The 60,948-nt window shown below is 41.9% G+C and overlaps 1 protein-coding gene across 2 annotated transcripts; it reads left to right on the forward strand.

Annotated features, from left to right (window-relative positions):
• The first annotated feature begins 27,342 nt into the window (after positions 1-27,342).
• Positions 27,343-49,970, forward strand: LOC140727639 (NXPE family member 3-like). 2 transcript variants are annotated; one of them, XM_073045247.1, is made up of 5 exons: positions 27,343-28,051; positions 29,978-30,756; positions 39,531-39,604; positions 42,170-42,379; positions 46,134-49,970. In XM_073045247.1, exons 1-5 carry the CDS (start codon positions 27,917-27,919, stop codon positions 46,685-46,687), a joined length of 1,752 nt encoding a protein of 583 aa, XP_072901348.1. In that variant the 5' UTR covers positions 27,343-27,916; the 3' UTR covers positions 46,688-49,970. The 2 variants fall into 2 exon arrangements, with proteins under 2 accessions (XP_072901348.1, XP_072901349.1); XM_073045248.1 differs by lacking the exon at positions 27,343-28,051 and adding an exon at positions 28,062-28,491.
• Positions 49,971-60,948: the final 10,978 nt, after the last annotated feature.

Raw genomic sequence — 60,948 nt, forward strand, 5'->3', positions numbered from 1 at the left:
TGCTGGGAACGTCTTCCCCGAGATGCCAGGTCATTCCCTCATTGGATCTCTCCACTGAGGTACCCGGGAGCCCACTCTCCAAGGGTTTCCCATCCTACACACTCCAGCCTGAAATGTCCCTCTTCCCTACAGTTATAACAGACAATACCGGTCGCTCCCCTTCTCGCAGGACCGTTCACTTGCAGCCTCTGCTTTGTCTGTCCCATTAAGAGTCCGACTCCCTGTCGACTTTGTCGTGCGGGATGGCCGCACCGCCGATAACAACCGGGACATCCCAGTCCAAAGCTCTGCCATGAGCTTTTTACCACTCCCCGGGGTGTGCTATCAGTGCCCACTTCAGCCAAGAGGACGACTACTGAAAACTGTACCCTGTGGACTGAGACCTCCCGTGCCACCGTCGCATTCTCCACCTCTCTTACTTCTCCGATCAGCTCAAGAAACGAGGGAGTGGAGCGTGTCTTACGGGACAGTGGGAGACCCCAAGCAATCCTATCCTGTGACTGTGTGCCTTTCGCCACTTGGTCCATTCTTAACTGAGTCACCTCAGCCGTTTGAATGCCCACCTCACACCCCTGTGCCGCAAGCAACTCAGCTGCCTCTCTAGCCGAAAATTGCAGGAGGAAAGTTTCTCCCCCTTCTCCTGAAACATGTTCTGAAACCCTGTCATAAGCTCCATTGGGCTTCCCCTCACGCCAATAACGTTTTCTCGTGCCTGCATGTAGCCTGCAGAGGTAGCAAATGGGTTCTGTACCTTTAAGGATCTCATTCGTCAGCAGCCAGCCTCCACAAACTCTACCAACCGCTGTCTTCTTACATCATCAAAGCACTGCCACTCATCCAGCATCCGAGAAGTCTGCTCCACCCAAGTCTCATAACTCTTCGTCCCCTTCAGGGTTGGGCTTCATTCTCGAGAACATGTTGAGCCGACGAAAACTGGGACTTTGAACCTGGGCACTTTGCCATTCCAACACAGAATACTCAGCCCTCGTTGGAGGACTCATTACACCTTTCACATCAGGCCAGATCTTCCCCTCGTTCTGCAGAAAGGAGAGCAACTTCTCTGCCCCAGTTATGGGAAACTTAGCTTCTGATTCGGCATGCTCACCTACACTCCCCTCCTCAAGTATAGACAGCCCTCTGCCCCCTGTAATGTATTATGTGAGTATTCGTAGGTCAGAGTGCGTATGACGTCAGAACGTGGGGTTTTTGTAAAATGGAAGTCTGGTGAATAAACGTGTGTGTTTAATACTGTGCTGTCCGAGTCACATTAACGCTACATGGTGTCAGAAGAAAGCGGAAAGGAAGAGAAGACATGTAAAAAGATGCCACAGTTACAGCCACCGTCGAGTTTAAGCCTACGAGGTAATATTGCTGAAGGTATGGCTCCAGCAGTTTGAGCTATTTTGCACCGCTAGTGGCGTAGATGACAGGATGGAGAAAGTGCAATGTGCTACATTTCTGCATGAGGCAGGGTTGGAGGCAATAAAGGTTTGCAACACGTTTGTCTTCCAAGAGGGTGAGCGAGATAAAATTGAAGTGTTGAAGAAAAAGTTTCAAGATTACTGCGAGCCGAGAAAAAAACCTACTGTACATTTGACACTTTTTTTTAAATGAGGGCTCAAGGACCGACAGAGACTATAGACGCCTACGTAACAGATTTGAAGAACAAGGCAAAAGCTGTGAGTTCGGACAACTGCATGATTCTTTAATATGTGACAGGGTTGTGTGTGGCATATGAGATGATCATGTGAGAGGCAGGCTGTTGAGAGAGGCAGAGCTTACATTGGAAAAAGCGATTGATATGTGCCGTGCTAGCGAGATCACGTCGAGTCAGGTTAAAATGCTTAATGAAGAGACTGAAGTATACAAAATAAAAGCTGTGAAAACTGACAAGAGTAGGACAAAGCCAGCTCCACAGGATAATCAAAAGGAAGTTAACTGCAACAGATGTGGTTATAAACATGGATACAGAAAATGTCCAGCCTTTGGTAAGACATGCAAATTATGCAGAAAAAAAAATCACTTTGCAAAGATGTGCAAATCACAGGAACAAGCAAGGAAAATGCATGCTATGGATCAGATTGAGTGCCACAGTGATATGTTCATTGAAACAGTTGAAGTGGAACAGGAGGTATGCATCAAGAATACTGATAATGCAGAGATGGATGCTGAAGATGACTGGACTCAAGATCTGATAATAAACAGGAGGAATGTGACATTTAAGCTTGACACTGGGGCGAAGTGCAATGTAATGTCAGCAGAAACATCCAACTCACTGGACATCAGAGGAAAACTTGGAAAATCCACCTGCAAGCTTGTTGGATATTTTGGCCACAAGACAGCATCATTGGGAAAGAAAACACTTACCTTTGTGTATAAAGGACAGAAACACAAGATAGAGTGTGAGATTGTGCAACAGCATGTTTCAGCAATACTAGGCAGAGCAACATGCATAGAGCTAGGCCTAGTGAAGCGAATCTATGGTGTTGAGAAAGAAAATGACTTTCTCAAAGACTTTGCTGACTTGTTTTCTGGATTAGGATGTTTACCAGGGAAACACCATATCCAGATTGATCCAACTGTTGCACCAGTCGTGCATGCTCCGAGGAAGGTTCCAGTAGCTCTCAGGGATCGAGTAGTGGAGGAGCCACACAGAATGGAACAGATGGGAGACATAACAAGACAAATTGAACCGACCGACTGGGTGAATAGTATGGTGACAGTGATCACAGAGAAAAAGGTTAGGATTTGCATGGATCCACAAGATCTCAACCGAGCCATCAAAAGAGAGCACTATCTGCTGCTCACGGTTGAAGAGGTTGTCTCCCGCATGGCTAATGCAAAATACTTTTCAGTATTGGATGCAAATCAAGGTTTCTGGCAGATCAAGCTGGATGAAGAAAGTTCGAAATTATGTACTTTCAACACGCCCATAGGGAGATATCGTTTCCTGCGTCTACCCTTTGGGATTTCTTCTGCATCAGAGGTATTCCAGAGGTCAGTGGCACAAATGATTGAAGGCCTGGATGGAGTGGTCAGTATCATTGATAATTTGCTGATATGGGGTGAGCATTGCAATGATTGACATTGACATTGACAATGCACTGACATTGAGGAGCATGTTCAGAGATTGAAAAAGCTTCTGGAGAGAGCACGTGAGTACAACCTAAAACTGAACAAAAGTAAATGTAGGATCAGAACTACAGAGATCAAATACATAGGTCACGTACTCAGCGCTGATGGGCTAAAACAAGATAATGAAAAGGTCAGGGCTGTGGTACAGCTACCACCACCTGAAGACAAGCAAGGACTTTTGAGGTTCATGTGCATGATACAGTATCTTGCCAAGTTCATTCCCAACTTATCGGAGGTCAGTGCTCCACATTGAAAGCTACTAGAGAGCAACACTGAATTGCATTGAGAAGACGAACAAAAGAAAAGTTTTAACACATTGAAGCAGTTGGTTACCAATGCACCAGCACTCAAGTTCTATGATGTCAATAAACCGGTGACGATGTCTGTGGATGCCAGTTCGGAAGGAATAGGAGCTGTTATACTTCAGGATGGGAGGCCTGTGGCATATGGATCACGAGCACTTACAGACTGTCAATGCCGATATGCTCAAATTGAGAAGGAATTACTTGCCATAGTTTATGGGTGTGAGAAGATCCACCAGTATGTATATGGCAAATAAATCCAGGTTGAGAGTGATCACAAACCACTTGAGAGCATCTTCAAAAAGCCACTTCATCAAGCTCCTATGAGGATGCAAAGGATGCTTCTCAGGCTACAGAGGTACACTCTCACAGTTACCCATAAGCCAGGAAAAGAACTGTACATTGCTGATGCTTTGAGCCATGCTTACCTCAAAGAGCAAAAGGAAGAGTTGCTAGGAAGAGAGCTGGAGGTCAACTGGGTTACACCTCAGCTACCCATCTCTAAGGAGAAGTTGAACATGTTCAGGAAAGCGACTGCAAAAGATCCTGAAATGCAAATGCTAAGAAACATTACAATGGTCAACAGAAAGATGTTCCAAAAGAAATACAGAAATACTGGCCATTTAAAGAGGAAATTAGCTATGCATCAGGACTAATGTTCAAAGCAGCACAACTCATAGTACCAAATCAAATGAGACAGGAAATGCTCAACAGAATTCATGAGACACACCTGGGGATAGTGAAATGTAAAGAAAGAGCAAGGGACATTCTCTATTGGCCAGGTATGTCAACTCAGATAGAGGACGTTGTGTCTCAATGTGCTGTTTGTAATGAAAACAAAAACAGCAATCCAAGAGAGCCTTTGCTTCCCCATCCACTACCAGGAAGACCATGGGAGAAGATTGGCACAGATCTCTTTCGCTATACTGGTGCAGAATATCTGCTTTGTGTGGACTATTATTCAAAATATCCGGAAATCACCAAGTTAAGTGACACGTCCAGTCAAGGTGTCATTACCGCAATGAAGTCGACATTTGCAAGACATGGTATTACAGATATTTGTCGTCAGTGACAATGGTCCACAATATGCCAGTGGTGAGTTTAGAGAGTTTTCAGAAAGCTGGGAATTTCAACATGTTTCTTCCAGTCCTGGGCACGCTCAGTCTAATGGACAAGCAGAGAGAACTGTACAAACTGTGAAGAACATACTCAAGAAGGCACAAAGCAGCAACAGTGGCCCGTATATTGCTCTGCTTGAATACCGCAACACACCGATTGAAAGTGAGGGGTTCTGTCCTGCACAGCTCTTGATGGGATGTCGTCTGAAGTCCAAGCTGCCAACATCCACAACTCTACTGACTCCTGAAAGTAATGCTCAAGTACATGACAAGCTAAAGTATAAACAAATAAATCCAAAGAGCTACTGTGACAGACATACAAGACAGTTACCAGATCTGCATATAGGTGAAAATGTCAGAATACAGAGAGGAGACACTTGGCAGCCAGCTGTGGTTGTGAACAGGCATCAGCAACCAAGATCCTTCATAGTTCGCATACCAGATGGAAGAGCCTACTCCTGAAGACAGGTGAGAGGGTGTTTCCACATACAGATACACAGGACATTTCTACGGATACAGACATGGAAACAAACGACACCAAGAGTGAGGGGCATGACGAAACTCCACGACACAATGATGGTGAACGTTCGGCGCAGACAGACCGAGGTGGAAATGCAGACACAGAGGTTACTCGAGAGACTGACTCTGAAGGACAAGCACAGTCACAGTTCTATCACACAAGGTCTGGGAGACAAGTCAAACTTCCAGGTAGATACAGAGGCTAGATCTACCTACAGTCTCGCACAGTTTAAGACAAAATCACACATGTTATAAGTTCCAAGGTGTGAAATAAAAGGTTTATTAGTCTATGTTAGTAAAAGAAAATATACTGCTGTTAGTATTGTAAGATACAATGTAGAATACAGTATAAGTAGTTAAGATTTTTATTAGTTTATCTCATGGCTGTTGTAATGTTAGAAAGTCATACCTAGAGGCATTATAGACAATAGACAATAGGTGCAGAAGTAGACCATTCAGCCCTTCGAGCCTGCAACGCCATTTTGAGATCATGGCTGTTCATCTACTATCAATACCTGGTTCCTGCCTTGTTCCCATATCCCTTGATTCCCCTATCCATAAGATACCTATCTAGCTCCTTCTTGAAAGCATCCAGAGAATTGGCCTCCACTGCCTTCCGAGGCAGTGCATTCCAGACCCCCACAACTCTCTGGGAGAAGAAGTTTTTCCTTAACCCTGTCCTAAATGACCTACCCCTTATTCTCAAACCATGCCCTCTGGTACTGGACTCTCCCAGCATCTGGAACATATTTCCTGCCTCTATCTTGTTCAATCCCTTAATTATCTTATATGTTGCAATCAGATCCCCTCTCAATCTCTTTAATTCCAGCGTGTACAAGCCCAGTCTCTCTAACCTCTCTGCACAAGACAGTCCTGACATCCCAGGAATTAACCTTGTGAATCTACGCTGCACTTCCTCTACAGCCAGGATGTCCTTCCTTAACCCTGGAGACCAAAACTGTACACAATACTCCAGGTGTGGTCTCACCAGGGCCCTGTACAAATGCAAGAGGATTTCCTTGCTCTTGTACTCAATTCCCTTTGTAATAAAGGCCAACATTCCATTAGCCTTCTTCACTGCCTGCTGCACTTGCTCATTCACCTTCAGTGACTGATGAACAAGGACTCCTCGATCTCTTTGTATTTCTCCCTTACCTAACTTTACACCGTTCAGATAATAATCTGCCTTCCTGTTCTTACTCCCAAAGTGGATAACCTCACACTTATTCACATTAAACGTCATCTGCCAAGTATCTGCCCACTCACCCAGCCTATCCAAGTCACCCTGAATTCTCCTAACATCCTCATCACATGTCACACTGCCACCCAGCTTAGTATCATCAGCAAACTTGCTGATGTTATTCTCAATGCCTTCATCTAAATCGTTGACGTAAATCGTAAACAGCTGTGATCTCAATTCCGAGCCCTGTGAAACCCCACTAGTCACCCCCTGCCATTCCGAGAAACACCCATTCACCGCTACCCTTTGCTTTCTATCTGCCAACCAGTTTTCTATCCATGTCAATGTCTTCCCTCCAATGCCATGAGCTTTGATTTTACCCACCAATCTCCTATGTGGGACCTTATCAAACACCTTCTGAAAATCGAGGTACACTACATCCACTGGATCTCCCTTGTCTAACTTCCTGGTTACATCCTCAAAAAACTCCAATAGATTAGTCAAGCATGATTTACCCTTGGTAAATCCATGCTGGCTCGGCCCAATCCTATCACTACTATCTAGATGTGCCACTATTTCATCTTTAATAATGGACTCTAGCATCTTCCCCACTACTGATGTTAGGCTGACAGGTCGATAGTTCTGTTTTCTCCCTCCCTCCTTTCTTAAAAAGTGGTATAACATTAGCCATTCTCCAATCCTCAGGAACTGATCCTGAATCTAAGGAACATTGGAAAATGATTACCAATGCATCCGCAAATTCCACGGCCACCTCCTTTAGTACCCTAGGATGCAGACCATCTGGACCTGGGGATTTGTCAGCCTTCAGTCCCATCAGTCTACTCATCACCGTTTCCTTCCTAATGTCAATCTGTTTCATTTCCTCTGTTACCCTATGTCCTTGGCCCATCCATACATCTGGGAGATTGCTTGTGTCTTCCTTAGTGAAGACAGATCTAAAGTACTTGTAAAATTCTTCTGTCATTTCTCTGTTTCCCATAACAATTTCACCCAATTCATTCTTCAAGGGCCCAACATTGTTCTTAACTATCTTCTTTCTCTTCATATACCTAAAAAAGCTTTTGCTATCCTCCTTTATATTCCTGGCTAGCTTGCGTTCGTACCTCGTTTTTTCTCCCCGTATTGCCTTTTTAGTTAAGTTCTGTTGTTCCTTAAAAATTTCCCAATCATCTGTCCTCCCACTCACCTTAGCTCTGTCATATTTCCTTTTTTTTTAATGCTATGCAATCTCTGACTTCCTTTGTCAACCACTGTGGCCCCTTTCCCCCCTTTGAATCCTTCCTTCTCCGGGTGATGAACTGATTTTGCACCTTGTGCATTATTCCCAAGAATACCTGCCATTGCTGTTCCACTGTCTTTTCTGCTAGGCTATCCGTCCAGTTAACTTTGGCCAGCTCCTCCCTCATGGCTTCCTAGTCTCCTTTGTTCAACTGCAACACTAACACCTCTGAGCTGCCCTTATCCTTCTCAAATTGCAGATAAAAACTTACCATATTATGATCACTACCTCCTAATGCAGGGGTGTCAAACTCATTTTAGGTCTCGGGCCGGATTGAGCAAAATGCAGCTTCATGCAGGCCGGATCAGTCAGACGCGTACGAATGCAGCTTTCGTTTCCTCCGTTTTTTCAGCCTGCTCTCATGTGTCTCAGTCTCTGCTATAACTACAAAGTGTTTCACTTTACAAATTCCGTTTCTTATGAAGAAGACTGCCGAGCAAAACTGCCGAATAAACACTAAAAACCCTGAAAACCTGGTACCTGAATAAACTCAGCATTAGCCATATCATACGCCATAGGCGCTTCGATTACTGGGGCCAGCTTTAATAGTAATTAGATATTATCTCGCAGGCCAAAGATAATTCCACCGCGGGCCATGAGTTTGACATATATGTCCTAATGGCTCCTTTACTTCAAGATTGCTTATCAAATCCTGTTCATTACATAACACTAAATCCAGAATAGCCTTGTCCCTGGTCAGCTCTCATACAAGCTGTTCTAAGAATGCATCCTGTAGGCATTCTACAAACTCCCTATCCTGGGGTCCAGCACCAACCTGATTCTCCCAGTTCACCTACATATTGAAATCCCCCAATAACTACTGCAAAATTAACTTTGCCACATGCCAATGTTAACTCCCTATTCAACTTGCACCCAATATCCATGCTACTGTTTGGTGGCCTATAGACAACACCCATTAGGGTCCTTTTGCCCTTACTGTTCCTCAATTCTATCCACACAGACTACACTTCTCCTGATCCTATGTCCCCCCTTGCAAAGGACTGAATCTCATTCCTCACCAACAGGGCTACCCCACCCCCTCTGCCCACATTTCTGTCCCTACGATAGCACGTATACCCTTGCACATTCATTTCCCAGGTCTGATCTCCCTGCAGTCATGTCTCCGTTATCCCAACAACATCATAGTTACCCATTCGCACCTGAGCTTCAAGCTCATCCACCTTATCTCTTATCTCTGACACTTTGGGCATTCAGATATAGAATTTTTAGCCCATTTCTCCTCTCTCTGTTTGAATGTCTGCCTATTGTGCTTAACCCAGCTCCCCGAACTCCCATCGGGCTATACACCCCTAGAATTTTGTTGTCCTTCCTAAATTTACTAATTCTTTCAGCACATTTAACTCCATGTTCCGTCAGACAATCCCTCTGTACATGTGTCCTCCTTCCTTATCACTTGTTCCGCCTCACCTTTCTCTACTACACACTTAATATTCTGGAACCGTGTAGTCCCCACCTGTCCTTTATTCTTCATCTCGCTATCCTCTCTCACATACTGGATCCCAGCCCCCTGCAAATTTAGTTTAACCCCCCCCCCCCCCCCCCCAAGAAGCACTAGCAAACTTCCCTGCAAGAATGTTAGTACCTCTCCAGTTCAGGTGTAAACCGTCCCTTTGGAACAGATCCCACCTTCCCTGGAACAAAGCCCAATTATCTAAAAACCTGAAGCCCTCCCTCCTGCACCATCCTCTCAGCCACATATTAATCTGTATAAACTTTCTGTTCCTTGTCTCACTCTCACGTGGCACAGGTAGCAATCCTGAGATTGTTACCCTGGAGGTCCTGCTCTTCAGCTTTGCACCTAACTCCCTGAACTCCCTACGCAGGACCCCCTCACTCATCCTACCCACGTACCTTTTTACCTCAGCAAGCACCTACTCAGGTTCACTGATTTCCTCTCACCGAAGTCCTCTTGCACCAAAGCCCAGCACTCTGCTCCCGCGTACTCCGCTGCCCACACCGACACTGCCCGCTCCTCTCTCTCTCCGTCTTGTTTTACGGCGGTTGGCACCCAGCTTAATGGTGCATTACCGCCTCCTTCTGTTCCAGAGTATGCGATGGACTCACATTCTACATCCCTTCACCCAATCGCACACATACACGTACCCTAACCTACACTTTATCCTCCCCATCCTAGTACCCTATTTCTGTTTATCCATCATATCCTATAAAAAAAACCTGTACCCCTTAAGAAAGCTAAAAATACCCTGACCTGTGTTCTCTCACCCATGCCCAGCAACCCTTTTAATGTGAATTCCTGCACCCCCAATACCGTTAGATTAATTCTCATCATCTCTCTCTGTATCCCATACTTCCTGCAACTCACTGCCGCTCCTAAGAGTGGGCCTCTTTTTAAAGCCCGCACTCGCCGCTGACGTCACCCGCGCCTGCGCAGTTTTACCTTCCTCCTCAGGTACTCTCCAGGTGGGTCCGAGGGTCTCGGCCTACCTCGATCTCCAGTCGTCTGTCGACCACGAGCACTCCTTACACCCGCTCCGCTGCCCGCACCGACAGTGTTTTGGTAATTCACAGTATTGTAAAAAAAAACTTGAGAAGGGGGATGTAATGTATGATGTGAGTATTCGTAGGTCAGAGTGCGTATGACGTCAGAACGCGGGGGTTTTTGTAAAATGGAAGTCTGGTGTATAAACGTGTGTGTTTAATACTGCGGTGTCCGAGTCACATTAACGCTACACCCACCCACCAGGACCCCAATAATACCAGGCAGATCCACCGCCATTTCATGAGCACTTGTCTGGACTAAAACAAAGTCTTTGCCCGCTATTTTGTCAAACCTCCACTCCATGACCGTAACTATTCCTATAGCTTTAACGGCACTTAAAGTCTGAATTAACAATTCATTGGGACTACGAATGTCCACCCCACTCAATGCACACGCATTTGTTACCGCTAACCCCATGGACTCGCACCATGCTCAACCTCTGCAGCGTCCATAACCTTTTATCTTAATCACTTTACCGGACAATACAGAGGCTTAAACTGGATCAATGCTCAGGACAACCACACAGCATCCAACAAAATCAATCCAGGACGATACCCCGACAAATGAAACCCCGCTGGTTTCCTTGGCTGCGTAAGTCTACAGAATACACACTCCGGTTCCGCCAAACCCGCGAGACTGAAATGCCCCCCCCCCCCACCCCCACCCCCACCCCAAACCCCGGTTTTTATGGATGCTGTGTAATTTGCTACCCTGTGCTAAGAAATAACAGTACGCTGCATACGATTAAAGGCATTATATTTATGAATCTTAACTAAAGGATTAGTAAAGTAAAAAACTAAACTGGCCCGTTATAATTATACAGACAAATGTACACAAGTTGGAGCTCAATTCTTCCAAAAGGAAATGGACTGCGGCACCTTCTCCACCGGATCAAATCTTGCCGCCAGTTCTCTGCAGGGTCTTCCCTTTTCATCACCAGCTGAAGGAAGGACTCGGCTCACATACCATAGCACCCCTTCTCTCTAACCATAACACAAATACTGCTTCTACAGACAGACCATTGCATTAGTGGTGAAACCTCTCCCAGGGTGTAACTGTAACATAGAGAAAATGCTGGAGGCACTCAGCAGATTATGGAAACGAATAAACATGCAATGTTCGGAGCAGACGCCCTTCAGCCTGTATATGCTACTGTGGATTTCCAGCATCTGCAGAAACTACTTTATTTATGATCTGAATTTAAACTTTTTAAAGTCTCTGGCATACTGATTTATCACAATTTATCACAGTTGTCTTATTCCTTTTTCACGTGTTCAGTTAAATTTTCACTTGTTTGTTTAACTCAACAGAGTCAGGTCTCAACTCCCATATTTGAGCTTCCAATTCAGCAACATCAAGCTTTTTTTACTGTAATAAGACTGCTAATTTCCATTCAATTTTTCCTTTCTCTCAGTCATTCTCTGGATCTTAAATGATGCCTTATTCATGTAGCAGCCAAATTTTATTGGACAACATTGATAATATTGATAATTCATCTTGATTTCTTCATTAATCTTGTCAAATTGGAATATTTTGTTCTGTAATAACTTAAACCCTGAGGCATCTGTTCACAGGAAGGATAAGACCCCTCTTTTACTGTAGTGGGTTTCATTAATTTGGCCACCACATTAACTTCGTTACACAGAACACTTAGCTTCCCACTTAATAAGACCACAAGACACAGGAGCAATATTAGGCCATTTGGCCCAACACATCACTTCTGCTATTATATCATGGCTAATAGATTATCCCTCTCAACCTCATTCTCCTGCCATCTCCCCATAACCTTTGACACCCTTATTAATCAAGAACCTATTATCCTCTGCTTTAAATATATAGAACATAGGATATCCAATGGCTTGGCCTCTGGACCTGTGGCAATGAATTCCACAGATTCTCCACTCTCTGGCTAAAGAAATTCCTCCTTCTCTCTGTTCTAGAAAGATGTCCTTGTATTCTAATGCTGTGCCCTCTGGTCCTAGACTTCCCCACTATAGGAAACATTCTCTTTATGTCCAATCTCTCCAGGCCCCTTCGACTTTTGAAATTATCTCCAGTTTAGAAAATAGTTCACATCTTTATTCCTTTTTCCAAAGTGCATGACCAGACACTTCCCTACACTGTATTCCACCTGCTACTTACTCGTTTTCTTAATCCATCTAACCACTTCTGCAGACTGTTTCCTTAACACTACCTGCCCCTCCATCTATCTACGCATTATCTGCAAACTTGGCCACATCTACTGCTTGATAGCTGTCATATCCAGCATCATGAACTGCTTCGAGAAGCTGGTCATGACACGCATTAACTCCAGCCCCCAGGTAACCTTGCCAACAGACAAAATAGGTGCACATTCCCTGGTACTACATTCATCTCTGGAGCATCAGGACTATAGGACCACCAACGTTAAGCCGTTGTTTATTGAGTCCAGCTCTGCTTTCAGTACTACTTGTCCAAACAAACATCTTCAATCTCCTAAACTTGGGACTCAATGTCTTACTATGCAAATGGATCCCTGATTTCCTGTCCAACAAACCACAATCAATAAAGATAGGCAGCCAAACCTCTGTCATGATTATTCCCCATACTGGTACCCAACAAGGCTGCATCCTCAGCTTCCTATTCTAATCCTTATATACTCACAGCTACATGGCCAGATTCAGCTCTAACTCCATCTACAAGCTTGTGGATGACACCACCATAGTGGGCTGAATCTCAAATAACCATGAATCAGAGTACAAGTGTAACCGGGTGACCATCGAATGCTATTCAGAATCGTAAAAAGTGTACTCAGGCACCCATCCAGGTAATGCTAGAATAGTTGTCTGTGCCTTTAAGTGGAGATGGTGATGTCATTATGCATGTGCGGGATAGTGGGGAGACCATTTTGTTTCCTGCTGAAGAAGCTGGTGGGGCTTTGGAATTGAGTTCCTCCCAGAGGTACTGGGCTTGGTGAGGAAGGGTGAGCATTAATCTACAATATCCATGTGAATTTGTTTATGCTTGTTGGCGAATGCTTTAGATTTTCACAAGTAAAGGACTTGACGCTGGATCGCTTGGCTTGTGCAAAGTTCCTTACCAGCCAAGTAGGTCAGTCTTCCTGTAATTTAAGTACCAGGCGATATCTTGTAAAAGTTGTGCCAAAGTGTACCTTTTGTCTAACTTTATTGTATCATGACTGATTGTGCATGTAACAGCGTAATGTGAATGTTTAGTCTCGATTCGGGGGGTTCGCACGTGTGCATTAAAAAGTAGTAGACGTCCTAGATGAGATGTATTTGCTTACATTTTTTGCTGCTATGTATAAGATACAAGGCTGGGGGGGATTCTAATGTTGTTTGTATTCTGTTCCTTCAGAATTGCCACTACTGTATTACTACTGTATTAGTTTGGTGCAGTTTTCGTTTATGTATTTTTATACTGCATACGTAATCCATCGATACACAAGTGTGTGGATCGAAGGTTAAACGGAGATTGTAATGGCAGGACCTGATTGTAAAGTCATTTGTTTTGTTTTAAGACCCTCTTCTGGCACTTAAACGTCTGAAACAGATAAAGGAATTAAAACCCGAAAAAGTATTTGTTGTCCTGAGTGTGTAATTCACCCCAGGCTACACAAGAAAGAGACAGAGAACCCAGTGGCATGGTGTCATGACCACAGCCTTTCCCTCAATGTCTACAAGAGCTGTTTGTAACTTTGGGGGAGCATTTACTGTATATATATTGCCCAAGAATACATGAGTTCATGGCAGAGTAATGGATCACTGAGTCAGCATTTAACACCTTGCCAACCATGAGTGATCCATTCTTTTTATCAAATACAAGTTACATTGCAACTGCAGCCAAAATGCAGGGCTTTTCCCTGGATAATGTGCCACATGTAGCTGTACACAAATTATCTTGTCTTGGTATGCCAGATGGCTCCGGTCCCCTGCTCTGCAAAGTGAAGCCATGCTCTTCAAAGATCTTCCTTGCCTGGGATGGCTGCACACCATCTGTAAACTCTCATGACCTTAACCCTTACCTTGCTGCAACTTCCATGCTCTCCCATTTTGTCCTGTAAAGAACAATACACACCTTACCAAATAGCAAAAGCACAGAAACTCTGAAACTCTGTGATAGTTTCATCAGGGGTAATTGGATGTTTTATCATGATGGAAGCAGCGTCTCTGTGGTCCACCACTCCAGAGAGTGATCGCAAGCTAATATTCAGATTCAGATTCAGTTTATTGTCATTTATAACCACAAATACAATGCAGTTAAAAAATCAGACAACGTTCTCCGGACTGATATCACGAAAAAAGCAAAAAACAGACCACACAAGAAAAACCATATAACGTTTGGTAATCCCCAATCCAGAGTCCGGAGAGGCTGCTGCGTATCGATATCGTGCTACCGTCTTAGCACGTTCCCCAGAAAGGAACTACAAACCCATCAGATAAACCTAAAGCTACAAGACCTACACAAAACCACATAGTTACATATAGTTATAGTTAACATATAGTTTCAACGGTGCAGACTGTTACGAAGGATGAACAACTCTGATGGGCAGAAGGGTGCAGAGTGGCCCATGTCCCCCTTTTTGGAGAATCACAAATCGCTACTATTTCGATGCTGCTAACAAGGAAGTAAGAGAGACAAAAGGAAATCTGCCAGGGCAGTTGTTATTGATAACAGCTGATGAAAGAGAATGAGAGAGAGAGACTCAGCTAAAAGGTACCCCATGGTGGAATGGCTCCTACTAACAAAAGAGGAGCGGAACCATTGATTACTGCTATTGTCTTTTGGAGAAGGATTGTTTACTTGGTACTGTTCTATTCATTGAAACCCCTCAGGGGCAACCAGAGTGGGCTGGTTTGATGGGTTACATCATCCCAACCTGATTGACACATGAGACCCCGTGAGTGGGGATAAAAGTGAGGTCTGGAGTAACACCCCTCAGATGCACCAGGAGAAATGCTAGTGAGCAGCAGAAACCCACGAGACAGTGTGGGACATCGGAGACCGAACGAAGGGTCGGTAAATTTTAACTCACAGTGTTTATAGCGAGACCGGTGGGAGCTTGTGTGTGTGTCCACCCTTGCCTGGGTGACGAGTCCACCACGGAAGAACGGTCTAGCTAAAGGATGGAGGGGTCACGCTTGAATGGCCACAACAATGACACATCGACAGATCGAAATCGTAAAGGAAGGTTGGCAAAGACCATAGCTGTTACTGTTTGCGCGCTCTCTTTCTCTAGTCTTTCTCTCTCTCCAAAATTGCAACACATCTACTGACAACTACCGCAGCCTGCATGAACTGAACTGAACTTTATATTTCCATCTGACAATTCATTATCCCCTAGACAACGATAGAGCTTGTTTTATTATTGATTATTATTATACCCGCACTTTTAGGTTTAGTATTGCTAATGTGTATTATCTGTATATTTGCATTGATATTGATTTGTATATTTTTACTAATAAACACTGTTGAAAATAGTACCACCAGACTCCAATGGACACTTCTATCTTTGCTGGTAAGACACCCAGTTACGGGGTTCGTAACAAGACAAAACCATAATTGATAAAAGACTAACTGACAAAGACCACATAATTATAACACATAGTTTCAACAGTGCAAAGCAATACCGTAATCTGATAAAGAGCAGTCCATGGCGTGGTTTTAAAAGAAAATCTCAAAGTCCCGACCGCCCATCATCTCACGCAGACGGTAGAAGGAAGAAAAACTCTTCCTGCCATGAACCTCCAGTGCCGCAGCTTGCCGATACAGCAGTAGATAGTAGAGTGAATATCACAATCTGCAGGGATGCTCAGTGTGTACAGTGGAGTTACCCCAACTTCCCAGCAGGGGATGAAACTAGGTGGTGATGGGGTCCTGTCCAGTCTTCCCAACTTTATCTTCTAACTGGATATACACCACTAAATCAGTGATATTCTCAGATGTTTCAGGGACGTGCATGCAACATTCCTGGCCAATGATTGAGCACATATTACCCATCTTGGGCAACAGGAAGTCCAGTGCTTTTCAATTTTGAAGGTCCACAGTGTTTTTGTCACCATTTCTGCAGCAACGTCACTGATGGCCTGGCACATATCACGTAGCACAATGGCTGTGTCAGCAGACAGCTTCTCCAACACTGACGTCATATTGATGCTCTCATGAGTGTCTAGAATGGGAATACTACAGTCTCCATAGACCTTCCACGGCAACCCTTTACAGCAGGATGAAGAGAGAATGTTGGCAGGTGGTTCATATATGCCACTATGTAGGCCGAATAAAATCTACCCTCCGCGACTTTGGTTCAGGCCGAATATCCGTTTTTAAAAAGGTGACCCTGGGAGCCAATGGTAGTCCTGGCAGCCACACACTCAACAGGTAGCTTTAATAGGATTCAGAGGGTCACTAGAGGTGTAAACATCGCATGTGCTGTTACCTAATGTTGCTGTTACTTTGATGCACACCTCAAGACAAACAAGAACACGCTGGCCACGAAAGCTACCCATCCCCCCACAGGTGAGCAGCCACTGCCTGTAACAGCAGCAGACGTGAACAGGAGTCTGCAGAAGAGTCAACCCCCGTCGGGCAGCTGGGCGAGACAACACCCCAGGCCGAGTACTCGGGGAGTGTGAACACCAGCTCACTGGCACCTTCAACACTTCACTCAGCCAGGCTACTGTCCCTACAAGTTTCAAATCAGCTACCATCCTCCCTGTATCAAAGAACTCTACACGTGCAGAACTAAATGACCAGTGTCCAGTGGCACTGATGCCAATAATCATGAAGTGCTTTGAATAGCTGATAATGGCACATATCAAAAACACCATTCCTGTTACACTGGACGCTCACCAATATGTTTACTAACAGAAATGCTGCACGACAGATGTTATAGCATCTGCCAATCATCTGGCCCTGACACACCTGGGAAACAAGGACACTGATGACAGAAGACTGTTTTTGGATTTCAGTTCAGTGTTCAATACTACTGTCCCACAGACCGTGGTGAATGAACCCCTTCTCAGTCGAACTACAGCACTGTGCAAATGGGTGTTGGACTTCCTCACAAAAAGACCTCAGAAAATCAGGACACACAACCACTCCTCCGCCCCAATTTTCCTCAATCTGGGTGCCCCCAGGGATGTGTGCGCACAAGATTGCAGAACCAAACACCCGAGCAATCACATCAAGCTTACTGATGATACGCCAGTGGTGGGGTTCATCGCCAACAACAATGAGATGGCCTACAGAGAGAAGGTGGAAGAACTCAAGGCCTGGTGCCAGACTGATAACATCTTACTTAATGTCAATAAAGCAAAGGAGATGGTTATCAATTTCAGGAGAACTCACAGACCTCACTGTGACCTTTACATTGGCAGCACAACAGTGGAAACTGTGAGCAGTTTAAAACTCTTTGGGACTGCTTGGGACGGAAACTGCATTGCAGCAGACAGGAAGGCTCAACATGTAATCAAAACTGTCCAATACATCACTGGCACCAGCCTACCCATCACCAAGAACATATGAGAGGTGACAGAAAAGAGCCAGGAACATCATGAAGGATCCCACCCATTCCCATCGGGGGGAGACGAATTTGCATCCACGGTTAGGGCCACCAGAGTTAAAAACAGTTATTTTCCCCAAGCAGTAGGACTGAACAACACCTTCACCCACTAACTCCACCACTACTTTTGGAGAGGATCCTAACGGGAGTGCGGCGGGAGCCATCTTGAATTTTTCTTATTCTCATCAGAGTTAAGAGAGGTGGGACTGCGCAGGCATTTGATGGTGGGCAGTGAAGCGGGGAAGATTTTAAAAGGACACAGCCTTATACAGCGGGCAGCAGAGTGAGCTGGGAGCAGAGTGAAGGTTTAAGGGCTAGGGCTCAACGGGCTTAGGTGGAAGCGGGTTAGGCGAGGTAGGTTCAGGTTTCAGTTTTTCCTGTTATTTGAGGAAAGGGGAAGTATGAGTGTGAGGGCAGCTTGTTGTTCTCAGTGTCAGATGTGGGAGGTCCTAGAGTCTCCTAGCCTTCCGGAAGTCCACATCTGCACCAGGTGCACCGAGCTGCAGCTCCTAAGGGACCGTGTGAGGGAACTGGAGCTGCAGCTTGATGACCTTCATCTGGTCAGGGAGAGTGAGGAGTTGATAGAGAGGAGTTACAGGCAGGTGGTCACACCGGGGCCACGGGAAGCAGACAGGTGGGTCACGGTTAGGAGGGGGAAGGGGAAGAGTCAGGTACTAGAGAGTACCCTTACGTCATTGATGTTTATGTATACTCGTGAGATACTATGAACAGCCCTTTTTTCTCTCTCTTTTTAAAAGTTTTTTTTAATTTTTTTTCTTCTTTGTTTTTTTTTTCTTTTTCTTGATACTAGATTAGTAGATTAGCTAACTTTCTTAGATAGATTTTTTTTCTCTTTTTTATACTATATATTATGGAATATCTAAACTTACCTTGTTCATATATATACTATATGGTTTATGTTTTGGGAAACTTACTTATGCTGTATTCATTGTTTATGTATTTCTTTATGTATAATGGGAGTCTATATATTTGTAATCCCTTACCATTATTTGAATTGTATCTCATTCATAATATTCTAAATATTAATAAAAAGATTGAAAGAGAGAGTACCCCAGTGGCTGTACCCCTTAACAATAAGTACTCCTGTTTGAGTACTGTGGGGGGGGGGGACAGCCTACCTGGGGGAAGCAACAGTGGCCGTGCCTCCGGCACAGAGTCCGGCCCTGTAGTTCAGAAGGATAGGGAGAGGAAGAGGAAGGCAGTAGTAATAGGGGACTCAATAGTTAAGGGGGCCAGATGGGCAATTCTGTGGTCGCAGTCAGGAGACCCGAATGGTATTTTGCCTCCCTGGTGCCAGGGTTCGGGATGTTTCTGATCGCGTCCAAGATATCCTGAAGTGGGAGGGTGAGGAGCCAGAGGTCGTGGTACATATAGGTACCACTGACATAGGTAGGAAAAGGGAAGAGGTCCTGAAAGGAGAATATAGGGAGTTAGGAAGGCAGTTGAGAAGAAGGACCACAAAGGTAGTTATCTCAGGATTACTGCCTGTGCCATGCGACAGTGAGAGTAGGAATGGAATGAGGTGGAGGATAAATGCATGGCTGAGGGATTGGAGCAGGGGGCAGGGATTCAAGTTTCTGGATCATTGGGACCTCTTTTGGGGCAGGTGTGACCTGTACAAAAAGGACGGGTTACACTTGAATCCTAGGGGGACCAATATCCTGGCGGGGAGATTTGCTAAGGCTACTGGGGAGACTTTAAACTAGAATGGCTGGGGGGTTGGAATCAATTTGAAGAGACTAGGGGAGAGGAGGTTAGTTCACAAATAGAGGAAGCTAGTAGACAGTGTGTGAGGGAAGATAGGCAGGTGATAGAGAAGGGGAGCGCTCAGACCGAAGATGTAGGGGAGATGGAAGAAGAAGATAATAAAGTTGATCACATCGTTAGGGATAAACAGAGAGGAAGAGGTGGAGAGTTTCTTAAATGCATCTATTTTAATGCTAGGAGCATTGTAAGAAAGGTGGATGAGCTTAGAGCATGGATTGATACCTGGAAATATGATGTTGTAGCTATTGGTGAAACATGGTTGCAGGAGGGGTGTGATTGGCAACTAAATATTCCTGGATTTCATTGCTTCAGGTGTGATAGAAACGGAGAGGCAAGAGGAGGAGGTGTTGCGTTGCTTGTCTGAGAAAATATTACAGCGGTGCTTTGGCAAGATAGATTAGGGGGTTCATCTAGGGAGGCTATTTGGGTGGAATGGAGGAATAAGAAAGGTGTAGTAACACTTATAAGGGTGTATTATAGACCACCTAATGGGGAGCGAGAATTGGAGGAACAAATTTGTAAGGAGATAGCAGATATCTGTAGTAAGCACAAGGTTGTGGGAGATTTTAATTTTCCACACATAGACTGGGAAGCCCATTCTGTAAAAGAGCTGGATGGTTTGGAGTTTGTAAAATGTGTGCAGGATAGTTTTTTGCAGCAATACATAGAGGTACCAATTAGAGAAGGAGCAGTGTTGGATCTCCTGTTAGGGAATGAGATAGGTCAGGTGACGGACGTATGTGTTGGGGAGCACTTCAGGTCCAGTGATCACAATACCATTAGTTTCAATATAATTATGGAGAAGGATAGGACTGGACCCAGGGTTGAGATTTTTGATTGTAGAAAGGCTAACTTTGAGGAGATGTGAAAGGATTTAGAAGGAGTGGATTGGGACAATTTGTTTTATGGGAAGGATATAATAGAGAAATGGAGGTCATTTAAAGGTGAAATTTTGAGGGTACAGAATCTTTACGTTCCTGTTAGGTTGAAAGGAAAGGTTAAAAGTTTGAGGGTGCCATGGTTTTCAAGGGATATTGGAAACTTGGTTCAGAGAAAGAGGGAGATCTACAATATAGGCACCATGAAGTAAATGAGGTGCTTGAGGAATATAAAGAATGTAAAAAGAATCTTAAGAAAGAAATTAGAAAAGCTAAAAGAAGATACGAGGTTGCTTTGGCAAGTAAAGTGAAAATAAATCCAAAGGGTTTCTACAGTTATATTAATAGCAAAAGGATAGTGAGGGTTAAAATTGGCCCCTTAGAGAATCAGAGTGGACAGATATGAGTGGAGCCGAAAGAGATGGGGGAGATTTTGAACAATTTCTTTTCTTCGGTATTCACTAAGGAGAAGGATATTGAATTGTGTAAGGTAAGGGAAACAAGTAGGGAAGTTATGGAAACTATGACAACTAAAGAGGAGTAAGGGATTTAAGGGATATAAAAGTGGATAAATCTCTGGATCCTGACAGGATATTCCCTAGGACCTTGAGGGAGGTTAGTGTAGAAATAGCAGGGGCTCTGACAGAAATATTTCAAATGTCATTAGAAACAGGGATGGTACCAGAGGATTGGCGTATTGCTCATGTGGTTCCATTGTTTAAAAAGGGTTCTAAGACTAAACCTAGCAATTATTGGCCTACAACACACACAAAATGCTGCTGGAACACAGGAGGCCAGGCAGCATCCATAGGGAGAAGCGCTGTCGACGTTTCCAGGCCGAGACCCTTCGTCAGGACTAACCGAAAGGAAAGATAGTAAGAGATTTGAAAGTAGTGGGGGGAGGGGGAAATGCGAAATGATAGGAGAAGACCGGACGGGGTGGGATGAAGCCGAGCCAGAAAGGTGATTTGCAAAAGTGATACAGAGCTGGAGAAGGGAAAAGATCATGGGAGGGGAGGCCTCAGGAGAAAGAAAGGGGGGGGGAAGCACCAGAGGGAGATAGAGAACAGACAAACAACTAAATATGTCAGGGATGGGGGTAAGAAGGGGAGGAGGGGCATTAACGGAAGTTAGAGAAGTCAATGTTCATGCCATCAGGTTGGAGGCTGTAGATGTCAGTGGTGGGTAAATTAATGGGGAGTATTCTTAGAGATGGTAAATATAATTAGCTGGGTAGACAGGGTCTGATTACAAATAGTCAGCATGGATTTGTGCGTGGAAGGTCATGTTTGACAAATCTTATTGGATTTTTTGAAGAGGTTATGAGGAAATTTGATGAGGGTAAAGCAGTGGATGTTGTCTATATGGACTTCAGTAAGGCCTTTGACAAGGTTCCGCACGGAAGGTTAGTTAGGAAGGTTCAATCGTTAGGTATTAATATTGAAGTAGTAAAATTGATTCAACAGTGGCTAGATGGGAGATGTCAGAGAGTAGTGGTGAATAGCTGTTTGTCAGGTTGGAGGCCGGTGACTAGTGGTGTGCCTCAGGGATCTGTATTGGATCCAGTGTTGTTTGTCATATAACATTAATGATCTGGATGATGGGGTGGTAAATTGGATTAGTAAGTATGCAGATGATACTAAGTTAGGTGGCATTGTGGATAATGAAGTAGGTTTTCAAAGCTTGCAGAGAGATTTAGGCCAGTTAGAAGAGTGGGCTGAACGATGGCAGATGGAGTTTAATGCTGATAAGTGTGAGGCTGCTACATTTTGGTAGGAATAATCCAAATAGGACATACATTGTAAATGGTAGGGCATTGAAGAATGCAGTAGAACAGACTGATCTAGGAATAATAGTGCATAGTTCCCTGACGGTGGAATCTCATGTGGATAGGGTGGTGAAGAAAGCCTTTGATATGCTGGCCTTTATAAATCAGAACAGGGGTTGGGATGTAATGTTAAAATTGCACAAGGCATTGGTAAGGCCGAATTTGGAGTATTGTGTACAGTTCTGGTCACCGAATTATAGGAAAGATATCAACAAAATAGAGAGAGTACAGAGAAGATTTACTAGAATATTATCTGGGTTTCAGCACCTAAGTTATAGGGAAAGGTTGAACAAGTTAGGTCTTTATTCTTTGGAGCGTAGAAGGTTGAGGGGGGACTTGATAGAGGTATTTAAAATAATGAGGGGGATAGATCGAGTTGACGTAGATAGGCTTTTTTCCATTGAGGGTAGGGGAGATTCAAACAAGAGGACATGATTTGAGAGTTAGGGGCAAAGGTTTAAGGGTAACATGAGGGGGAATTTCTTTACTCAGAGAGTGGTATCTGTGTGGAATGAGCTTCCAGCAGAAGTGGTAGAGGCAGGTTCGGTATTATCATTTAAAGTAAAATTGAATAGGTATATAGATAGGAAAGGAATGGAGGGTTATGGGCTGAGTGCAGGCCAGTGGGACTAGGTGAGTGTAAGCATCGGCACGGACTAGAAGGGCCGAGATGGCCTGTTTCCGTGCTGTAATTGTTAAATGGTTACTTTATTTGCCTCAGTCGCCTTATGGACATACAATCAATTGATGTATATAAGCTATCATATGTATTTATATTTACGGTGAGGTTTTAAGTTATTACTATTATGTTCTTTCTGTTTTGTGTGGTTTTTTTGTGCTGCATTAGATCTGGAGTAACAATTATTTCGTTCTCCTTACGCTTGTTTACGGGAAATGACGTTAAACAATCCTCAGTCTTGAATCTAATGGTGGTTGAAATAATAGACCACTGTTCCGCTTATGAAGCAGCTTTAGATCAGAGGGCTTATGCAGTCCATTGTAGGAAGGTTAATACTATCCTTTAACACAGTTGTATTGGCAAGAGTAACTTCCATGGACAGTGTAGTCATGTGCTCCCTTCACAGCTCCTGTAATTCACTGTGATTCAAGGGTGTAGTCTGCATTGCTAAACCACTTTCTGAATATATGGACCCTTTAGAACACACCCAATAACATGACCGGTTAGTACACGACACATATTTATAACTAAGATGAAGTGTTAGGACAGTTAGTGACAGGAGGTAGTTTTGTACTTGGGCAGTAAACAGATGCACAGGCTATTTGAAGCTTATAACATATAGTCAAATGCAATGTTGGCAATTATTTCAAGTGGAATAGAATATAAAAGCAAGGAGATAATGTTGAGATTTTATAAAACACTAGTGAGGCCACACTTGGAGTATTGTCAATAGTTCTGGGCACCATATCTCAGAAAGGATATGTTATCATTGGAGAGAGTCCAGATGAGGTTCACAAGGATGATTCCAGAAATAAAGGGGTTTGAGGAGCATTTGGCAGTTTGGGCCCGTATTCAGTGGAAATTAGAAGCATGCAAGGGGATCTCATTGAAAACTACTGAATATTGAAAGGACGAGATAGGGTGGATGTGGAGAGGATGTTTCCTGTGGTGGGGGTATCCAGCCCAGAGGGCATAGCCTCAGAATTGACAAGTGACCCTTTAGAACAGAGGAAAAGAGGTATTTTTTTTAGCTGAACAGTAATAAATCCCTGGATTGCTTTGCCATAGACTGTGGTGGAGGCCAAGTCTGTGCATATATTTAAGGCGGAAGTTGATAGCTTCCTAATCAGTCAGGGCGTCAAAGGATATGGTGAGAAGGCAGGTGTATGGGGTTGAGTGGGATCTGGGATCAACCTGATGGAATGGCCTAATGGCCTAATGGCCTAATGGCTGAATGGCCTAATTCAGCTCCTATGTCTTATGGTCTTATAATCAAGAAAACACACCAATGCCTCTACTTCATCAGAAGGCTTAAGAAATTTGCCATATCCCTTTGACTCTCACATCGTTTTATAGATGAACCATAAAAAGCATCCTATCCAGATGCATTGAGGCCTGGTACAACAACTGCTGTGACTGACACTGCAAGAAACTGCAAGGAGTTGTGGATCAGCTGAACATATCCAGAAAACCATTCTCCCCTCCATGGGCTTCTTTACAATCCTTGCTGCCTTATAATCAACAAGCACCCGACATAATCAAAGGCCCCATCCACCCAGACATTCTCTCTCCTCTGACGTAGATACAATAGTCTGAAAGCATGTACAACCAGGCTGAAGGACAACTTTCATCCTGCTGTTATAAACTAATTGAATGTCTCACTAGTACAATAAGATGGATTCTTGAACTCATAACTAAAGACTTTCACCTTATCGTCTGTTTGCACGGCACTTCATCTGTAACTGTAACACTTCACTCTGCATTCTGTTATTATGTTCCCCTTGTGCTGCCTCAATGCACAAATGTGATGATCTGCCAAACATTGGACTAGACAAGTGCAGAACACTAAACATAAAGAAAGGTGCAATAGATCTAGTAGAATATAAAACAGAGCAGCAGGATATAGTACAACTGATGGATGAATATGAAACATACAAGTATCTGGGATATCAACAAGCAAAGTAAATGGATCATAGTGCGATAAGGGGAAAACTTCTGACAGAATTTACTTCAAGGCTTAAGAAAATCTTTCAAACAAAGCTTAAGAGTAAAAATATCACACAGACAATAAACATTTTCACTTTTCCCATATTAATGTATTCTTTTGGCATAATATCTTGGTCCAAAACTGATCTGGAAAATTTACAGAGAATAATAAGAAGGGAAATGACTACATTTAGAAAACACTATGTAGACTCAAACACACTTAGATTAATGCCAAGAGGAAGCTGAAACAATCCAGCGCATCACAGCATCCTGCAGCAGTTTAACTCAATCTGATTACTTACACAGGCACAAACAAGTTGCACACATCATTCACCAAAACCTTGCTCTAAAATACAAACTCATTAAAGACACCATTCCTTACCATAAACACAAGCCTGATCCAGTTTTAAACAGTCCTACAAATTATATTACAACTGATCCATTATTACCGATAGGACAATCCATAATAACCATCCCAATGAACAAGCAAGAAAAACTTAATTAATATAGCCACTCCAAACACATATTGCATATAGAAATCAATAAGTAAAAACACCAAAAATATGATGAATTAAAAAAACTGAAACTGGAAGACAATGGAACATGAACAGGGTATACATTGTCCCACTAGTAATATCTACAACTGGAATCATCACAGAGTCACTGCACAATATCATTAAACAACTAGACGGACACAACAATATTTATGTAAATCTGCAACAATACTAAACACACTAAAATAGTCCAAAGGCAACACGAGTGAATCTGCAGATGCTGGAGATAAATAAAAACACAAAATGCTGGCAGAACTCAGCAGGCCAGACAGCATCTATAGGATGAGGTAGTGACGATGTTTCTGGCCGAAACCCTTGATGAAACACAAAACACTCCTGATGAAGGGTTTCGGCCTGAAATGTCGTCACTACCTCCTCCCATAGATGCTGTCTGGCCTGCTGAGTTCTGCCAGCATTTTGTGTTTTTAAAATAGTCCAAATGTGCTTAGCAATTGAGGAATGAGCATGTACAAAAGAAAATCTGCAGATGCTGGGAATCCAAGCAACAAACACAAATGCTGGAGGAACTCATCAGGCCAGGCAGCATCTGTGGAAAAAAGTACAGTCAATATTTCGGGTGGGAACCCTTTTGGCAGGACTGGAGAAAAAAAAAGCTGAGGAGTAGATTTTAAAGATGGGGAGGGGAGAGAAAAACGCCAGGTGGTAGGTGAAACCTGGAGGGAGAGGGATAAAGTAAAGAGTTGGGGTTGATTGGTGAAGGAGACAGAAGGCCACGGGAGAAAGAGAAAGGGGGAAGGTCCCAGGGGAGACGATGAGTGGGCATGGAGACAAGGTGAGAGAGGGAAAAGGGGGTGGGAAATGGAGAAGGGAGTGGGGAGGCATTATCAGAAGTTTGAGAAATCGATGTTCATGCTATCAAGTTGGAGGCTACCCAAACAGAATACAGGGTGTCATTCCTCCAATCTAAGTGTGGCCACATCCCGACAGTGGAGGAGGCCATAGATGGACATATCGGAATGGGAATGGGAAGTGGAATTAAAATGAGTGGCAACTGGGACCTTCCTCTTGTTCAGGTGGACGGAGCATAGATGCTTGGCGAAACAGTCTCTCAATCTACGTCGGGTCTCACCGATGTACAGGAGGCGGCACCAGGAGCACCAAACACGGTAAATGACCCCAGCAGACTCACAGGTGAAGTGCCGCCTCACCCGGAATGACTGTTCAGGACACTGGATGGTAGTAAAGGAGGAGCTGTAGAGGCAGGTGTAGCACTTGTTCTGCTTGCAAGGGTAACTGCCAGGAGGGAAAGGAGTGTGCTTGGCTTTGGTTATGCTCGTACCTCATGCCCCTACAACAATGATGATAATGATGATGATGATGATAATAATAATAATAATAATAATAATAATAATAATAATAACAATAACACATGGAACTTAACCAATTTACATCCCAGAAGTCTACAAACTTTGGGTTATTGAACTTCCTAGCAACTAGTCACAATGCAAACTATGCAAATCCAATGACTATAACCATGGAGATGCTGACTAATACACCTGTAACATGGCTTCAGTGCTGTTCGTTGTGGGTTATTATGCAACATTGTGTATGAAGTTATGAAGGGCAGAGGTGGGGTGAATGTGCAGAGTGCATTTCCCTGGGTTGCAGAACCAAGAGCTAGAGGGCGGACGTTTAGGGTTCTGTAGAAAGAGGAACGGTTAAAGTGTGAGTACGTTTAAAGCAAGAAGGATGGGATTTAATGGGAACTTGGGGGGGGGGGGGGGGCTCATTTTTCAGCCAGTGAGTGATGAGTGTTTGAAATGAGCTGCTAGAGGATGTGGTTGTGGCACATTACAACATTTAGAGTACGTAGTCGGAAACATGTTTTTTAACGGGCCAATCGGGGCAAGTGGAACCAGCGTAGATGAGAATCTTGCTCCGCATTGACCAGTTGAACCGAAGGATATCTTTATACCATGACTCAAAGTAACAATTGTGTCGCTCCCCACTGATGCAATGTGACGCTCGTATCTCACAGTGCTGGCGGCTGCACAGTCGCGCCCATTGATTCTGACATTCAGGCAAAACAAAACTTCAAAGGACTATTGTTTGAAATATTTATGCGTTGCCTGTCTTGGGCAAGGAGGTTCACTTGGCGAGTTTTACAATTATTAATAGGTAGATTCATAAAGAATAATACAAAATAAGTTTTGTTGGCAAAAACGACGTTTTCGGGGAACCATGGTCCAACAAAAAGGTGAACATTTTTAACCGTTCCCCCTTCTACAGATGCCTCGATGAGAATTTCAAACAGGATTACAAACACCCAGATTTACATCGCCCATCCGGATGAAAATAAAGTGAGAAAACCAGGAAACAGCGCGCTCCCTCACCTTTCGATGCAGCCAGGAAACCATCTGAGTATCTTTCTCTTAGACAAAAGCAGCGAACTATAAACACGATAAACTCTAGAGATCCTGGAATCTAAAGCAACACGCAAAATAACCGAGAAACTCTGCAGGTCGGCAACATCAATGGAAATAAACGGACAGTCGACCTCTCGGACCGAGGAAACGGGCATGCGCGTTAAAACCGAAAGTCCGTAAATGCACGGGAGTTCTAGACTTGCCGATATGGAAGAACAACCTAAAACTAAAAACGGTTATATCCAGCGTTCGCTGTTCGTGTTTTTGATGCTGTTAACTCTGACACTGGTCTTTCTAACCCTGCAGAATACAAAGGTGTGTATAATGGTGAAAGTAAAATGCTCAGTGAAAAGCAGTTCCTGACCATCGTTTGAAGTGATTGTGTTTAAACGAGTGCGCGTCTCTTGTTGAGCACCCGTTTTACAGGGAAATGATTTAAATGATCACAATCTGTTGCTCATCGCTCCTCTTCTCCTTCTACTGGCAACTCAAGACTTTAACCCATGCTCTCTTTCACCATCCTGTCCGCTCGGACACGCAAACTGTTGGTGCAGTTTGGGTACATCGTCGTTTTCGCTCATTACCAACCCTGCAAGTAGACACGGGTATCTGCTGTGCCTTCCCACTTTCTCCCCTTCAACTGTGGATCTACACACAGAGCAACGGAGAAATGATTAAGCTGCGCCTTCATAGCGTTGAAACGGCTATTTTAAATCAGTTTTTATTAAACTATAAAAGTTTATTTACATCATCAGGTACAAACATTCAGTATTTACAAGACAGTAAGTATATTCAGATCAAAATGTGGTTACTACCATCTATAAAACCGTCAATACCCCGTGCCGTGGGGGCACCGTTCCTGGAAGTTTCTCATTGTACCGCGTGCTCCCTCTCCAAGAACAACCGGGAGCGAACAAATCCTCAGAAGAGGGGCACGGGGCGGGCAATCTGCCTGGGCAGTGTCTTCCATTTTCAGCCGCTTCGACACATAAATGGCCAACTTGGCCAGGCCCATGAGCATTCCCACCCACTTCCGAACTGGGTGCCAGTAGATGAGGAACGCGGAACTAAAGTGCAGCGAGAACCTCAGCAGCAGCCCCTTGAGAAACGAACAGAGAAGCTGCAACCTCCCCCGTTCCGTGTACGCGTCGTTCACTGACTGTTCCCGTCTACAGAGTGGACAGGTGAACCTGCTCAGAAACCTGTTGTGCGGTACTGCCCGATACACCTTCCACCTCAGATCCCCAATGTACAGTCCTTGTGACTGGTGTCCTCGGGTGTATTTAAGTAGCATACGACCAGAATTTGAAATATAATCTGTTCCTTCTGATTTTTTATTGTTAAGTTCAGCAGGTAATGGAATTGGGAACAATGGTGAAGTATAGTTGACCCAACGAATCGATGTCCACAGATCTCCCGCTGCCCAGTTTTCGGCAGAAATGGAGTTTAGCAATCTCTACTGTTGGAAATTGTTACTTTAATTAGAGCCATTATGGATACAAATCGTACTGCCGTCCACGGGTGCTCTGCATGCCCTGACAAAGCGTTCTGTTCAGCACTGACAGTGAGCATTAACAGTTCACCTGACCTGTAGTGGGGCACAGTGGACAATCCCACTTTGCTGCATAGGCTGATCTAACAGAATCTTTGAACAATGTTCAGCAGTGAGAATGACTCTTTGTTTACACTGTGGATAATGCGAAATTCAGTTCCTCCTTTAGTTAGCTTCGGGCGCTGAGTGGATAAATTCACTGTATAGGAATACATTGTAAGCATTTTTATTAATTTAGTTTATCTCTTGTTTTTAGATATCATGCTAGAAAGTGTCAGGTAGAGCCTTTCTCACTGAAGTATACACTCAGTGGCCATTTTATTAGGTACAGGAATTGTGAGTGTATTTTCATAATCTTCTGCTGCTGGTGCTCTTCTGCACACCGCTGTTGTAATCCACGGGTATTTGAATTACTGTCACCTTCCTGTAAGCTTGAACCAATCTGGCCATTCTCCTCTGACCTCTCTTATTAACAAGGTGTGTTCACCCACAGAACTGCATTAACAAGGTGTACATGTGTACCTAATGAGGTGGCTTCTGAGGGCGTGTATAATGCTGTGAACACTAGATAATAATTCTGTGATTAGAACTATGTTTTCTAATGATTCTCGACTTGATAATGAACATGAAAAAAATGTGGGTGTGATGATGTTGAAAAGTATATTCATTAATGTTGTTGCTTTCCGTAGTTCGAGCAATTTTCAACTTCCAGAGGAAAGCCCAAAAATCCAGCTCCGAAAAGTAATTCCACAACACAGCAGGAAGGGAAAATGGAGGAGATCGATTGGGTACACAGGCTGGTGAAGATTGGCTATCAGTATCACAGCTTCACTCCTGAAGAAAGATTGGAGGGTTCAGCCTTGATGAAACTGATTGAATGGCCAAAGCCTCCCAATGCTGAAGTTCCCTTTCAGAAAAGCAGTGACCCATCACATACTTGCTTTGTTATTTTAAATTCTGGAAAGACTTTCTATGTGGGAGATCAGTTACAGGTGATGGTACGTATGTACGATTTTGAAGGAAATCCAAAGCAATACGGGGGTGACTATCTCCAAGCCCGGATCCACACTCCAGAGTTGAAAGCTGGTTCAGCAGGAACGGTTATAGATCATCAAAATGGATTTTACTATATAAATTTTAATTTATCCTGGGCGGGAAAAGTCCAAGTGTCTGTTTCGTTGGTTCATCCCAGTGAAGGGATCCAAATATTAAAAAGGCTACGTGAAGAACGACCAGATAGAGTGTATTTGAAATGTACTTTCAAAGCTGGGGATGTTTCCGAGACTACAGTATGCAGTCTGTTTTTGCCTGAAACTAAACCACTCTGCAATTTTACTGATCTCAGGGCAGGGGAGCCCTGGTTCTGTTACAAACCAAAGAAGCTTTCCTGTTCTTCTCACATAAATTATGCTATAGGAGGATATGCAAAGAATGTTATAATTGGAGAAGAAAGACGGTTTTTTCAAAGGTTACGTACATTTTCTTTTTTTGAAATTCAAAGTCAAAATGTGTTTAATATCAAAGTGTGTATATGATATACAACCCTGAGATTCATCTCCGTACAGACAGCCACAAAACAAAGTAACCCAATAGAACCCATTAAAAAACGACAAACTCCCAATGTGCAGAAAAATAACAAATCATGCAAACACTTGAAGTTCCCGAATTAAGTCCACAGCCACAAAGCCAGTCATCACTGCAGCCAATTAGTTGCAGGGCACAGTGTCAGTGAGGCGAGTTGTACTGGCCTACCCCTCACCTCCAGCCCTGACACCCTGACCTTTTTAATTTGGCCTGGTGTTTAAACTGTGCAAGCCTCAGGTCATTCCTCGCTCTTTTGCCAGGGTCCCTCCGGATCAATACGCTCTTTGGTCTGGACTCTACCTCCTCAATTCAGCCTGTACCCAGCCCTTCCAATTAGGTCCGGCACTTAAATTGTTCAAACCCCAGTCCTGCCATGGGTCTGCATGTTTCACCTTGGTTCTGTCACTTCGAATCATCTCCAAGTCTGCTCCAGGTACCACTGCCTTGATTTGCCTCATAAATGCCATGTCACAACCGCCCTGCACCTTCGAGGCTTCAGTTTACACTGCAAGGGAAGTTATAATCTAGTGATTGCAATGTTCATTTTCCATAAAAAGTGTTAATAATGATTTATTTAATAGTTTTTTTAAAGAGCAAACACGAGGAAATCTGCAGATGCTGGAAATTCAAACAACAAGACACAGAAAATGCTGGTGGAACACAGCAGGCCAGGCAGCATCTATAGGGAGAAGCGCTGACGACGTTTCGGGCCGAGACCCTTCGTCAGAAATGTCGACAGCACTTCTCCCTATAGATGCTGCCTGGCCTGCTGTGTTCCACCAGCATTTTCTGTGTCTTGTTATTTAATAGTTTTGTTTGTTTTGTTTTGTGACAGGCAAGTAGACACTGTACTTCACCTGTGCTGTCTTGTTATTTTGTTATTGCCATTTTTCAGTATTTTCTGGGTTTGTTTCTGATTTGTATCTAACCTACGCTGTTTGTTGCTTTGAATTTCCATTCATTTTGTTTCTACATTTGGAGTTCTAATTAATTTAACAAGTTTCAGTTGCTCCAGTTTGCTGGTGCTGGTTGTTAGGTTTAATTACTATAAATTATCTCTATGCTGGTACGAGAATTGGGGGAAGATTTGATAAATATCTGAAAAAAAAACAGGTAAAAGGACAGCAAGAGAGACAATAGACAATAGACAGTAGGTGCAGGAGTAGGCCATTTGGCCCTTCTAGCTAGCACCACCATTCACTATGATCATGGTTGATCATACACAATCAGTACCCTGTTCCTGCCCTCTCCCCATATCCCTTGACCCCACTATCTATAAGAGCTCTATCTAACTCTCTCTTGAATGCATCCAGAAACTTGGTCTCCACTGCCTTCCGGGGCAGAGCATTCCACATATCCACCACTCTCTGGGTGAAAAAGTTTTTCTGCATCTCTGTTCTAAATGGCCTACCCCTTATTCTTAAACTGTGGCCTCTAGTTCTGGACTCACCCATCAGCAGGAACATGTTTCCTGCCTCCAGCGTGTCCAATCCCTTAATAATCTTATATGTTTCAATCAGATCCCCTCTCATCCTTCTCAATTCCAGTGTATACAAGCCCAGTCGCTCCAATCTTTCAACATATGACAGTCCCACCATTCCGGGAATTAACCTTGTGAACCTACTCTGCACTCCCTCAATAGCAAGAATGTCCTTCCTCAAATTTGGAGACCAAAACTGCACACAATACTCCAGTTGGGGTCTCACCAGGGCCCTGTACAGCTGCAGAAGGACCTCTTTACTCCTATACTCAATTCCTCTTGTTATAAAGGCCAGCATGCCATTAGCTTTCTTCACTGCCTGCTGTACCTGCATGCTTGCTTTCATTGACTGATGTACAAGAACACCTAGATCTCGTTGTACTTCCCCTTTTCCTAACTTGACTCCATTTAGATAGTAATCTGCCTTCCTGTTCTTGCCACCAAAGTGGATAACCTCACATTTATCCACATTTAACTGCATCTGCCATATATTTGCCCACTCACCCAACCTGTCCAAGTCACCCTGCATTCTCATAACATCCTCCTGACATTTCACACTGCCACCCAGCTTTGCGTCATCAGCAAATTTGCTAATGTTACTTTTAATCCCTTCATCTAAATCATGAATGTATATCGTAAACAGCTGCGGTCCCAGCACCGAACCTTGCGGTACCCCACTGGTCACAGCCTGCCATTCCGAAAGGGACCCGTTAATTGCTACTCTTTGTTTCCTGTCAGCCAGCCAATTTTCAATCCATGTCAGTCCTCTGCCCCCAATACTATGTGCCCTAATTTTGCCCACTAATCTCCTATGTGGGACTTTATCAAAAGCTTTCTGGAAGTGGAATTGCTCCAAGAACTGGCATAGGCTTCAAATATGAAATGAAATATGAAATTGTTTCTTTCTGTGTTGTAAGAAAAGATCTAAAAATGATCTACCATTTTTCTGCCTCCTGTATAACTGCTTTATTTTCCTTTGCAGTCTTTGTCATCCTCTGCTTGCTTTCAAATATATTTGCAATGTCAGTAAATACGGTTACACTTCATTCAGCCCCTCTTCCTAAACAACTAAAATTCAATGGAATGTACTGTCACTCTGTCTGTACCACTGATGTGTTAGAGGTTGCCAACCAAAGTGATTCATTATCCTGACTGTTAATTAGTTGGTCCTCATTACATAATCTATAATATGATATATATAATTAGGTACTTGCATTGTGTGATAACCTTTTATCCAATAGTATCTGGAAATCCAAATACACAATTCTTGGTCTCCATTCACCCAGGGCAAGCCCTCTTCTCATTGTTACCATCAGGAAGGATGCCTGAAGCCACACACTCAGTGGTTCAGGAACAGCTTCTTCCCCTCTCCCATCAGATTTCTAAATGGACAATGAACCCATGAACACTACTTCACTTTTTTATTATTTCTGTTTTGCACTTTTTAAATATATATACTTTCTGTAATTGATTCATTTTTTCCTATGTTTATCATGTATGAAGTTATACTGCTGCCACTAAGTTAACAAATTTCATGATATATGCTGATGATATTAAATCTGATTCTGAGCATTCTGCAGTGACTTCTGACATCATGGGGAAAATTCTGTAACCTGTTGATAGATGTTGCACTAAGTGTCTATTACTTGCTGCCTGAATTCTCTTTTCTTTAAATGGGGTTGTATTTATGCTTCTGTAAACCATTAGGCCTTTCCAGAATCTGGGGATATTGGAAAGTCGGGATCAATATCTTCACTATCTCTGCATCCACTTAGAACACAGAACAGTATATCTGAGGAAATGGTCCTTCAGTGCACAATGTTCCTTCCATTCCCTGACTGTTCATGTATCTGTATAAGTGACTCTTAAATGTTGCCTTCATAGAACATAGCAGAACATACAGCAGAAGAAAAAGCCTTTTAACCCACAATGTTGCACTGAACCAGCAAAAAGCAAATGAAAGACTCCTGAACATTAATCTCTCCATGTCCATATCCCTCCAACTTCCTCACATTCACGTGCCTATCCAAACGTCTCCTAAAAGCCTCTAATGTATTTGCCTCTACCACTATACCAGGAAGTGCATTCCAGGCATCCACAACTCTCCGAGTAAAAATACTTGCCCCTCACATCCCTCTTGAATGTACCCCCTCTCACCTCAATGCATGTCCTCTGGTATTAGGTATTTCAACCACGGGAAACAGATACTTTCTCCACTCTATATATGCCTCTCATAATCTATTAAACCTCTTTCAGATCTCCCCTCAGCCTCCAGCACTCAAGAAAACTGCCACCTCTCCTGGCACTTACAACTCTCTGTAAGAAATGTTTCTTCTTTACTTGCTTTAAATTTTTCCCCATCTCACCATCAACTTTGACTAACTATACCTCTCTTCATTTTATATTCTATAATGTCACATTTCAGCCTCTGACATTCCAGGAAAAGCAGTCCAAGTTTATCCAATCTCTCCTTATTACGACAAAGACTCTCGCCGAAGGGTTTCAGCTTGAAACATCAACAATACTTTTTTCCATAGATGCTGCCTGACCTGCTGAGTTCCTCCAGCATTTTATGTGTGTTGCTTACCTATTGCTAATACTCTTTATTTTTAAATAATACAATTTATTTGTGTCACCAGTTTGCCAATCTTGTAATAAATGCTGCTTGGGTTCAGATAAAGTCTCTTTCATTTTGGCCACTTACCATTTTTCTCATTTTTATTTGGAGGGCACATCTTGTGTTTGCTTTTCTGTTTTTGTCCATCGTCTCAACATGCTGCTTATCATTATGCATTTGTTTCCTTGCTCAATTCCTCAACTTCACAAATTTCCCCTCAATTGGACCATAACTATGTCAGTAGACCCCATAGTATCCTAGGTATTTTATTTTCCAACATAAACTCAAACAAGTCTATCCAGGTGAAAAGGTCCCTTTCTCTCCATTTGCCCACAGAAATTGATGGCAACGTTGCATTTGTTCCATAATGGCATGCAAGCCACAAACCTAAACAATGTGCCTGCAAAGAGAACTATTTTTCTTCACGACCAGTGACAAACAAGGCTGCATCATTGCCCCAAAGCTTTTCTCAAGCCCCTTGTGTTTCACCCCACTGCCAACAATGGAGCTAATCCAATCTGTCATGGCTGGGTATGTTGCAAAAGCCCCTTACAAGTATTAGTGACAATTTTGTTTTCTAACTAAATTCCTGTCTGGTTTCTCTGAGACAAGGCATGGAGGGTATGCTGAACCTTCCTCGAGGCTGACTTTCAATGTCTATCCTAATTCACTGAGTCATCCAGTTCCTCTGCCACCCCTTTTTATTGCTGAGCATGTCAGTAATTCAAATGCAGAGTGATCACAATATCATTAATTAATATGCCAAATTGGCAATGCCAAATATTACACCTATCCCTATGTACAAGAACAATCAACATGGAAGGCAAAGAAAGCACTCAGAATTTAGTATGGCTCAATCTTTACTAATACTTGGATCAGCTAAATTTTAGACATTCAAATAATGCCTATAACTCTCAATAATCTTACATCTATTAGCTTGCTACCTGATACATTAAATCATAGAACTCAGCAGCAGACTTGGAAGCTATTCAATTGAAATAAACTGGCCAGGCTCACTGACATTGTTGTCATAAATATCTATTTACAGTCTGTACCTCGCAGTTTAATTACCATAGGTTGTTTCTCACAGCAGCTGCCAGTTGTTAATACTTTGATCAGTCACTCAGTACTGATGTGACATTCCTCCAGTTAAACGGTTTGCATTTCTGGAGAATTTCACAGACCATGAACTAACCTTGTGTGCAGTCACTGTCCAGTCTTAAGTTTCGGGTTGAGTCTCTGCAAGAGTTCTGTTTAGGATTGGGACTACATGGGTGCAGAGTCTCGACCCCAAATATCAACCATTCATTTGGCTCCTCATTTCCTGTCCCAGCAAGTTCTTCCAGAAGATATTTTCTTTCTCCACATTCCAGTACCTATAGTTACTTATGACTTCTTGCTGTTTTAACCCTTTTTTCCACAATCATCGGTTCATATGAAGTTGGCCTTAGATACATCCCACCAAGTTCTTAGATACTGGCCAGAAGCAGATGAAGTTATTTTCCAATTGAGATGGATTGAATTATGAAGGGCTTAAAAGCGTGAATAAGAAGCACATCTTCTCTTGGCAGAGGATATAGATTTAAATAGTTGCTAAGACAATTAGTAAAGATCTGAGCTGAAGTTCCTTCACATAAGAGTTGATGTGCACACAGAATTGTGACATTCAATGTTGCACACCCAATCCTAGAAGTTGATGCAAGGCAAATTATGAAAACATTAGGTAGGAACTAGGAGAGTTAATTGGGAACAGCTGCTTTTGAGCAAGTCCACATCTGACATGTGGTTGGTCCTTAAAGACCAACTGCATAGAGTACAGGACAGATACTGTCTGTTCTGGTCAGAAGGAAGGACAAGATGGCAAGATAAAACTTTAGATATTGAGAGAGGTGTTGAATTTAGACAAGAAGAAAAAGAGAAAGTACTTGTAAGTAAAGCTTAGGAATCTATAATCAAGCAGAGCCCTTAAGGATTACAAAAGAAGACAGAAAAGAACTGAAGAAGGGAATTAGGAAAGCCAGGAGGGGCAATGAAAAGTCCTTGACAAGCAGGATTAAAAACAATTCCAAGGCATTCTATACATACAGTGAGAGCAAGAGGATAACCAGGGAGAAGGTGGGACCACTCAAGAATAAAGCAGTGGGGGTGAAGGGATGTCTGCTTGGATGCGGAGGATATGGGTGAGGCTCTTAATGAGTATTTTACATCAGTATTTGCCAAGGTGAAGGGCATGGGAGATAGGGAGATCAGTGCTGAGAGTATTGATATGACAGAGCATTTTGAGGTAAAGGAGGATGTGGTTTTGGATCTCTTAAAGACCATTAAAGTGGATAAGTCACAGGGTTTGATGGGATACATCCAGGGTTATTGAAAGAGGCAAAAGAAGAAATTACTGTGGACTTGAACAATGTCTTCAAGTCTGCTACAGCAACAAGCAAGGTAACAGAGGACTGGCAAGCAACTAATATCCTTCCATTATTCAAAAAGGGAAATTGAGATAATTCTGGAAATTATAGACCAGTGAATCTCACATCAGTAGTAAGTAGGTTACTGGGAGGAATTCTTTAGGTATAGGGTCTATGACCATTGGAGAACCATAGCCTAATTAGGGAGAGCCAGCATTACTTTGTGCAGCTAAGTCATGTCTTACTAACTTGATTGAATTTTTTTGTACTGGGACCTCTCTCTTTGTTATGATATGACCTAAACGAAAATGTAGATTGGTGGGTTAGTAAATTTGCAGATGATTCGAAGATAGGTGTTGCTGTGGATAGTGTAGTTGACTGACAAAGAAAACAACAGATAAATAGATAGATACTTTATTGATCCCAGAGGAAATTACAGTGTCGCAGTAGTATGACAAGTGCACAGGTATACAAATATTAGAAGAGAAGTAAGAAACAATAAATAAATAAGTTACCTCAAACAGTCTAACAGAAGGAGGTCATCATTTCCCCGGCTATAGGTTGACTCATTATAGAGCCTAATGGTCGAGGGTAAGAATGACCTCATATCACTCTATAAAGCAGCGCAGTTGTCTTAGTCATTTACTAAAAGTGCTCCTCTGTTCAGCCAAGGAGGCTGTAGAGAATGAGAAACAATTGTCCAGAATTGCCAGGATTTTCCATAAGTTCTTTTGTTCTACCACAGTCTCCAGTGTGTCCAGTTTGACTCCAATAACAGAGGCAAGCTTCCTAATCAGATTATTGAGACTGCTAGCATCATTCGTGTTGATGCCATTGTCCCAGCACACCACAGTATAGCATAGAAGATTGTACTGGAGACAGCAGACTGGTAGAACAGGTGAATTTCTGCAGATGACTTGACATTGTGTTGTATCGAACGTCAAAGGAATACAAGATAAACAAGAAAGGATATAAATCAGTTGCAGATATTGGTGAGAAAAGGCAGATGGAGTTTAAACTGCCTAAATGTGAAGTGTTGCACTTTGCGAGGTCTAATGCAAAGGGAAAGCACACTATTAAGGGCAAGATCCTTAACAGTGTCAAAGAAACAGAAGTATCTTGTGGTCCCAGTCCATTGCTTCCTGAAAGTGTCTACACAGGTTGATACGATGGTTAAGAAGGCATATGGCATGCTTGCCTTTATTAGTCAAGGCATTAAGTTCAAAAGTCAGCAAGTTATGTTGCAGCTTTATAAAACTCTAGTTAGGTCACATCTGGAGTATTGCATAGTTTCGGTTGCTCCATTATAGGAAGGATAGCGAGGCTTTGGAGATGGTGCACAAGTCATTTACCAGGATGCTAGGCAGGTTGCTTTTTTTCTTGGAGCAGCGAAGGCTAATGAGAGATCTGACAGAAGTTTATAAGATTATGAGAGGCATAGATAGAGTAGACACACGGCGCCTTTATCCCAGTGTTTAAGTACCTAATACCAGACAGCATACATTTAAGGTGAGAGGGGGAAATTTCAAAGGAGATGTAAGGGTCAGGTTTTTTTTTTACAGAGTGGTGTTTGCATGGAATGTGCAGCCTGGGGTGGTGGCAGAGGCAGACACATTAGGACTTTTAGGAGACGTTTAGGTAGGCACATGAATATGAGGACAATGGAAGGATAATGAAAATGTGTAGGCAGAAAAGATGTACTTAGTCAGCCATTTGATAACTAATGTAATTGGTTTAGCTAAACATTTTGGACCAAAGGGCCTGTTCCTGTGCTGTTTTATGAGATTACACTAGGTAGCTCCTTTGACTGGTATGAACCATATGGATGTGAATAATCTGAATGGAGCAATGCTACAGCACTGTTAATCCTCAAGTCTAATGTAATGGTTCTTATCTATCTGATACTTTAATAAAAGATGAATTTCCTTTAGTAGCAATAACATCTAATGTGCAAGGCAAGTTGGAATGCACTGGGTTTGCTGAGTTATATCTTTGAAACTATTAAAGAGATTGAGTTTAAAGCCAAAATTTTGGAAGCTACATTAATTGCATTGGGCTAGGTTGGAGAAATAGAATAGTTAAGGACTTTCTTCAAACTGTCTCCTGAATATTTTACATTGAACATGTGACTTAATCTATGGTATTGGTATTTGCAGTGGTGTCAACATCAAGAGACCCATATTACCCTGTGGCATTGGTCATGTAATCGTAAAGCCGTCCCCACGACAAAGTAAGATCATTTATAATCATAACTAATAAACTGATAGTTTGGTATTTTAGAGAAAATATAAATAGAATAATGGAGTAGTTCCTTGGCATAAGTATTGCAGATTTTTCAACTGTAATACAGGTCCACAATCCCTTATCTGAAATTCTTGGGGCCAGTTGCATTTCAGAATTCAGAATTTTTTTGGATTTCAGAATCCCTCTTTATTGGCTCCGGGACCCTCCATGGATACCAAAAAAACACATATGCTCAAGTCCCTTATTTAACCTGTCGCAGTACAGGTGGACTTTAGGACCCAGTGGAGCTCTGGACCTATGCACATCCTCCCATATACTTTAAATCATCTCTAGATTACTTATAATACCTAGTACAATGTAAATGCTATGTAAATAGTTGTTATACTGTATTGTTTAGGGAATAATGACAAGAATTTTTTTTTTATTTCCAACAAAATCATTCAATAAAACAAAAATATACAGCTTCAAATGAACCAAATCAAACACATGGTAAATGACTTATTGGAATAAATGTAGAACATCACTGTCACTATAAAACTTCAATAACTTGTCTTTCTGTTTCTTTAAATCATATACAGCGGTAGTTCCGACACCATATTCTTCACCATATTCACCATATTCTTTCTTCACTGATGCACCATGATCAAGCTTCTGCAATAACTCCACTTTCTGTGTTATTGATAATGATAGATGCTTCCTTCTCTTTTTCTCATTGTTACCCATAGGAATATCTGCAGCTCTTTTTGACATTTTCACAGCAAAATTAAACACAAAGTCAACAGTGAACACAACATATCAGCGAACAGCAAATGCATGTGTAACCAGTACGAGCGCTGAGCCACAACTGGCGTCTGGCGGCCTCTGCTAGTGCTGCCACGTCACACCTGAGTGACGTCAGCTGTTGGTGAAAAAATACTTCGGTTTTCAGAGCTTTTTGGATTTCAGAATTTGGAATAAGGGATTGTGGACCTGTATAACTTAACAGTGTACATATTTATTTTTGGAATTACATAAACATCAGCTATATATCCTTTTAAAACTATAACTTATTCAGCAAAATGTACAGTTTAGTTGGGTTAAAATTGATCCAGAATTTTACACTGAATATATTTATCAATTTATCAATGATGATGGACCATCATCAAACATGCACTAAGCCTGAGCATTTCTGCCAGATCCCCTCCCCCCCCCCCCCCCACAGCAACAGCAGCAATAAATAAAATTGGTGACTTATTCCACAGGAAATGAAATGGGTTAGAACTAGTGGTCAGCCAGCTACTAATCACTGCTGTAATGCACAAATTGTAGATGAGAGAATTACCAGTAATCTTAAACAAATTTTGTCCATTTATTATTCATAATGTAACATTTCATAAATAAGGTGATGTACCATTTGCTCTTGGTGCAGATATAGTATTGCAGTTAATCAATGTTCCCTCTAATTTGGAATGTGTGCAAAATTCTTGTGCTGTGCAATATTCTGCCCAGAGACAATAACATGTGCACTAAATAATTAAATCATTTCTTCAATATAAAGAGTATAAATGAGCCAGTTCTAAAATCTGCAAACAAATCAAAAACTCCACATTGTCAACACCATCTGCATCAGAATCCAGTAAAGGAAATGTGATCGTGTACGATTGTGAAATATACTTAACATGCCAATGAGATAGAGGGTGACCATTTTTTGTGCGTAATTTAAATTCCTTTGTGTGCTACTGGCAAAAGGTGTGTACACACACAAACACACAAACACCCCCACCCACCCACCCTAGAGGGAACATTGCAGTTAATATCTAATTAGTTTTGTAGATTGAGGCATCTGGGTCCGATTTTTGAATAAACTACTTTCCAAGTTTATATTTGCTTCCTTAAAAACAGTCTGGAACTCTGCTATCAAATTGAGAAATGTAAAGCAAGTTGATCTTATTTATGGCCTGCCACTGCCCTACCTTTCCCTGCACTATCTCATAGTTGAAACAACATATTCAAACAGTATTCACAGGCTCTTTTTCCTGTGGGCCAAATATTCTGTCCCTAGGGATTTATTTTGGAAATCATCTGCATGATTTTTTTCCTGAGGATGTGGAATATTGATATTAAACATTACAGATTGAAACATATTTGGGTATTAGTTGGACTTGTGATATGGTAATGCAAATACACACTGAAAATTCTGCAGTTTTAGCTGTGAAAAGAGATGACCACAGATACTAGGACATGGAGCAAAATGATAAGTTGCTGGAAGAACTTGGTGGGTAGAGCAGTATCACTGGAGGCAAAAGAGATGCCTGACATTTTGTGTTGAGAGCGTAAAAAAGTATAGCATAGGAAAAAGCCGTTCGGCCCAAAGCGTTATGCCAAACCGATTAAATTAGTAATCAAACGGCCAACTAAACTAATCTCTGCCTGCTGACACAACATTATTAATGTCTTGTTTGGGTTTTTCCAGGGGTTTATCTCCTTTCTAAGTAAGTTAAAACTCCTCATTTCAGAAAGTAATGGCAGCCTAGCATATTTTTTATCTCCATTTGTCTCACTTTACGTTCAGCCACAGATCTCAGGGAATGTGTTCGGGGCAAGCCAGTGGTATCACCGTCTGGCTTTTATTTTAAGAACTGGTGGATATCGACAACCTGTAATATTCGTCACTTTACCACTCCTGCAAAAATTACAAAGTGCCTTCGTGGGAAAAAAGTTCATCTGTTTGGAGATTCTACAATACGCCAGTGGTTTGAATACCTGACAGCTTTCCTTCCAGGTTAGTTTGATTCATCATTTGATCTTTGTAACAATGTTTCTCTGGCGCATTTAAATATAAAATGGAAATAAGACAGGATATAATTGCACTACTCTTGTAGAACGTAGAAACAAGATGGGGAGGGTCAATCTCGTGGGGATGTGAATAGGCTTCCCTGTTGTCATCACAAACTTGAGCAGGTGTGCAAAGAAATTGCTCTGTTTTCTTTTGTACATTGGTTCTTTGTCAGTCTTTGTTTATGTATAGTTTTCATAAATTCTACTGTATTTATTTTCCTGCAAGAAAATTAATCTCATGCTGACATATACATACTTTGATGATAAATTTACTTTGAACTATGATTGAATTTAATTTACTTAATTCTTACATCCATCCCATGTGAGGGAGTGAAAATCTTTGTGCTATGACTCCGTCGCAATGTACAGAAGTAAATTTATAAGTCTACCAGCTTGTAGAAAGAAGCTGTCCCATAGCCTGTTGGGCCTGGATTTAATGCTGTTGCAGCATTTGCCAGACGGAAGCAGCTGCAACAGTTTATGGTTGAGTTTCCCCAATGATCTTCCAGGCCTCCTTTACACACCTGCTGTTGTAAATGCCCTCAATGGAGGGAAGTTCACATCCACAATTGTGCTGGGCTGTCCGTACCACTCTGTGTGGTACCCAGTGATCAGGGTTGGTGCAGTTGCCACACCAGGCATTGATACAGCCAGTCAGGATGCTCTAAATGGTGCCCCTGAAGAAGGTCTTGAGGATTTAGGGACTCATGCCAAACTTCTTCAGTTGCCTGATGTTCAAGAGATGCTAACTGGTGGGGTACGAGGAAGTGTAATGGAACTAGGAGTACAGATGCTTGGTTCATTCCAAACAGCGTCACAAATAGACAGCGTTGAAAAAGATGTTTAGCACAGGCTGTCATCAGTCAGGGTATTGAGCATAGGAGTTTGGACATTATGTTGCATTTGTATAAGCTGTTGGTGAGACTACACTTGGAGTTCTGTGTAGACAGTTGATCACCTTGTGTGTAAAACTGTATCACACTAAATGTTGAATTGACTGCATTGGTTGCTATGTGGTTGATAACAGGGTAACTTAACTGGCTGCTGTGAAGTGCCCTATTGTGGATGAGCAATGGTAGGAGAATGCCAGGTTGGTGTGAGGCAGTGAACAGGCATCAGGAAGAATTTTACCAAATAAGTGGGAGGAATGTGATTAAGAGGAATGCTCTAAAAGCTGGCAGAGTCAACGGGCCAAAAGGCCAAATTCTGTGTCAGTAAAGATTATGAAATACAGAAACTCTGATAATCTGCCTATAGGAGCTCTCCAGGTTGCACAAGATCTGACGATGCAAATTCCCCCATAATTTTTAAAGCCTTTGTCAGAGCAGCTATGTTAGTTGCAGAAATCCAAACATCTTCAGGAGTTATGGAAGTACTAATACATTCAAAAGGCAACAAGTCTTATTTTTTAAAAAAAAGCTATTTTCATGCAAGTTCCCTACAGTAATTAATCAGATGCATTATCTTTAAGAATTTAGCTTCTGGCTTACAATGGGAGGCAATCTAATAGATTTACATTGTAAACTAACAAGGCTAGCTCTTCTATTGATACTTATAAAATCCTTCATCGAATAATATCACCTCTATTGAATCCAGTAGATGGTGGCATGCACTGTCACAGCGGCCTCTCTGGATCCAGTCAAAGGTGTAATTGTTCATCCTCTGTCTTTTTTTTCCAATCACAAGACACTTTCCTGGTAAGTTCCTGGATTGAATGGAGCCTGACTTGTTGCAAATCTGGTTGTTGCCCGGACTTGTCGAGTATTGTCATGCCAAAGGAGTGTGCGGTCCAGCAAATAGTAAAAATTATTAACTTGGACATTTTTATTGTGATAGAAACATAGAAATCCTACAGCACAATACAGGCCCTTTGGCCCACAAAGTTGTGCCGAAAATGTCCCTACCTTAGGAATTACTAGGGTTACCCATAGCCCTCTATTTTACTAAGCTCTATGTACCTATCCAAAAGTCTCTTAAAAGATCCTATTGTTTCTGCCTCCACCACCGTTGATGGCAGCCCATTCCACGCACTCACCACTCTGAGTAAAAAACTTACCCCTGACTTTCCTCTGTACCTATTCTCCAGCACCTTAAACCTGTGTCCTCTTTCAGCAACCATTTCAGCCCTGGGGAAAAGCCTCTGACTATCCATATGGTCAATGCCTCTCATTATCTTATACACCTCTATCAGGTCACCTCTCATCCTCCGTCGCACCAAGGAGAAAAGGCCGAGTTCATTCAACCTGTTTTCATAAGGCATGCTCCACAATCCAGGCAACATCCTTGTAAATCTAATCTGCTCCCTTTCTATGGCTTCCACATTCTTCCTGTAGTGAGGCGACCAGAACTGAGCATAGTACTCCAAGTGGGGTCTGACCAGGGTCCTATATAGCTGCAACATTACCTCTTCTGATCACAAGACCCCGTTGGACATTGTGTTGTCAATGAGCCAGTGAACTGGGATTTGGAGTGTTCTACATTGCCAGTGTTCATTGATAACACAGGCAGCAGCGGAACAACATTGCTTCAGTTGTTGCACAAAGCAGGAACTCTTGTCCCAGTCTCAACTGCAGCAGCTGTCCGGAGGAGAAGACACCGAAGGTGATGTAGGAGGGAGCATTGTTCTCCAGTGTTCACTGAGTGGAAGGCAAGCTAGACTGCCTTCATCTGTGGCTGCACTAGTGCATAATGAGCTTGTTTTTGCAGAAACGTGGCTCAAAGGCAACATACCATGCTCAATCAATCTACACATCATCAGGCTGAAGTTACGTTATTTTTGTTGACACTCCTTTTCTGCTGATGTAACTGTCTGACCTGTGTGTAACTGTTGGCTGTGTTTCATTTGGCTGTATTCATCTGTATGGTTGAATGATAGTGAAGCATAAAATTGAACTACTGTAAAGCCATCAATATTAATCAATGGATTTGAGACATTCTGACTGTGTACCATTGTAACTGCTCGAGGAAGACAAAAAAATGGTCATGTTAATCAACCTGATTAACATTGTTCATTTTTGACTGTTGGAAAAATTGGTTTATGGATATTCTCAGGAAAAGAACACTTATGTAATCCCTTTTTGACTCACCAAGCCCCTATTTCTCTCACTTATTTTAAACTTACCTGATTTATTGAAAATTGATTATAATAGTGTAAAATCTCCATACAAATGTGCAACATTTAGTTGTCCAGAAAATAAGCTAATAACACTGAAGTACCAGGTGTGCTGAATGATTGGGGTTTTGCTGCAATGTGAGAATTGTTAGAGCTTGGAATCTTCGGAGCAGCAGCTGACTTATTTACCTCAGCATACCCAACCTCAGTGCTCACGTGACCATAGTAGTTCTGCGGCTGCTCCAGACTAACCACTGGTTAATGGTAACTTGAATACATTGATGAAATGGGATTTAACAATTGTAACATTAGCAATGAAATTGAATGTCAAGGGGGGGGGGGGGTAGATTATCTCCAAATGGAAATAGTCATAGGTTGGCACTTACCATATATAACTTGAGGAAACTAAATGATAAAGGCTCCAGGATTCCACTGTGAGAAATGCCCCTCTTTATTCAGCTCTAACCTTGTGAGATAGTTAATTCAATGCCTCCCTTTGGAGTTATGTTGTTTAAAATGTCTATTCAATTTTCAAAAAAATTATGATCAGGATTGTGAATTAACAAGTTAAATATATTTTATTTAGGTCTTAAAATGTTTGATCTTGGCAACCATATCAAGGCTGGCCCTCTGTGTGCTTTGGATGTGGAAAACAAGATTATGCTGGAATATTGTGCTCATGGTCCACCAATCCAATTCAGAAGTCTTTCAAGCCAGCATTTGTATTATATTTCAAATAAATTGAATGAAATTAAAGGAGGGAAAGATACAGTTATTGGTATTACCATATGTGCCCATTTCAACACTTTCCCAGTGGGAGTCTACATCAGAAGGCTGCAGTACATCCGGAGATCGATTCTGCAGCTGCTCAGCAGGAATCCAGATACAGTGATTGTTATAAAGACTGGGAATGCACGGGAAGCTAACCAAGATTACATTCTTAACTACAATGACTGGTTCTCTTATCAACTCGATGTATTGATGAGAAGAATATTTGCACACATGAATGTTGCATTTGTGGATGCGTGGGAAATGACCATAGCCCACTACCTGCCCCATAACATACACCCTCCACAAATTATTATAAAGAATGAAATAGATGTGTTTCTTTCATATGTGTGCCCTTCTGAAAAGGAATAAAGGTATTTGTTTACCATGCAAAGCAAAATCTACATAATGAAATTGGAAATCTTAGATCTGTCTGTCTAAAATTGGTGCAATTTGAACCATAGAACCATAGAACACTACAGCACAGAAAACAGGCCATTCAGCCCTTCTAGTCTGTGCCAAAACTTTATTCCACTAGTCCCATTGACCTGTACCCAGTCCATAACCCTCCAGACCTCTCCCATCCATGTATCTATCCAATTTATTCTTAAAACTTAAGCGTGAGCCCGCATTTAGCACATCAGATGGCAGCTCGTTCCACATTCCCACCACTCTCTGCGTGAAGAAGTTCTCCCTAATGTTCCCCCTAAACCTTTCCTGTTTCACCCTAAAGCCGTATCCTCTCATATTTCTCTCTCCTAATCTAAGTCGAAAGAGCCTACTCCCATTTACTCTGTCTATACCCCTCATAATTTTGTAAACCTCTATCAAATCCACGCTCATTCTTCTACACTCCAAGGAATAAAATCCTAACCTGTTCAATCTTTCCCTGTAACTCAACTCCTGAAGACCTGGCAACATCCTAGTAAATCTTCTCTGCAGTCTTTCAATCTTACTGATATCCTTCCTATAGTTCGGTGGCCAGAACTGTACACAATACTCTAAATTTGGCCTCACCAATGTCTTATACAACCTCACCATAACAACCCAACTCCTATACTCAATACTTTAATTTACGAATGCCAGAATGCCAAAAGCCTTCTTTACAGCCCTGTCTACCTGTGACACCACTTTCAGGGAATTATGTATCTGAACTCCCAGATCCTTTTGTTCCTCCGCACTCCTCAGTGCCCTACCATTTACTGTGTATGTCCTACCTTGATTTGTCCTTCCAAAGTAAAACACCTCACACTTGTCTGCATTAAATTCCACCTGCCATTTTCTGGCCCATTTTTCCAGTTGGTCCAGATCCCTCTGCAAGCTTTGAAAGCCTTCCTCGCTGTCTACAACACCTCCAATCTTAGTGTCAACAGCAAACTTGCTGATCCAATTTACATTATCATCCAGATCATCGATATAGACAACAAACAATGGTCCCAGCACAGATCCATGAGGAACACCACTAGTCGCAGGCCTCCAGTCTAAGAAGCAATCCTCCACTACCACACTCTGTCTTCTCCCACACAGACAATTTCGAATCCAATTTACAACCTCTCCATGGGTACCTAGCGTCTGAACCTTCTAAACTAACCTCCCATGTGGGACCTTGTCAAAGGCCTTACTAAAGTCCATGTACAAAACATCCACAGCCTTTCCTTCATCTACTTTCTTGGTAACCTCTTCGAAAAATTCTACAAGATTCGTTAAACACAATCTACCACACACAAAGCAATGCTGACGATCCTTAGTGAGCCCTTGGCTGTCCAAATACTTGTATATTCAAACTCTCAGAATACCTTCCAATAATTTACCTACTACTGATGTCAGGCTCATTGGCCTGTAATTACCTGGTTTACTTTTGGAGCCTTTTCTAAACAACGGAACAACATAAGCTACCCTCCAATCCTCCGACACTGCACCTGTGGCTAAGGACATTTTAAATATTTCTGCCAGGGCCCCTGCAATTTCTACACTTGTCTCTGTCAAGATCCGAGGAAATATCACGTCAGGCCTGAGGGATTTATCTAACTTTATTCGCTGTAAGGCAGCAAGCACCTCCTCCTCTTTAATCTCTGTATGTTCCATGACACTACTGCTTGTTTCCCTTCCTTCCATATATGTTATGCCAGTTTCCTTAGTAAATAGTGATGCAAAATAACTGTTTAAGATCTCTCCCATCTCGTGAGGCTCCACACATAGACGATCACTCTAATCTTCTAGGAGACCAATTTTGTCCCTTACTATTCTTTTACTCTTAATATACTTGTAGAAACCTTTTGGGTTTACCTTCACATTATCTGCCAAAGCAGCCTCATGTCTCCCTTTTGCCTTCCTGATTTCCTTCTTTAGTATTTTATTTCATTTTCTATACTCTTCAAGTACCTCATTTGTTCTTTGTTGCCTATACCTGCTATACACCTCTCCTTTTCTTAACCAGATCGTCAATATTCCTTGAAAACCAAGGTTTTCTATGCCTGTTAACTTTGCCTTTAATCCTGGCAGGAACATGCAAACTCTGCACTCTCAGAATTTCACCTTTGAAGGCGTTCCACGTACTGAACACATCCTTACCAGAAAACAACTTATCCCAATCCACTTCCTAGATCCTTTCTTACTTCCACAAAATTGGCCCTTCTCCAATTTAGAACCTCAACTTGGGGACCATACCTATCCTTACCCATAATTAACTTGAAACTAATGACATTATGGTCACTGGACCCAAAATGTTCGCCTGCACATACTTCTGTCACCTGACCTGTCTGGTTCCCAAATAGGAGATCAAGTATTGCATCCTCTCTGGTAGGAACCTTTACATATTGATTTAGAAAACTTTCCTGAACACATTTGACAAACTCCAAGCCATCTAGCCCTTTTACATTGTGGGAGTCCCAGTCAATATGTGGAAAGTTAAAATCCCCTCCTATTACAACTTTCTGTTTCTCACATCGGTCTGCTATCTCTCTACAGATTTGCTCCTCCAATTCACTCTGACTATTGTGCGGTCTGTAATACAACCCTATAGTTTTTATTTGAAGATGAATTCAATGCATGAATTAATTTGTCACTGTAAACAAGTATTTTGTCATAAGTGATTCATTTTTGGGCATTCTGTACCGGAAGCTTCAATAAAAGTAATAGCGATAACTTTGAAAGGTTAGGAATTTGGGTTTTGAACATCTGGGTCATCATCTTTGTGTCTTCATCTGTCACGTCAAAATTGAAGTTGCATAGGAGGGCTATTATATAAAGGGAATAATACCCAATCTATTGGAATACATTCATGACTTACAAAATAACAATTTATCAAGCAACTGATTGTCATAATCCAAATTGCTTATTCTGTAAAGGATTCATTGAATATCAGAGAACTTGGGATTTGTTGATTTTGTGTCTTAAATTAGGTGCTTTTGAAGATTATCTTTATTGACATAGAAATTATTTGTTAATAATCATCTTGAAGCTAATATAGAATTAGACTGAAAGAATTCACAATGTTCAAAAACAGACCAGAGAACTGCTACGTGAGTGATGATAGATTAGATTCTGATATGGGTCTCTATTGTGGACTGAGAGTGGGAAGGGGCAGGGAGAGGGGAATCAAGGTTGGGAAAAGAGGAAGGGAGCACAAAGCACCAGAGACTTTCTGTAATGATCAATAAACTACTTGTCTGCAACTAAATAACCTTGGATTGGTGTGTCTATCTCTGTACCATTCCCGACATCCTTTGCTCCCACCATATTTACAAACTCTCTTTCTGCTGCACGTTGACAAATACATTGCTATACAAAAGACAGTCATATTATATACAGTGCCCATAAGAAGTATTCACCCCCCCCCATGGAAGTTTTCATGTTTTATTGTTTGACAACATTGAATCGCAGTGGTTTTAATTTGGCTTTTTTGACACTGATCGACAGAAAAAGACTCTTTTGTGCCAAAGTGAAAACAGATCTCTAAAACAAACATACAGAACCTAGGACTTTTGCGCAGCACTGCAAGTCTTACCCTCTTTCAGCGTTATCATAAATGAGCAAGCACAGTAATTGCTATACTTTGTAGCCTGGGAAAAACACACACTCAAGCCAACAAATACTTGTTAGGGTCTTTAATTCCTTTATCTATTTTAGATGTTTTAATGCAGAAAGAGGGTATCAAAATAAAAACAGCAACACAACTTTAAAAAGAACAGTTCCTGCTGTTACAATCTCAGCTTAATTTCAGTCCATTAATATCAACTAGTTACATATGCAGTATGAAAGTAAATAAATCAAAATATACAAAACCAATAGAGTAGTGGCAATTCTAAAAAAAATACAAACATCAGAATCTCACCAACCCTGTACCTTATATACAACATCAACATATAAATAAATACATCTTATCTTAATTAAGTATACTCGCTTAGGGACACACGTGCTCATGTATAGGCTAGACCCCCAAACGAGTTTTCCTCACTCACGCTACACAAACAGAAATGAACACATTCACATTACTCTGTTATATTCACATTCAGTCATGAAATAACAAAGTATGACAAAATAAACTTTTACAATATACTACCTTGTAGTTAAATTACTAGAAAAACTAACCTACTAGGCCGATAAGGAACTTCGCACAATCACGCTATCCAGCGCCGATGCCTTACTCGCAAAAATTTAAAGCATCCACATGTAAAACATGTCAAATTACCGATATTGTAGATTTACAAACAAGCATACTTGAATTTACATGGATATTATCAAATATTATTGACCTTTGCTTACCATGCCTGGGAAAAGCAACTCCCAGCACTCGACACAAACAAGAGAGAATCTGCAGATGCTGGAAATCCGAGCAACACACACAAAATGCTGGAGGACCTCAGCAAGCCAGGCAGCATCTATGGAAAAAAGTACAGTCGATGTGGCATGTTGAAACCCTTCAGCAGGACTGGAGGGAGAAAAAGATGGAGTCACATGGTGGGAGAAGCACAAGGTGATAGGTGAAACTGGGAGGGGGAAAAGATGAAGCAAAGAGTTGGAAAGTTGATTGGTGAAAAAGTACAGGGCTGGAAAAAGGGGGAATCCAATTGGAGAGGACAGAGGGGCATGGGAGAAAGAAAACTGGGCGGGGGGAGGAGGAGCACTAGAGGGAGGCGATGGGCTGGCAAGGAGATAAGGTGAGAGAGGGAAAAGGGGATGGAGAATAAAAAAGGAGGGGGGCATTAGTGGAAGTTCGAGTAATTGGTGTTGGGGGCTACTCAGACAGAATACGAGGTGTATTCGGACTGTGGCTTCATCGCGATGGCAGAGGAGGCCCTGGATGGACGTGTCAGAATGGGAAGGGAAAGTGGAATGAAAATGGGTGTCCACTGGGAGATCCTGCTTGTTCTGCTGCGCAGAGCGCAGATGTTCAGCGAAGCGGTCTCCCAATCTACGTTGGGTCTCACTGATATACAGGAGGTCACACCTGAAGCACCGGGTACAATGGATGACCTTGTTCCTTCTTCCACGGCCTTCTGTCCTCTCCTATTAAATTCCCCCTTCTCCAGCCCTGTAACTCTTTCACCAACTTCCCAACTCTTTACTTCACTCCCACCCATTTCATCCTCACCCTCCAACTCTGACTCAACTTTTATTTCTTCAGTCCTGCTGAAGGGTCTTGGCCCGAAACGTTGACTGTACTCTTTTCCATAGATACTGTCTGCCCTGCTGAGTTCCTCCGATATTTTCCATGTGTTCTCAGCAATCGCCATTCATTCAGAAACTTTGTAACTCTTCCTCCACACCACATGTGCACAATGACGTCACCGGTTTCTCTTAAAGACACTTTAGCATTATCAGGGTGAATACACAAGCACACTTTAACAATAAAATTTAATATTAACGGTCACCTGATACATATAATACAAAGCATGGCTAATAATTTATGTTACAACATACAAGGAGCTATAAAAGAATGATGTGCTATGAAATACAAACTTCAAGACAACTATTTGAGCTTAATAGCTATGACATCATGCAAGTTCTGTACTTACAGTAGGTTCATTTAAATTTATGTAAACTATGGTTGTAATACACTGTACTGCTGCTACAAAAAGTTAATACTCAATATGCATGCCTGTGACAATAGACTTGATCTTTAACTTGTAATTGAAAATGCCATGCTCCAAATGATATTTAGTACTTAATGTGATATGGACACTGCCCTCTTAACATATTACACATAAAAATAACATAATGGAAGTTTCCATGTTCTGTCACTACATTCATAGGACACAGACACTGAACTACTTGGAACAGGACTAGATGTGTGAAGGAAGCAAGGGAAGAAGGGAAGATGGGACGCTGTACCTGACACCGGCCCCGGACCGGACAAGGACTCCAGGCCTGGGCTAGGACCTGACGAGGATAAGGAACCAGGACATGGAACTGGGGACTAGGAGCCTCAGCTTGGACTCCGAGCCAGAGACTGGACAAGGGCCCAGAACCTGGGTCTTGACTCGGGCTCGGACTCCAGAACCCAGCGAGGACAAGACGTAGCTACAGAACGAGGAGAGGCACAGGGCTGGACGTGAGACTGCTGGACGGGACAAGGGAACCTCAGCACAGGATGAGGGAATCCCAGCACCGGGCAAGGTACTCCTGTGCTGGGTGAGGCACATGGACATGACAAGAACCCAGAGCCTTGGTCGAGGGAGAAACAGGAACATGGAACACCAAGCCAGGACCCCTCCTTGGGTACAGGATGTAAGGCTGGGACTAATTACTCAGAACGCTGAACACAACGAGACAATTCCCGGTTGCGGCAAAATGGCCAGACCTTCCTAGCGAAGGCCTGGACACAGACAGACAGTTCCAAACAGGGCGAGGCTCCAGGCAGGAAGGTGAAGAGAAGGGATACAGACAAGGGGTTTGGACAGGAGCAATCCAGCAGCCTGAGGCGCTCTCTCTCTCTCTCTCTCTCTCTCCTCCTCCCCCCACCCAGCTTAATGGTGCATTACCGCCACCTTCTGCTCCGGAGTGTGCGATAGACTCACATTCTCAATCCCTTCACCCAATTGCTCACACACACATACCCTAACCTACACTTTATCCTCCCATCTTTGGCCATCCTAGTACCCTATTCCTGTTTATCCATCATATCCTACTAAAAAAACCCTGTACCCCTTAAGAAAGCTAAAAATACCCTAACCTGTGCTCTCTCACCCATGCCCAGCAACCCTTTTAATGTGAATTCCTGCATTCCCAATTCCCTTAGATTAATTCTCATCATCTCTCTCTGTATCCCATACTTCCTGCAACTCAGAACTACATGTTCTACTGACTCCTCTTCCTGACATTCCTCACACAATCCTGTCTGGTGTTTCCCTATCAATTTCAATGTTTGGTTTAGTGCACAGTGCCCCAGCCTTAACCTAGTCTACACAATTTCCTCTCTTCTGTATCTACTACCTACAACACTTTGTTGTACTTGATATAAATGCCTCCCTTTCCCCTCCCTGTCCCATATTACTTGCCACATTTGGTTGATTTTTTCCCAGATTACACAATTAACCTCTGCTTTACTGATACTAATGTGCATTTCTATATTTTCTTTCTTTAATGCCCTCTTTGCCAACTCATCCACCCTTTCATTCCCCTTCACCCCTACATGAGCTGGAACCCATAGAAATTTAACCTGACCTCCCTGACTTGCAGCTCTTGTGACTGACTGAAGGAATTCATGAAGTACATTTTGCCGGCTGTTTGAGTGAGAAGACCTTAAACTTGCTAGAACTGAAGATGAATCTGAGCATATCAACGCTTTGTCTAGTCCAGCTTTCTCCACCCAACGCAACGCAACCAACACCGCCATCATCTCCACTGTATACACCGCTAACTTATCAGATGTACTTCTGCTGATTGCAATTGCTTTTGCTGTTATAGCCACCCCAAACCCTGTCACTCCTGTTTCAGGTTCCTTAGCACCATCTGTATAGACCTGAGTATAATCACTATACTTTCCATTACATGACATTTAAATGCACTTACCAAATCAGTTTTATATTTTCCTTTCCTTTTTACCTCTAACAAATGCCAGTCTACGTCAGGTCATACAAGCTTCCATGGAGCTACAACCGGATAAACTACTGAAGGACTTATCCTTAGATCAAACACTCCACATGATCTAGCAATATCATTCCCTACCCGACTAAAGTTTTCCCTCTGAAACCTCCCATTTTCCCAGGACTCCTGCAACACTCCTTTAGCAGGGTGAGAATCATTGTGTCCCTGCAAATTAGCCCAGTAGTTTGCCATCAATTGCATCCTTCTTAATTCCAAAGGCATTACTCCCATTTCTACCTGCAGGGCTGACACTGGTGATGTTTTAAAAGCCCCAATGCACATTCTCAAAACCTGAGCCTGAATCACATCCAGTTTCCTTATAAGAGACCTAGCTGCTGATCCATATGCTACACTTCCATAATCCAACACAGATCTTACTAAAGCCACATACATTCTCTTCAATGCTGAACAACTTGCTCCCCATTCCCTACCAGTCAAACATCTCATCATGTTTATTACTTTTTTACATTTCTCCTCAACTTTCCTGATATGGTCTGCTCATGTTAATCGTGAATCAAATATAACTCCCAGAAATTTAAATGATCCAACCCTTTCTAATTCAATCCCATACATCCTTAACTTCTTCCCTACCTCAATCCTTTTCCTAGTGAAAAATACAGTTTGAGTTTTTTTCTACTGAAAATCTACATCCCCAATCATAACCCCACTCTACCACTTCATCAATTGCTCCTTGTAGTTTCCTGATTATATGCTCCATGTTCCTGCCTCTTTTCCACAAGGCCCCATCATCCACAAACAGTGACCTACCTATATCCACTGGTACCTTTGTGAAGACATCATTGATCATAATGATGAAAAGTAATGGGCTAATCACACTACCCTGAGGTGTGCCATTTCCCACTATGTACTGTTTTGATCATTCTGATCCAATCCAAACTTGAATTTTTCTACCGAACAAAAAATCTTTAATCCAATTAAAAACTCTACCCCCAACCCCCATCTTGTGCAGTTTAATTAATAATCCTTCCTTCCACATCATATCATAGGCTTTTTCAATGTCAAAAAACACTGCAACTACTGATTCTTTATTTGCCTGGGCCTTTCTTATTTCAGTCTCTAACCTTATCACTGAGTCCATGGAATTCCTTCCCTTCCTAAAACCACTGATAACTTGCCAGCATTTCTCTCTTCTCAAGATCATACGATAACCTTTCTGTTATCATCCTTTCCATTAACTTACATATATTTGTTGTTAGTGCTATTGGCCTGTAGCTAATGTGTTTTGACAGATCCTTGCCAGGTTTCCTTATTGGAATTACTACTGCTTCTTTTCATGCACTTGGTAATCTTCCCCTCTCCCACACTCTGTTATAAAATGTTATAAATGTTATAAAATAACTTCAAGAGCGCTCCTTCTCCTAGATTTTTTAGCATAACATAACATATTAGATCTTTCCCTGGGGAGGTTGGTCTCGATCTCTTTATTGCTCTCACCATTTCTGCCAAAGTAAATGGATCATCAATTATATCATCTGTTTTTTTCCTCCTGTTTAACACACCTGGGTATTGACTCATTGTTCTTTACCTTCTCCTTCTCCCTTCTTCAGGCAAATTTTCTGAACTATGTATCATTACAAATGACTTGGCCATGATCTCAGCCTTATCCCTGCTGGAGATTGCTGTTTCCTCCTCAGATATCATTACTGGATATTCCCAATCCCTTCTATCTCCCCCCCCCCCATCCTCTTAATCATTCCCCATACCTCTCCCACAGACGTTGTTCTTCCTATTTTGTTGCAAAAACTCCTCCAACTTGTCCTTTTAGCTTGACGTATAGTTCTTCTCACCACTGCCTGTGCCTTCTTATATTGAATCAAATGCTGCATATTATGGATCCTTTTAACTAGCCTGAATGCTCTATTTCTGTTTTTTACAGCCTGACAACATTCCTCTGTCCACCATGGAACCAGTTTTCTATTCATCCTATTTTTACTCCTGGGTATAGATCCTTCTGCTGCCATAATAATTGCTGAAGTCACCACGACTGAATCTGCAGATGCTGGAAATAAAAACACAAAATTCTGGCAGAACTCAGCAGGCCAGACAGCATCTATGGGAGGAGGCAGTGACGACGTTTTGGGCCGAAACCCTTCATCAGGAGTGAAGTAACATGGGATGGTCGAGGGGGGATAAGAAGTCGGGGGAGGGATGAATTAGAAAGCTGGGAAGTGATAGGCTGAAGGGAAATGAAGTCACCTGACTGTTTAATACATCTATATTTCCAGAAATGTCAATCTTTGTCAATGCTTCTTCACTTAACTTCTGGAACTTACCCCAATCTGCTTTTCCAAACACCCACTTTGGGATTCCACCACCTGGTCTTACTTCAACTCTTTCACCCACTGAACATAAAACTGGGTAGTGATCACTGTCTACAGTTGAAGCAGTGCAAACTCCCCAGTTACTAATGCCAGCCAAGATATTAGACACTAATGTAATATCTAATACCGACTCAGTTCCTGTTGTTATGTTTATCCTTGTTCCTCTCCCATCATTTATACACACCAAATCCCTTTCCTCCATCAAATCTTCAATTACCTTTCCATTTGAATCTGTAATCAGATCCTCCCAAATTGTGCTGTGATCATTGAAATCTGCACACCACACTACTTTATGTCTGTTTTGTCTTTGTATCCTTAATAGGCTGTCCAAATCCAAACTTTTACATGGATTGTAGTAGTTAATTATAACCACTCCCTCCCCTCTCTCCCACAGTTCCACCACTATGTATTCCTGATCGTCTCCTTTTTCCAGTACCCTATATGGTATACCTTGCTTGATTAACATAGCACAACCCCCTCCTCCCCCTAGATTTCTATCTTTCCTTATTACTGTATACCCATATACCACAAAGTCTAAAGTTGGTTTCAAACAAGTTTCCTGAATACACACTACATCTGGTTTTACAACCATTTCCTTAATAAAGTCCTTAAATTCCTGGCCATTGGCCAGTAAACTCCTTGCATTCCATTGCAAAAGAATCACCATAATGAGTATTAACCAACCTATGACACTTCCTGGCTTGGCTGATTAGTGAGGTTCTCCCTCACTTCGTCCCATGTCAGTCCTACTAACCCTAAATGGTTTAATGCTGCTTTGACCACCAGCTGAATTTTGTCACTTTTTGACTTTACCTCAGCCATACTATTAATCATTCCTGCAATGAATGTTACTAGAGCCTTTTTGTCTACATAAATCCTGTTATTTGTTCTTTGCTGCATTTCTCACATCCCTATAGCTCCCTGTTCATTAGGAGCATTATTCTGTTCTCTTGACATTCTTACAGCTTCTGCATAAGTGATCTTTCTTTTCACTCTAATTTCTTGAATTTTGTTCTCCCGTCTCATAACCTCACACCCCCTATATGCCACATTATGAGCTCCTCCACAATTACAGCATTTTGGTTGCACTCCTGTTCCGCACTTTCCATATTCATGATCACCCCCACATCTAGCACATCTCCTCTGCCTTTTACAGTTTTTAGCTATGTGTCCAAACCTTTGACAATTATAGCACCTCAATGGCTTTGGCACATATACCCTTACTGGGTAACTCATGAAACCCAGGAACACTTTCTCTGACACTCCTTCAAATTCAATCAATACTGCTTCACTTTCCTTTTTCATTCCCTCCTTTGTTCTTTTCAGTCTTAGAACATTAACTACCTTTCCCCCTTTGATATTCCTCTTTAAATCCTCCATGTTTATACTCATTGGTACACTCATAATCATTCCTTTACAACCACCATTTCGTGCTCTCACCCTCCCTGTATATTCCACCTTGCATTTTCCCATCTCTTTTAGATTGAGTGCTTTCTCAAGTTGTTCCTCATTCAATAGATGGTCATCATTAAGGACTTGAAAAAATTACTTATAATTTAAGAGATAAATATGAAATAGTTCTGAATATTTGGTGCCCTTATTTACAAAAGATAGGATTAAATATGTAGGTGCTCCAAACATAAAATTATTGGTTATCTGGGGAAAGAAATAAATATACATATTAAAGCTATTAAGAACTCCATGGAGCATGTGGGGATCTTCCGATATCTAGGCATTCTTTCTTTCTTTTTTCTTCTCTTTCTTTTCCTATAGGGATATGTTAGGGAATAGGGGTTAAGGGGAGGGGGGAAGGGTTGATATTTTTTTTCTTTCTGTAACCTATCTGAAAATTCAATTAAAAAATTATAAAAATAAATCAGATTCCATCTTGCCACATCTTCCTTAATTTTTTATATAAAGGCTGATAATTACATGGTGTGCATATGACTCGGATTTTACACCAAATAAATTGGATGCTAGATTTAAGGACTGGACAGCTAAAGGAATAACAGTTCTTTGCAACATAATGAAAGAAGGAACACTGTTCAGTTTTGAAATGCTTAAAGAGTAACACTTATTAGAAAAACAAGATTTTTATCAGTATTTACAGATGCAACAATATGTTAATAAGATGCTTAAAAATGTAACTAAGGCAAATACATGCTTGATAGAGCTCTTTAGAAAAGCATATAATTCAGATAATGGTATTAGAATCATTTCATTTCATGTATAAAGGGTTGTCAAATCTTAAAGCACATTTAACTTCATACATTAAAACAAAATGGGAGAAGGAAGGATGGATAATTATATCTGAGGAAGAATGGACAACAATATGGAGATATCAATGGAAGTGTACCAGTTCACAGAAATGGAGGGAGTTTGGATGGAAAAACTTGATAAGATATTTTATTACACCCTCTCAGAAATCCCATTATGATAGTAACCTCCCTGTTTGCTGGAGAAATTGTGGACATCAAAATGCAAATCATTATCATATTTTTTGGGACTGCCCTGTTATCAAAAAATATTGGAGGGGGATACACAATGTCCTACAAGACATCTTTGAATGTGAAATACCCTTAGTGAGTAATACCATATATTTTGGATATATACCTCAAGAATGGTTGAAATGAGATAAATAATGAATATCCTGTTAGTGGCTGGTAAAAAGACTCTTACTAGGAAATGGTTATCACAGGAGAGCCCAACTTTAAATACATGGATGTAAATTACAATGGACATTTACAAAATGGAGAAGATAACAGCGTCTGTTAATCATAAACTGGAACAATTTGATTCATACTGGGAAAAATGGTTTAACTACATAATGCCTCATAGGCCTGATTTTATTCTCACAAATCAATGAATCTGTTGTAAAAAAGATCACTCCCTACTTATACATAGTTCTTTCCTTTTGCTTGTTTTTTCTTTCCACTCTTTTCTCTGAGTGTTACCCCAGATAAATACTTTGTGCAGATTTGTGATATATATGATTATATGATATATATATATATATATATATATATATATATATATATATATATATAGATATATACATACATACAATGTCTGAAATACATCTTATGGAAATGCTTGTTTGATGTACTTCAATAAAAAAATTACAAAAAAAGGAAATGTGTCATGCCTAACTGATCTGAATGACAAAATGAACATTCTAAATATGAACTTGCAGAGTGGGAATTTCAATTTAATATCAGACAAAAGGTGCAATGTCCAGTTTTATTGAAAAATTAGAAATATATAAACAAAACATCGGGAGAAGAATGTTCTCACTGTTACCCTGCATGGAAAGTTTGACACTCTCTTTCACAGGCGGTGATTTGCAAGAGTACTGCTTACACCTGGAGTCACCAAAGAAGGATTTTCAGAATCGATTCAAGGATTTGAATGGTCTGGAAATTCCAGACCAGGTAATTAACCCATTTATTTGCAAGGCGGAAGAATAAGAAGAGAGCTTGCTAAAAGTGTCAAAATTCAGAATCATGAAGCAAAAATGCTTTTCAAATATGTCAGATTTGTGGTATGTGGCTACTCTGTCATATAAAGTTTCTTGATCTTTGATGAAGAGCCAAACTGCTCTTCATTGCATTTCCATCTCCTACCTTGTCAAAACAGGCTTCAGTGCAGTGAACCACATACTCACAAAAACAGAAATGGCTAGGGCATTATTATGCACGGGGACTTAAGGTGTTTGCTGTCACAACTTGAACCTGATATTTCAACTCTTGCTAAAGACCATCAAACTCAAGGATCACATTGATATCGAAGTTGCTGTTCAGCACACAGGTACTGTGTGAACTAGGTGTAAAGATAGATAAAAATTAAAAGCAGAATCATTTTTCTCATGTTAGCATATGGTAGACCTGTTTTTACACTACTGGGGCAAGCTTGGAATGTCAATGCTCTGAACATAACCCCCAAGAAACTGCAGAGAGTTGTGGCCACAGCTGAGCATGTCAAGCAAACCAGCCTTCTTTCTGTTAACTGTATCTATACTTCTCACTGCCTCAGTAAAGCAGCCAGTATAATCAAAAACCCCACCCACCCTAGAGATTCTCACTTCCCCCTCTCCCATCAGTAGGAGATACAAAAGCCTGAAAACATGTACTATCAGGCTCAATGACAGTTTCTATCCCACTGTTTGAAGTCTATTAAATAGTTCTTCCATTAGTACCAATAGTA

Source organism: Hemitrygon akajei, chromosome 5 (assembly GCF_048418815.1).
Source record: "Hemitrygon akajei chromosome 5, sHemAka1.3, whole genome shotgun sequence".
Taxonomy (NCBI): domain Eukaryota; kingdom Metazoa; phylum Chordata; class Chondrichthyes; order Myliobatiformes; family Dasyatidae; genus Hemitrygon; species Hemitrygon akajei.

Coding starts and splice junctions, on each gene's coding strand:
- LOC140727639 (XM_073045247.1), top strand. CDS start 27,917: ATGCACGGGAGTTCTAGACTTGCCGATATGGAAGAACAACCTAAAACT. Junction 30,757..39,530: donor GAAAGACGGTTTTTTCAAAG/GTTACGTACATT, acceptor TGGTATTTGCAG/TGGTGTCAACATCAAGAGAC. Junction 42,380..46,133: donor CCTGACAGCTTTCCTTCCAG/GTTAGTTTGATT, acceptor TATTTTATTTAG/GTCTTAAAATGTTTGATCTT.